Source organism: Vulpes vulpes, chromosome 6 (genome assembly GCF_048418805.1).
Source record: "Vulpes vulpes isolate BD-2025 chromosome 6, VulVul3, whole genome shotgun sequence".
Taxonomy (NCBI): domain Eukaryota; kingdom Metazoa; phylum Chordata; class Mammalia; order Carnivora; family Canidae; genus Vulpes; species Vulpes vulpes.
Window position 1 is genome coordinate 38,260,437 of NC_132785.1, and position 72,089 is coordinate 38,332,525.

Consider the following 72,089-nt stretch of genomic DNA (forward strand, 5'->3'; position numbering starts at 1 on the left):
TAGTGTTATCATTGGAGTGATCATCTTCTCACTTTTGCTGGTAGAGGTAAACTAATCAAGAGAGCCACAATCCCATCATATTCAAGGCCCCACTCATTCTCAAGGGGAGGAGATTACACAAGACGTATACATTAAGGGCTAGAAACCTTGGGGACCACCTCAGAATTCTGCCTACCACAATTATGAGTCTTACATGTATTTTGAGATTCTTTAGAGAAATTAAAGAAAATCCACACCCACAAATTACTGTAAGGTAATCCTTTCTTGAAAATTTGTTGCCCTTATATGATTTGGTTTATTTTGGGGTCCTCTATTTTGTTCCACTGGTCTGTGTCTGTTTCTTTGCAGTACTATATTGTTTGGATTATTATAGCTTTATAATATATATAACATGTTATATATATTAAATATAAATATATAAATATAAATATATATATATATATATATATATATATATATATATATATATATATTGGATCCTGACTAGGAAAAGGACATCCTTGGGATATCTGTTGAAATTAAAATACAATCTGTAATTTAGTTAATTAAAAAACAAGGGAGAGATGGGGCACCTGGTGGGTTAGTCAGTAGAGCATGTGACTCTGGATCTGAGATCATGAGTTGGAGACACATTGGGCATAGAAAGTACTTACGGAGATTAAGAGAGACAGAGAGAAAAGAGAGGAATCATTTCTCTACCTTTGCCTTCTGCTGTGATGGCCAAGAGAAAATTTTCTTAATCTTCCTAGAAGTCCTCAGGTTTGGTTGAGGTCCGTGAGTTCTACCCATAATGTCTTGAAAGGGCACTTATTGTGACTAAATACACTTAAGTTTTAATTTACTAATGTTGTAGTAAAAAATACAATGACACACTTGGTTTTTCTTGTTTGTTATGTTTTGTTGTTCTACATCCCTTTGGGCAGCCTTTTCTGACCATTTAACAGCTTCTGTCAGATAGGTGGCTGAGAACTTCCAAATCACCTAGTCCTTCTTCCTTTTTATTTAATGGTTCTTTCATAAGTTTATTTCTCTACTCTCAGCTTTTATTGTAAGCAAAGAAATCATACATCTTCAACATTTTACTTGAAAATCTCTTCAACTAATTATGTAAGTTCTTTGGTTGGAAATTTTGCCTTCCACATGATTGCAGGGCACAATTTTAGTAAGTTCTTAGTCACTATGTAGCAAGGATTCTTCTTTCCAAAATCTCCAATAATATATTGCTCATTTTCTTCTGATCCCTAACCAGCAGCATCTTTAAAGTCCATGTTTCTACTAACAGTATATTCAAGACAACTTAGATTGTATCTGTCCTGTTCCTAAAAAATTGCTCCAATCTATACTTTCTTCCCCTTTCCAACTCCATTTAGGTATATTTAGATATTTGTTATGGCAGCTTCCTAGTTATATATACCACAAACTTTACAGCTTAAAATAACTCCAATGCAAGACCTTGCACTTATTGTAAGTTAGAAATTGCGACATGATACAACTGGATTTTTTGCCTTGAGCCTAACAAGTTTGTAATTAAGGTGTTGGCCAGGCTGAATTCTTTTCTAGAACTCAGATGCTCTTCAAGCTGTTTCAATTTTTTTGCAGAATTCAGTTCCATGTTGCTCTAAAGCTGATATTCTTGCTTTCTTGCTGGCTGGAGGTTTCTGTTAGAGACTACAGTTAGATCCTAACCACATGTCCCTCTTACAGCATGGCAGCTTTCTTCTTCAAAGCCAGTAGGATAATATTACTCCAGTTTACTCTAAAAGAGTTATATTGTGTAATATGTTGATGGAAGTGACTATCCCATAACTTATTGCATCTAACAGCTTATTCAGGTGAAGACTATCCATCTTCACATGTCTTACCTATATTCAAGGGGAAGGTGTTTTATAGGGCACAGACAACAGAAGTTAGGAAATTTAAGCACCATGTTAGAATTTTATACCACACATCTTCAACTTTTCAGTCTTTCTTCAATTAGTTATACTACTTAGCATCTAGAATAAGAACCTTATGCCAATAACTGATTTATTTGTATTATTCTGATATTGGTGTTATGCATTTCAATATTGCATATTGTATACAGCCCACACTGTACCATATTACTTTGATTTGTTTTTTTTTAATTTTTTTTTGATTTGAAACTGCCAATTATATTTTAAAGATAATTAAGGAACAAGGAAAACACATGGTTTATATATTCCTACATGTTTATCACATTTGCTGCCCTTCATTTTTTACATAGATCAATTATAGAACTGATATCGTTTCTGTTCCTATCCCTTCTTATGGTGTGGATCTTCATTGGAGTAAACTTGCAAGATTTATATGCTTAAGAAGGCTTTACCTTTGTATTTTAAATATACTGTCTATAAGTATAGGATACATGCTGCCCATGGTTTTGTTTTTCCAATCAATACTTTACATTGTTCCACTGTTTTTTCCTTTGCTTCTTTCTGAGAAGAGTTCTGATTTGATTCTTTGTTTCTTTGTATGCAGTCTGTCTTTATTCTCTGGCTACTTTTAAAATATCTCCTTCATCCTTTCAAACAATTTGATTATGAATTACCTTGATGTAGTTTTCTTTATCTCTTTTTTTGTATTTGGATTTCATTAATATTCTTGGAACTATGAATTTATAGTTCTCACCAATTTGGAAAATTCTCAGGTGCTATTACTTCAAATATGCTTATATCTTCTTTTATCAGTGCTATCCTTCACTTATGTTTGCTGTAATTAGGTACATTTCAGTCTGCTTAAAAATTTCCCAAAGTATACTTATACTTTATTATTTTTCAGACTTTTTTTTCTACTTTCAGTTCCAAGTTTGAAAATTTCTCTTCTTTAGTCTTCAGGTTTACTAATTGAACTTCTTTCTTTCAGCGTCTAATCTGCTACTAATAATTTTCAAGGCATTTGTCATCTCAGACATTATATTTTTCATCCCTAGAATTTTAATTTGTATTTCTTTTAAAAATGTTCTATTTCCTTACTTAACTATTACTCAATCTATATTTCTCTACCATTGTAAACATACTCAGTGTAGTTATAGTAACTTTTAATATCCTTGTTTACTAATTCCAGTGTGTTATTTCTGGATCTGTTTCTATTGATTTTTTTTTTTTATCTTCACTGTGGATTTCATCTTCAAGTCTGTTTGCATGCAGCTAATATTTCATTAGATGCCAAAAATCGTGAATTGTATCTTGTTAGCTTCTGGCAAGATATACCCCTATATATTTTATAACCCTATATATTTTCTTGAGTTTGTTATAGGACTCAATTAAATTATTTGGAAACAGTTTGAAATTTCAAAAGCTGACTTTTATGATTTGTTTGGAAAGACCAAAATAAACTTTAATTCAGAGCATGTAGTGAATAGAAAATGAAACTTAGATGTTACCTGGGATTCACTGGACTCATTTGATTCAGGATGCTACTTGTCTCCTTGACTCTCTGTAAGCCATTCAAATGTATGTAGTGGGACATAATGACATTTTTGGCCCTATGGGGTCAGTAACAGTTCAGAACTTGTAATCAGCACCTCTCAACGTGTGTGAGAATGTTCCTTTCCTCAATGAACACTTATTTATATAAATAATGGCCTTAAATTCCACTGGTAAAGCTTTAAAAAAATCCTTACCTTATATATTTGCTGTAACATTGCACACATGATTTTTTCTCAAGTGGACCCTGCTACTCCTTTGAAACAAGGGTCTTTGTGTCTGAGAACTGACTTGAATCTGGAACTAGGTAAAGAATGATGTATTTCTCCCTGTAATGGCTGACATCACCTTTTTCCATCTGTTCCTGATCATTTTTTTATTATTTTATTTATTCATGAAAGACATGCAGAGAGAGGCAGAGACATAGGCAGAGGAAGAAGCAGGCTCCCTGAGAGGAGCCTAATGTGAAACTTGATCCCAGGACCCCAGGATCATGACCTGAGCCAAAGGCAGTCACTCAACCACTGAACCACCAAGGTTCTCCTGTTCCTGATCATTTTTATTATACAGAAAAAATGGCAGAATTATGCTATGTCAAGTACACATATACATTGTTTTAAATTTTCCTAATCTAGAGATACAAATACTAAATTGAATTTTTAAGTGTTATATCACATTCTAAGTTTCATTATGATAGATTATATTATCACCACAAAACAGCTTCAGTATAAGATCATGGCACAGGAAGACTTGGAAAAAGCTGTGTAATCACTATCAGGTTACTAAAATACTTATAGGCACAGAGCAGTATTTTCATTAGCTAATTAGTTGAGTATGATATTTTAACATTCTCATTATTTCCTAGTCAGTGGAAATAAAATGCCAATAAGAGGATTTTAAAAAGTTACCTAAAATATTCAAAAGGCTAAACATATCAGTACATTTACTAAATTTTATCTATAAAAACATGTATTAATTTTTGTTTCAACAAAAATATTTTTTCCCTTACCAACTATGTCAGTTGTCTTGTATTATAAAACTTCCAAATATTATCTCAATTCCAGCTTAATAACCAGGACACCTAAAGAAACATTATTAAAAAAGAAAATATGGGAAGCCCCAGTGGCGCAGCGGTTTAGCACTGCCTGCAGCCCAGGGCGTGATCCTGGAGACCCAGGATCGAGTCCCACGTCGGGCTCCCTGCGTGGTGCCTGCTTCTCCCTCTGCCTCTCTCTCTAGCTGTGTCTCTATGAATAAATAAAATCTTTAAAAAAATAAAGAAAGAAAGAAGAAAATCTTATTGCCATTAGCAAATTGTCAACCTCTGACAATATAGAGTTAAATAAATCAGTCTTACTGATTTTAAGCATAAGCATGGATTTAGGTGTAATTTGGAATCAAAATCATGTGTTAGACTTATTTATCAATGTATATTAATTAGGAAAAATATTAATAAACTTTTTAAATAGTTAAGTTTAAACTCTTTGCTCAAAAAGGTATTCACATATGAAAGCCCTTGATTGTCCTTTTATGCCATAATTAAGTTTTCAGATTCTAGAGGAGAAAATAATATATGATGAATAATATAATAATCCAGTTTGCAAACAAAATAATCTGACAGTATATTTCTGTAGAAACACAATTGACTACGTTTAAAGTTGATTTCCTTCATGAAAAAAATTCAACAGTGCCAAGTATTTTAAAGCATTAAAGCATACCTCATTTTATAGTGCTTTTCAGATATTGAGTATTTTTTTATAAATTGAAAATTTGTGGCAACCCTGCATGGAACAAATCTGTGGGTGCCATTTTCCCACCAGCATTTACTTACTTCACATGCTGTGTCACAGTTGGTAATGCTCACAATGTAGAAAGTTCTACATTATTATTCTATTTGTTATATTGATTTGTGATTACTTATTATGACTTGCTGAAAGTTCAGATAATGCAAGTTAGCTTTTTTTGTCAATAAATTATTTTTTTAATTAAGGTATGTGCTTTGTATTTTTCAGACACAGTAAATATTGCACATTTTACATTTGTATGCACTGGAAAACCAGAAAATTCATTTGACTCCTTTTATTGTAGTATCTGTTTTATTGGAGTGGTCTGGTATGCCTGTTATGTGTTTGTTTTTTTAGTAAGTTTGAATACAGGAGATAATGCCAAATTTCCTACTAGTTTATAAAATCAGTAGCTGTGATACTTGGTTCATACACACAGGCCTTAAGATTTGTTCATGCTTTTTGCTCCAAGAGCAGATATATATACATATATATGTTACATATATACATATATGTATACATACTGCCACTGTGTTGACACTATTTAATAAAACATCATACAGGTAGTTGAAAATATTTGTGTTTTAATTGATAAAATTTTGTTGTGCTCGATATATATTAATGGAATGATTTTAGTAACATTAGAAACAAGCTGTAATGTTCTTATAGTGAAAAAGTGAAAGAAATGTGGTATGTGATAGTACTTTTATTATACATGTTTATTAAATTTGTCCAAATAAATAGAATTTAGAATTCATTATTTTATCTGGCTTCAAAGGTAATCAATTTCTAATTAAAATTGAGGTTTTGGTTTCTCTCTCTCTTTTTTTTTAATTTTATTATCTTCATTTCTTAAGGCCCTTAACATTTCTGTTATTGAAAATGAGAGAAATAGTGCCATATATTGCATGGTAATACTTAGTTCCTTTTTTAAACCAATGTACATGTAATGCACTGACTGAAAATTTCTACCTCTACAGTAGTTAATTAGAAAACGCTTTTGAAGAAATCCATTTATTTTCTCCTTACCATTTGCCTAAAGACAAAGAAATTTCCACATAGATCAAAGGAATGATTGTAGCTATTCACTTGTCGGTGAGTTATGATAGTCTTTACAGGCAGCTGGCATAAACACTCAGTTTTTCCACAGTCACTGTCACTGAATGCTTCACATACTAGGCCTCAAGTGATTTTTAAGATGATATACCTGTTAAACTGTAAATTATAGGATTGACCATTGTAGAACTTCTAAGAATGTACCCCACTTAAAAATGTTTGTATTATCATATAAAGATCTATTTTATTTTAACCATTAAAAGAGCCTATTTTAACACTATACCCAAGTATTTATAACACTGATAGTATTAGAGATCCAATTCCCATCATATTCTAATACTTAAGATTATTCAAACGGTCATTTCAAACATACAGTACTACCATAATTGCAATAAATTTGGTGGTAAATCCTAAGCATCCAATTTCCTGGAATATATATTCATGTAAAACATTCATGATCACACACATGGGTATAAATTTATAATGTTAATGTCAAAAATTATGAATTAGGAGAGTATATAGTTGCTTATTACATCATGATATATTCCTGGCTCTTGAACCATTCAGGAAATCTTGATATCCTATAAATATACATTAATTTATATATTAAATATAAGTAAATAGTTATTTTGTATACTTTATATAATCAATATTATTTTGTATGTGGTTATTTTCATACCATAACAAAATTAAATATAGTGAAAAACTCTGTACAAATACCCAATGTATGTAAATTTTAGACATTTATTTTCACATATTAGGTAGTGATATTTCATTACCATGGGCCAAAGACAGTGGATTTCTTACATGGCAACATTATTAAAAAGTCTTTCTTGCATCGTTTATAATTTTAAACCTCTAGAAAATATGTTTCTAAGTATGCTATGATAAACCACCCATTTTCATGAGAGGAATGGTATTTTATAAACATATGAAAAAAAACCACCTCATAGAAATGCAAGAAAATTTATAATCCCCTCTTGCCAAATTCAATATTTTATCCACAAACACTTCTGAATGAAATTGTTTTATAACCTTTCTATGATGGCTCTGGCTGCTCTTCTGATTTATGCAATTCAAAGTACATCATTTTTACGTAATTCAAAGTACACCATGTGAAAAAGACTCTAGAATGACTTCAGTTGTACTGGTCATTCCTGTTTGCCTTTTCCACAGATTAAGTATTTCATTTTTAACCCTTAGGAAGAATTCGCATTGGTCGCAAAGAAACTTATTACTTTATAACATACCTGCCCTAGTTTATGAGTAGCTAACAGAATAGTAGCTTGTGATTTTTTTCCTCCTATTCCCTACACCCCAATGATTTTACGTTACTTTGATGTTTCTCCAGTGGACATCACCTACTGCAGATGAGTGGTCAAAGCTGTTGCAACCAATTCCATAAAGAAAGGTCATCAGTGGTGATTCCAGATAGAAAAAAGAAAAAGAAGAAAGAGGAAGAAAAAAAGAAAAGAAAGAAAGAAAGAAAGAAAGAAAGAAAGAAAGAAAGAAAGAAAGAAGAAAGAAGGAAGAAAATGGAAAATACATGAATTTCATTTTTTTTCCTTCAATTTATTTTTTTAAAGATTTTATTTATTTTAGAGAGAGAGAGAGAGAGAGAGAACAAGCAGGGGTAGGGGGTGGTAGGAGCAGAGAGAGAGGGAGGAGCAGGCCTCCCACCAATCTGGGAGCCAAATGCAAGACTTGATCCTAGAACCCTGAGATTGTGACCTGAGCTGAATGCAGACACTTAACTGACTGGGTCACCCATATACCCCTCACATTAACTTCTTCTTCTTCTTTTTTTTTTTTTTTTTTAAGATTTTATTTGTTTATTCATGAGAGACACAGAAAGAGAAAGAGAGAGAGAGAGAGAGAGAAACAGAGACACAGGTAGAGGGAGAAGCAGGCTCCATGCAGGGAGCCCGACATGGGACTCGATCTTAGATCCCCAGGATTAGGCCCTGGGCTGAAAGTGGGCTAAACCGCTGAGCCACCTGGGCTGCCCTCACCTTAACTTCTTAATGTCATTTTACCATATACATCAACCACTGCCTTTTCCCAACTGTACAAAAACACCAGGCCTTGAAGTCTTTTTTCTCCCTAAGCATTTTTCCGAAATGTTTGTGTTTTTATTGTGGCTGTCATTGATTGGTTATTTGGTTTGTTGTTCCTGGAATCAGTGTTTACTTCTTTTATGATTTATCTCTGGTCGATAAAACTACGGAGCCACAAACCTATCCTAATTCATGATCTTGGCAGATACTCTCTGGCAATGCTAACATGGGTTATTTAAAACATCTACTGTGGGATTCTGCTTGAATAGCTGGTTCAGTAAATTCCTGTGCAGTATAAATCCAGTTGTTCATTGACTTTCCAACTGCCAATTAATGGGAAGCATTTTCATGGCCACTAATTCAGTGACTGTCCGTGTATCTGCTTTTCAACCCTCAAAATACATTTTTTTCTATTTATTTACTGCATTTTCTCCCCCCACCAAGTTTATACATTCAAATAGTCATTTTAATGGAGTTTGGGATAACATGATATAATGAGTATATTTAATCTATCATCTTTTATCAGAAGTCAGCAGTATATTTTATGCATAGGGAGGGAAACAACTATTTTTCGGGAAGTATTATAAGAGAAAATTTATTTTATCTTATAAATGATGTGAATGCATAACGTAAAGCCAGGAATGGAAATCCAACATGCAATAAATATTTTTAAATTAAAGGCAACAGGAGGGTTTAAAAATGTGGTGGTATTTACTGAGGTGAGCTTGCTTTTTATGACTCCACTGAATGTTCCATGCTTATTAATATTTTAATCATGTAGTTCTTATTTAGTTTGCACTAGGATTGATTTCTTATTCAAGCTGTCAGAGTACACAATATCTATTCACACCTTGTTATGAATCTGTCAAATTAACACTTTTTAAATGGAGTACAGGGTACAGGTTGGTGAGCTGAGATTCATTAAGAGAGCACAAGGGAACTTGAATAGAGAAGTTTATCACTCACTTCCTGAAGGAAGTACCTGGCATGTCTCAGAGGGCCATACAAGGTTAGGGCAGAGTGCAGGCAACGCAGAGGCAGGACCTAGGGTACATGCCTTTTAGGGTATGTGAGTTTGCAGTTAATGAGATATGACCAGGCTGGAAAGTTCAAACCTAAAGAGCAGGTTTTGATAAGCTCCTCTGGAGTGTTATCTAGAGTGTGCAAAAGAGGAAGGGATTGAGGGTCAAGGGAGACTGCTGACTGCACGGACAGTTGGGAAAATCTTATCAAGAATTTACTTTTCCTTGTTACTGTGGGTTGCTGTCCAGAGGAGCTTGTGTGGAAGGGCTAGTCTAAATTTAAGGTCCCTACAGGCCAGTACGTCAAACAAAATGGACACTGAGGCAGCATTACTGTGGAGTAATTTAGCTAAATACTGCATTCACCTTTATCTAGAAGAAACAGTGACTGCTACTTTTGTCTAAGGCAGGCCCAGGAATTGTTAGCCTCTGTGAACCTACGGGATGAAAGTTGGTTCCCACTTATTTCAGTCATTTCTTGATGAGATATATTAAAATTATATAATTCTTATAAAAGTCAACTTCCAATTTCAACTAACAATTTATTACATTGCATCGTATAATAAAGAGTTCGTGTATGTACAATCAGCTTTTTGGTTTGCAACTTATAAAAGACAATAGCTTATGTGAAAGAATTTTTAGATCAATTTAAAACTGTTTAAAAGAGCACTTTCCCCAAAAAATAACACAATACAATTAAAACATCTTTGTAGAGAATTTCTGATATTAGAGTTTACTATATTTCCTTATTTTTTTTTTCAGAATTTAAAAATACTTATAGTTACTTGCGATTATCCCTTCTTTCAAATTAGGTCAGTGATGGAAGGAAGAAAGACAACTTCCATCCCCAACAAAAAAATACAATTATAATGGGGTCAGTTGAAAAGTTAGTAAGAGATGTCCCAGTTTCTTGACTAAATAAATTGGTTCTTTATACAATAGTACAATTTTCCTTAGAGGATTCATCAGCAAAGAAAGATAGCTCTCCTTTTTGGGATTTCTGTTTGCCATTTGTAAAGTCATATTTCCTATCAACCAGCAAGATTTTCTAATAGTAATTGTTTTGTCCCTCAAAAATAGGAACTTTCTGATACTATGTGACAACACATAGCCACAGGGCTATTGTAGCAGATTGAAGCCATTTCTATTCAAGTACAAGTATACCCCATTATTCAATGAAAAATAAACTTTATATCCAAATGGAAAAACTCTCTTAAAATAGTTTGTTGCTTCATATATTTTTGTTTTCATTAACATGATTGCATCATCTTATTCTGTCTTGAATTTCATATTTCAGAAATAATTCATGAATATTTGTGTTAAGATAATTTAACGTTAAAATATTTTTCTTCTTAGTGACAACACAAAAATACTTAATTTGTTTAACTAAAATTATAAAAAATGAGTTCCTAGTAAAATAATAAACACATTAAACTCGATCTACTTCAACACCACCATTGAGACACAAGCTCTATAGATTTGTCTGATAGTAGATTAAATTATTTTTCTTCATAAGAATCTACTTATGTGAATGTATAAAAGAATTAATTCTCTGAGAAAATCTTTAATAAAATTTGGCATAATATTTTGACATTTTTTAAAATTTTATTTTATTTTTAAGATTTTGTTTATTTGAGAGAGAGATGGAGAGGGAGCAGAAGTAGGGTGGAGAGACAGAGAGAAGGAGAAGCAGACTTCTCACTGAGCAGGGAGCCCAATGCCTTGATCCCAGGACCCTGAGATCATGACCTGGGCTGAAGGCAGACGTTCAAATGACTGAGCCACCCAGGAGCTCTCATTTTCGTGTTTTTTAAGGCAGATATTTTTCTTGACTAGGTCCCATTTTTATAACAACAAGAAATCTAAGGAGAAATTAAATAATAAGATATATGCATTAAAATAAGAATGCCATGGCATAAATGGAAGGAAATGCATCCTCCCCATTTTACAAAATGCACCATATGTAGCTCTCAAAAAATTATATCTATGAGAAATCATACTCTGCAGTGACAGAATAAGCAATAGCGATGATGAATTGAATTATTTGAACAATATGTTCATTGAAGTGACCAGAAATTTTCATGAAAAGATGAGACATCCCATGAGAACCAAAAGTTGTAAAAGGGTGGTGTTCAAGGGAATAGATGCAAGAAAATGTAAGAAAATAATCAATAACCATTATAGTACCACTCTGTTTTAAACTCTGGCCTAGGTGACTGAGGTGTTTACAAATCTATACATCTATATCTGTATCTGTTTCTGCATCTGTATCTTTCATCTGGTCATCTTGAACATCAGTTCCATGATGCATCTTTCTATTATTTTATTTTTTTTAAGATTTATTTATTTATTTGAGAGAGAGAGAAAGAGAGAGCACAAGCAGGATGGGCAGAGAGAGAGAGGGAAAGAGAATCTCAACTGGACTTGTGATGAGCATGGAGCTTGATGTAGGACTAGCTCCTACCATCATGAGATCACGACTATGAGATGACAATCTGATCTGAACCCAAAATTTGGCCACCTAACCAGCTGCAGCAGTCAGGCACCCCTCTACCATTTTAAAGATGAAGAAATTAAAGCATAGAAACTTTAAGTGACTGATTCAAGGTTGCCAAATTAGTAATTTCAATGCTAGAGTTAGAATTGATGGTTTCTAGTCTGATTCTAAAACCAGCGCTTGCTCTCTACAGAAACTTAGGTTTTCTCAGTGATGCTTCTGGTGCTACTGGTGATAAAGAAATATCGAAGATGTGAACAAGTTAGTTGGAGTAGAGGGCATCATGTAAAGTAAATTAAATTATTTTTCAAAAATCCTAAATCCTTCATAGCCAAACCAAGATGGAGAGAATATTGCCCCTATTGCATTGACGTTCTATGTGATTAACCGTTGCATAATGGTTAGTAAAATCTATCTCCCCAACTCTGGATATTAAGCTTATTCATGTAATTGTATAGCTCCATAAGAGGTTAACAGTAGTTATGCCATCAGAAGCTTGAAATGTATTTGTTCAGTTGGTCCTGTGCTCTGGTAAATCTGCTGCTGTCATGTGAAGAAATGGTCCAGATAACTCATTGATTGAAGAAGGATGAGACACATGGAGCAGACATAAACTTTGGAGCCAAGCCAAGTTGAATCTAGCCTTTATTGATCAATCCCCAGCCAACTTTAGACAAATGAGAGAGAATAAATGGTTATTATTACAAATAGCTGAGTTTTAAAATGGTTTGTTATACAGAATTTTTGTGGAAATAGCAGACAGACACAGTCAACAGTAACATACTTCAACTATGCAATCTTCACCTTAATATTTGAATATATTAGAATTTAAAAAGTTCCTCAAAATAGGTTACTGCTCCTTAAAGAAATATAAAACTACTATTTTGTATTATCCCATATTTAAATTCATTGATATATAATTAAAATGCTAACTGTTCATCACATTTTTCATCACATATATTTCATTCTGATCTATATGCTTTTAAATGCTATTGGAACTAGGCTATATATAACTAACTCATAATCAGTCAAAACATCATATAGACATTTTAACAATCTGTCCAAATCTGCAATCACTAATCTACAAAAAAAAATGGAGATTTTTGTGAGTAGAGAGGTAAATTTGGCCTCATTACTTAACTAAAATGGTAGTTTAAAAAGAATGTGAGAGAACTGAAGTATGCAAAAGATTCCCATATTTATTAATCAAAAGGTGCATCATCATTAACATAAATGAGCACACAAAACCAAACAGAACCAAATTTGCATGTAACTATGTGACTAGACATCTATATGTTTAGTTATGTAAACAGAAACAGACATTTAAAGCATAAAAAATATTCACAAAGCTTTCTAGTCCTTCTTAAGTTCTGAAATATTTGTGTGTGTTTAATTGTAGCATAACACTTTATTATTTTTTATTTTTTAAAATATTTTATTTATTCATGAGAGACACACAGAGAGAGGCAGAAACATAGGCAGAGGGAGAAGGAGGCTTCTTGTGGGGAGCCTGATGTAGAACTCCATCCCAGGACCCCAGTATCACCACCTGAGCCAAAGGCAGACACTCAACCACTGAGCCACCCAGATGTCCCAGTAGCTAACACTTTAATAGCAAATTAACACTTATATTGAATGTGGAGTAAACAAAGGTTATATCTCAGAATAACCAACTATTACTATAATCAACTATTTACTAAAACAATCCAAAAATTTATTATTATCTCCTAGCTTATGATTAGTTAGCAAAAACATGTACAATTTCCTCTGGAATATGTTTATACCTGAAAATCAATCAAGTGTTTTCCTCTTAAATACATTTTATTAGTAACTATCCTTAGAAAAAGTTTATGCTTTCTCACAATTTGCCTGATATAGTCAATATTTTGCTTGATATTAATAAAGAATGCCTGAACACTGGTGGAAGCCACACTTTGGTTAAATAGACATTAAAGGATCTGGCATTCTTTGAACTAATGTATTTGTTAAGTTTATTTCCATTTTGTATTGACAGCATTTATATGGCTCTTCTTAATACCTAGGTTTTTTTTAATTACTTGCAAAAATTAGCTTATTTAATTAATGTCTTTCTAACAACATATAAGTAACAAAAGTAGAACTAATTCAGTGAATTCCAAAAACTGCACAAGACAAAATAATACCAGAAGCAACTCCAACTTTGGGCTCTGAGTTAGATCAGTCAACAACGTTTTTTAGGAAATCTCATGAAAGTAAATATTTTAGGCTTTATAGGCCACAAAGTTTCTGTGGCAGTTAAAGTCATATCTGCCAATATTGTGCTAAAACAGCCATAGACAACATTAAATAAGTGAGCATTGCTCCAATAAAACTTGCTTTACACAATGATGTAATAGACTGGGTTGAGCCAGTGGGTCATAATTCATTGTTCCCTAACTTAGTTGCTAAGCACAGGGTATGATTCTGGTAGTATGAAAGTATAAAGGAAACCAATAACACTTGGTGCCAAACACTCCAAACGTTGTTTCCTTGAGGCATTCTCCTTTTGGGGGGAAACTAAAAGCATTCCATGCTTATTAAATTAATTTTTTTTAAAAAAAGAAATGTCATAAAAGAAAAATCAAAATTGTACATGGTACAATAGCTGAATATATGGAGCCATATCATTCCATAATATGTAAAGCCAAAACAAGCTCTTTTTTTATTATTTGCAGTATATGAAAGGGACTTAAAGAAATGAAAGTTCATTTTGAAAAGAAGTAGTAGTTATATAAACATTAAATCATTTCCACAGATTGTATCTATGATTATAGACAATTATTTTGTCAGGATCTTTTCTGGACTTCAACAAAGTAGTTGATAAAAGTGAAAAAAATCACAATAAATCTTTTTCCAATCATGAATTTTGAAAATACAGTATTCAAAAACCCTAAAAGCAGGATAGTAACACTACTTTTACATATGAAAAGGATCACATTTAGTTCCCTACTGATGAGAAATTTATGACTTCTGGTATATTTGGCTAGCAGAGAGGAATTCAACAGCATGGTCCTGGTAGAAAGAATTAAATACATCAGTATACTTATTATGCCAAGCAAATGGAACAATTTACAGATTGGGAGCAGTGCAAAGTGTTGTCATTCTGGGCAAGAGCAACATCTATCATCTTATACAGAAATAGAACATTCTGTTCAGAGTGTTCCAGCCTTGGCTCTCAGTTCCTAAGATAAATCTCAACCCAGAACAAGTCAGTGATAGGATTACAGCAGAGAGCATAATAGAGGCTTGACAATGTGCAGTGATTAGTTAATTAACCTGAGTACTCAGGGACCAATCCATATGATAGAACATACAGAAAGCAAACTGGATATGCAAATGTTTCCTATATTTGAAATGATTAACATTATAATTAATAACCCTGGAAATTTGCATATTAAAACTGATAAATATACATGTTCCCTAAATATGGAATTTTGATTCTCAGTACTTCAGCTCAGGTTTTTTTTTTTTTTTTTTCAGCTCAGGTTATTAACAAAGAGTCATATAATCCGATTTCTTTGTGGAAAATGAAAAAAATAGATGGTTCACTTTACTCAGTAACTTATATATGACCAAGTAATAGATTCCCTTAGGCTTAAATGAAACTTCACTAATATAATTAACAAAGGCACTCTTGGATTGCTTTACAATTAATTGTTTACACATCTATGTCCCTTGAAAGAACTAGAGCTACTTGAAAATACAAATTTTATCAATTGGAATTTATATAACTAATACTATGGTTGGCATAGCATACATCCATTATTCAGTAAGTAATTGTAAAATTACTTTGATTGAACATAATTTTTGTTGTTTTGGAAATGATACAATGGTATATGTGGAAAACACATTTTCTACCCCTTCCTATTCCAAGTTAGTTGCAAAAAATATATGTCTTGGGATTTTTAGTTTAAAGTAGCAGTTGAGAAGCACTGTCTGCTGTAGCATTTTCTATGAAACCAGGTAAAAAACCAAAACTCATGAATCCTAGATATTCAGATATGTAAACAATGAAATTTCAAAACCAAAAGGGAATTTCTAATATCCATATGATAAAAGTTAAGTCAAAATATTCTAATCCAGGCTTTCTCTCAAGCCAAAAGTGTTTTTATTTAAAACATTAACTCACCTGGGGAAAAAGAATGTAGATTTGAGTAAATGGTTCACAGAAATGGATGCATGACCCACAAAATGCACAGGCAGACTACCCAATATACTAGTGTAAATATTAGAGAAAAAATTGTGTTGAATTTAATGTATATTTTTTTTTTGAATTTAATGTATATTTAATAAAAGAGTTCAGATGTTTTAGATGTTTCTTGTAAATACCAGAAACATCACCACTGTGTTAAGTGTAAGCATACACAGGATAAATGAGAAGAGTGACTTTTCATTCACTGTAGATCCTCAGATAATCAGTTTTGATGGTGGCATCTTTCAAAATGTGGTGCCAGCAGAGGACCCAAACAGACATTTTTCCAAATAAAACACAAATGGCCAATAGGTACATGAAAATAATGTTCACTAATCATCACTAATCATCACTAATCATCAGGAAAATGCAACTCAAAATCATAATGAGCTGTCACCTCACACATCTTAGATGGCTTTTATTAAAAGACAAAAAGATAAGTATTGAGGAGGATGGAGAGAAAAGGGAACCATTGTGTTCTGTAGGTCAGAATGCAAATTCAGACATGTGGAAAATAGTGTAGAGATTCCTCAAAATATTATTCAGGCATAAAAAGAAGAAAATCATGGGGCACTTGCATGGTGCAGTTAAGGGACTGATTCTTGGTTTTGACTCAAATGGCGATCTCTGAATCCTGAGATCGATTCCCCACCACCACCACCACCCTCTTTGGGTTCCACACTCTGTGCAGAGTCTGCTTCAGCTTCTCTCTCCCATCTCCCTCTATCCTTCCCCACCCCAAACTCTGTCTTTCAAATAAGAAATAAATAAATCTAGAAGAAGAACAAGAAGAAGAAGGAGGAGGAGGAGGAGGAGGAGGAGGAGAAGAAGGAGGGGAAGAGGAAGAAGAGAGGAAGAAAAAGGAGGAGACTCTGCCATTTGTGGTAATATGGATGAACCTTGAGGACATTAACAGTGAAATAAGTCAGACAAATATTGTATGATCTTACTAATATGTGGATCCTTAAAACACCAAATTCCTAGAAGGAGTAGATTGGTGATTCCTGGGGGTTGGGGATGTTGGAATCAGGGGATAATGGTCAAAGAGTACAAACTACCTTTTATAAGATGAGTAAGTTCTCATCTTATAAAAGATGGATTTAATATTCAGCATGGTCACTATTGTTAATAGCATGTTATATACTTGAAATCTTAAATACTTAAGTATACTTAATACTTAAAATCTAAAATACTTAAGATCTTAAATGTCCTCATCACACAGTCACAAAGTTATTATGTGAGATATTCAACGTATTGACATTAGTTTGGTGACCATTTCACTATCTATCTATCTATCTATCTATCTATCTATCTATCTATGTGTGTGTATCAAATTACCTTAAATAACATATTATGTGTCAGTTATATATCAATAAAGCTGAGGGTAAAAGCCACCAGAAGAATAGGATACAGAGGAAATGCATAATGTCATGATGTAATTTCAGTAATTTTTTTTAATTTCTAAATTTAATAGGTCATATAATGGCCTTAGTTTGCTCACAATCAAAACAGATATAGGTATGCAAATACATAAATAACTTAAAGTCACAATGTGTGCTAGAAAAGACATTGGCAGAAATCAAAGTGATTTTGTTGAATAACAGAAAGCAAAACATTTTTTTTTTTTTGCATTTTATGACCTTTTCTAAAGTTTTTTCATAGGCAATATAAAGATGTGAAATAAGTATAGGCCATAAGTAACAGACCAGAGTATGATTTCACCACTTACTATGTATGTATATAAATTTGTACATTGTGTGCTATATGACTTAATATCTTTTAGCCTATCATCACAAATTTGTGAAAAAAAGAAAAAAAAAACATTTTCTTGCTTCATTATGACACATTATTCAGGAAAAGTATCAAAAGACATGTACAGGTTCATTAAAATGGTAAGCACTATAAATATTAAAATATTTTATTGATGTTATTCATACTAAAAAATGCAAGGCAGATATATCAAGATCACACAGGTTAGTGACAGTGCAAGTTATGACTCAAAAATCCTGGAAATACTCCAGGTCTAGAGGAAAAGTGAAAGTTATTTGGGCAGAAAAAAAAAAAAAACAAAAATATGTGAGATAAATTAAGCTGTTAGAATAATAGTAAGTATTAGGCAGAGGCAGGCACGTGGTGGGTATGCCTGGAGGGGTCAGGTTCCTATGGGCCTAGTAGTTGCCAGCCCTGCTGCAGCCATGGCCTACTGTCAGAAGGAAGGGAAAGAGCACATTCTGTCACTTACAATAACCATGAAACTCCAAGCGGTGTAGAGTCAGTAGCTGATAATCCCAAGGATCAGCATGAAGAGCATGAATTGGTCCTGCCAAATGGAGACATTAACTGGAACTGCCTGTGCCTTGGGGGAATGGTCAGTGGCCCCTGCGGGGGAATAGTTTAAGTGAATCTTTTCCTGCTTCCACTATAGCACAGGAGATGTCAAGCTATCAGACTGTGTAGAGCAGTTCTGAGCCAGGCAGAAATGCTTGCAGAAATGCCCCAACCTCTATCTTCAGAAGGAGGAAGCCAACAAACAGAACATTTAGAAGAGTCAGCTCCCATTGAGGCCCCTGCAACTAAAGAAGAGGAAATGTCAAGCTAATGAAGACCACCGGGCACTGACCTCCAGTCCTTCTGGTTCACAGTGATATGAGCCTTTTGTAAAATGCCTTTTGGTCATTCTCTGATAAAGTTTCTTTCCCGTATTGTTCTGTGCACCATAATGTATAAAGTAACTTCTTTTGATGATCAGAGGTCTTGGTCCTTTGACATATACACTGGAAAAAATGAATGTTTGTCTTATATAAACCTGTCAGCAAATGTAGGTGTCACTTTTGAATTCTCTGCTCAGATTACTCTGAACTTTTAAATAATGTGTTGACTATGCTCCACAACCAAAAATTTAAATTATCTGGGAGTGTCTTGTTAGTGAGCTGATTTATTTTGATTGATTATACCCCTCTTAGTAGATTTTATACCCCTTTGGGAAATGGAATAGAAACAAAAACATCTTCTTTTAAAAATGCTGGAATGGGGCCATTCTTAACACAAGAGTGTGTGTGTGTGAGTATATGTATACGGGGGTGGGGGTGGGATGGGTATTTGATACATTTTGATCCTAGGTTTAGAACTATTCAATAGAACAAAATGCAGTTGAAAAAATTTTAAGTATGTTGAATGTCATCTCAGCCATGCATTTTCTATGCATTGGTTTTCACTATTTTCAAACATTTGTAATCAGAGTATTTGAGACTTTTATTGATATCAACTAAAATAAATGAAACACACTTTTCTCTTGATCAATGTTGATAGGTTAAAAGTACAAATATGATAGTTTGGTTCCTGAAAATATGAAGGGTAGATTTTTGTTTTTGTTAGGCTATGTAAGAGCAAAAAGAGCTGCTGGCAGCTTCTGTACTATGGTTTCAGATGGTCATTGAACATCCTTTCACTTAATATATTCTCATTGCTTCTGGCCCAGTTCTGTCATTGACTTGAAAGACTTTTCATATAAATGACACTAATGCTCTTTCACACTGAGCGCTGGCAGCTCACATAGGAATATCATCTCGGAAGTTCTTTTTTTTTTTATCAAGTTTGATTTGTTTTATATGAGAATTGCAAGTGAGTTCACTATGAGTTATTCTTAAAGCCTGAGAGGAATGAATCAAATTAATCACTGTTGGAATAAAAAATAATAAAAAATAGAAATGTATTTTGAAATATTTATATTTTATTTTATAAGTAAATTTTAATATAAAATTATGAAGTGACTATTTAATCAACATTATATTGTGCTTTTGAATGAATAAACCACACACACATGCACACACACAAAATGCATACATCTAATAACAGAAAGAAGTACAAAATATTTTTTTAGAAATACAAAATATTATACAATTGCATAGTAAAAATTCCTATGACATAGTAATATACCCCTCTCCCCAGAGGTAGGAATGTTAATGGTTCTTGTTGATCCTTTGGAAATATTAGTATAGCATTCCCCAGAAGGATTTGAATGTGTTTCTCCCTGTCTTTAATAGAATACTGTTACTAGCCACAGTATTTTAAACAGTGTGCTTTTTATTTAAAAAAACAAAAGCAATTCTAACACTTAAAGAATTGGTGTCCTGGGCTGTCAACCCATTAGGTTACACCATGAATCCATTATAAGGTGTCCCACAAGGCTTTAGTTGACAGCTGTGATTTAAGCATTAAATCAGATGCAAATATTATTTAAGCACTTGTTTTGTCTGTAAAATTGGAAAAATAGTATAGAAGTTAAAACACTTCTGGAAATCTCTGAAAAAAATGTCCGACTCAGCTGTAGTTCATTCTCAAATTCTACTTCTGTTGTAAAGTGCATTCTCAAGAAACTAAGGGCCAGGGGTGCCTGGTGGCTCAGCAGTTAAGTGTCTGCCTTTGGCTCAGGGTATGATCCTGGAGTTGTAGGATCAAGTCCCACATTGGGGTCCCTACATGGAGGCTGCTTCTGTCTCTGCCTCTCTCTTTCTTTGTCTGTCATGAATAAATAAATAAAATCTTAAAAAAATAAACTAAGGGCCAGCTATATTGTTTTAAAACCTTTATGAGTCAACATTACACAGATCATACCTTGAACGAACAGTCTTTTTCACTCTCACACCCATAGGAAAACATTCAAAATTGCACCTGGAGAACTAGTTGTACACCACAATCTTAATGAATAGTAGAAGGCACAACTTCCCTGGCCAACCATAATCCTCTCCATTCTACAAATTACTCAGAAATGTGTTATTTCCATTGTAATACCAGCCACATGTATGGCTTGCCGTTCTTTTGCTTATTACCCTCTTAAATGGTGACCATATCTTCTGCTCACTTCATTAATTCTGTCATGGTCACACTAAAAATTTTGTCATCAAATCATACCATCTATAATTATATACTTTGAAATAATTGACATTTTAAATATTTTATTTATTTATTCATGATAGACAGAGAAAGGCAGAGACACAGGCAGAGGGAGAAGCAGTCTTCATGCCAGGAGCCCAAAAGGGGACTCGATCTGGGACTCTAGGACCAAGCCCTGGGCCAAAGGCAGGTGCCAAACCGCTGAGCCACCCAGGGATCCCCCCGAAATATTTGACTTTTTAATACTATTTCTTTCAGGTCATCCTTTTAGAGTGCTTTATTAAATTGTACCTCTAGATCTCACCAGAATCATGATATATTCATGGATTCCAACATTTTTTTTCTGTTACTATTTTCATTTTCCTGTTTTTTTTTTCTCTCTCTCCAGACTAAAATCTGTGATTTCTAAGAACAATTACATAGCTGCAAATCATATAATTCCTTTGTTTTACTTTTTCCTTACTAACCAATGAAACTTTAACCTCTCGATAAATCCTACAATTTATTAGGTGATCATTGAAAGAAAACAATCACACATGTTATAATTTATTTTTTAAAAAGATTTATTTATTTATTTATGATAGACATAGAGAGAGAGAGGCAGAGACACAGGAGGAGGGAGAAGCAGGCTCCATGCCGGGAGCCCGTCGCGGGACTCGATTCCGGGACTCCAGGATCACGCCCTGGGCCAAACGCAGGCGCTAAACCGCTGAGCCACCCAGGGATCCCCAAACATGTTATAGTTTAAATTCTTAATTTCACACTTCAGTTTGGACTTGATATTTTCTTAAAATATTTTTTTTCCCCTCAAAGTCGGTAGGAGACCATTCTCCATGGATGTTTTTGCATCTCTTCCATGGTCTGGGATTTGGGCATAAGAAGAACTGATAGACTTGGCAAAAAAAAAAAAAAAAAAAATAGATTGTGTAGTGAATGTGCCCTGGAAACTAGAGGTTGAGTAATTCTTAGAAATGATTTACAGATTTATCTCCCCAGGAGCCAGTTACAGTTCAGTGAAGTGAAGCTAGAGACATTTTTCTTTCCTACTATGCATCCTCCCCCAACAGAGATACATTTATACTCCAAAGTGAAGGTGCTAATGAATGTTAGTAACTTATTCTATTGTATACTGTGGATAAATGGTATTCCATTGCCTACTGGTGGAAAACACACACACACACACACACACACACTTCATACCTAATCTGATGAGATAAACTAATAACCAGATTCCTAACTTTAGGGTCTGTTACCAAATATTGATACTAAGTATAGTCTCAGTGAGGTTCTAGCTGGAAAAATGTTTCACTGAAAGTGTTTTAAGTAGTAATAGAATTAGAGAATCTTAAGCAATCATTGTAAGGGCTATATGAGTGAAAGGTAGAAATCTAGGTGTTTAGAAATGCCTACATTTTGTTTAGGAACCTACAACTAACATCTAACCTACCTACAGCAATGAAACAAATTTGCAGGAACTCAACCAGGAACTAAAAGTTTTATCTTGCTTAGTGCCCATGCATTTTCCTATAACTGCATCTGGAAAATAATGTCTTCTCCTCTATCTTTCAAATTTTGCACATATCTCAATCTAGCCTGAAGACCTGCTTTCAAGGAATACCAGGATACATAGTTCTAAGCCATCTCGTGGTCTTGCATGAGTGTGTGTAAGATGAATGGAGCCGAACCATCCAGGTCACGCTGTTTACAAACAACTCTATTTTATTTTTTTAAAGATTTTATTTATTCATGAGAAATATATATATATATATATAGAGAGAGAGAGAGAGAGAGGCAGAGACCAGGCAGAGGAAGAAGCAGGCTCCATGCAGGGACCCTGATGTGGGACTGGATCCCCAGACTCCAGGATCATGCCCTGGGCCGAAGGCAGGCGCTAAACTGCTGAGCCACCCAGGGATCCCCAACAAGCAACTTTATGCTAATGTTGCTTGCCTGTGAGATTTCTTATGCACTTAGCTTTCTTTCATTTTCTCTTGCCTCCCCTCCCTTCTCTCTGTTTGCCAGAGGGATTACAGAGGAGTTAATATATCTAGTACCCAATGCTGCACACAAAATAACAACGAGTTTAAATCTCAGGATGTGCCATTTCCCTGTAGAAATGTGGTCTGCTTGTCCTTTTCTTGAAATGCAACAATTTGACCTTCCCTCTCTTCTTCCTTTACATGCTGCATGACTGCCAATGCCTTTAATCACCTTTCCTTATATATTATTACATGAAGATTAAGATGTCTTTCATTTCATCAAAAGCACAGCCTATATCATATATTTATTTTCAGAATCATATGTGTGTGTGTGGGGGAATCCTATATTTTTATTCCTATTCTTTTATTCTTTTGAATGGGGAAATGCAACATTTTAGTGAGTCAAGCAGATAACTGCCTAATGACTTTTTCAGTAACTGATGCTCTTCCAAGCACTGTTCTAGCCCCAACAGAGGTTCTGTTGGAGTTTTACTTGTATCCTGATCCTCAATGGAAACTTTTTCCTAAATACCCTATTTATTCCTTCTTATTTCTAGTACTATGTCTGAAACATATCTTATGGTTTCAGGGTCCTTAATAGTTTTCATTCCCTTTTCACTTGCAGATTTTCATGTCCTTGGGTCTCATTGTAAGTATAACCTTGGATTTTCTTGCAGTAGTACACTGTAGAGAACTTTAGTTCTGCTTTACCCATCAAATAAGATAGGGAGTGAGTTTTAGGTTCTTCTGAAGAGAATTGATTCTTCTTACTTTATTAGTATTTGATCCTTCAGTCGCTTCTTCAACCTGGACTCGTTCAATTTATATCCATCCAGCAATTTTTTAAAATTATCTAAATTTGAAATTAAACCTTACCAATCTTTTAGGATAATCACTTAAGAAGTCTCTTTATTTAAATTACTTTTTGATGGAGTGGTTATGTGTTGTACAAAAATTGTTCAAATTTCTCTATATAATTTAGGTCACTTGTTTAAACTTTTGACTTTTTTCTTTTGCCTCATATTTTCTAATTCTTTGTATATCTATTACTATATTCTGAATATTATCAGTATACCCAGCCAATAGAACTCTATCCTCTTCAGTTTACCCTCTGATTTTAGTCAATATCACCTCACTAAATATTTTCTAGATAGCTATTGTTTTGTCTTAAAGCATTAGCTGCAAAGTTTTATGTAAAAGAAAAATACCTAATGACCACCAGGATTTAAATCATGCAGTAGAGTCTCCACAGAACACAGTAATTTCAACCACATCTGTCTTACATTCTTTTCACAGACCTTCTGGTATTCTTTTGCCAACTCAGTTATTCTTTCAACACCATCACCCTTTTTTGTTGATGCATTTAATTTGATATGTAATTTTTTAAGATGAATTTATTTCCTTTTTTGGTTAACCCTATAGGTTTTCTGTATTAGGGGCTTCAAGTCAGCTTCTAAATATACATTTTCTTCTTGGGAATCATCGTGTATATAAATCTGGTTTTAATTTCATTTGTTGAGTGAATTAGAAGTTCCTTTATTACAACAAGTAATTGTAATAGATTAAAACAATGCTTTATAAGCCAATAACCATTAAAATTACTGCATTGTTCTTTATTCCTTCTCAAAAGAAATAACATTTTCTCATGAACCTAATATTTCTCATAAACAGAAGGTGACTAGAAGCCATTGTTTACTAAATTCTGCATTCCAAGTTTGGGATATAATAGTTTCTCAGATGTCACAGTGAAGTTTAAATAACACTGGCTTTTCGATGTCATGATCTAACACCTCTATGCTTCCCAATTCATTGCCACTCATCACTTCTTTCCTAACCCCAAACAATTGCACCTTGGGAAAAGATAATTTCCCATTCACTCTGTACTACCTGGAAGGTTAAAGAGCAATGATCAAGTCCACAACATTAAGTGACATTCTGTCATGTTAGGTTTGTCAAGTTTCCCATAAACTTACTTGCTCCAACTCTCAAGCACATATTTCATCAACACTGATCTTTTAAAAACATTCAATCCCATAGCTCCTACAATACCCATAAACCTTTATGAGTGATAGAACAAGAATGTTCACTGCTTGTTGATGAATATGATATTCCAGTAGAGTCATTATATGATGAGTCTATACAAATAGTGCTTTATATTCTTCTCAAGCAGGTTTTCTGACATGGGGTGTCTCCTAGAACATAGCTCTCCCTACTGTCCTATTTACAGCTTTTTTTTTTTTTTTAAGACCATGATGAGCTTCAATAATGTTATCTCAGCCTCGCTCGATAGAGCAAGGCCAGTGCCCAACATCCCTAAGAACACTAGAAGCACAGGAAGCAGGGTTGATTAAAAACGTCATATATATTGTTGACGTTATATTTATGGCATTATACAATCTAGAAATATGGTATGAATCAAAAGGTACTATAATGAGCCATAAGTTTCTCAACGGTATATATTTCAGCCACCTCTCCCCCAATTTATCTGTTTGAAGAAGATACCTTAACCTTCTTGTTAAAGTCCTTTGTGGTAACTTCAAAGGATAGTTATCTATAATGTCATGACCCATCTCTCTTGAAACTGTCGAAGTATTATTTTAATTTTCTTAGAAAAAATTCTATCCACATTCACATTTGACATATTCAGAGAAGGATACTAATCTAAGAAACTTAGACCAGTCCTTTTCAATATTTGAAGAAATGAAGTACAGTTTACTTTCTTCACACCTAAGAAACTGTCTTAAAAGTGTGATATCTTGATTATTGAAATACACAATTCAGTTAACTCTACTGTTCGGTAACCAACACCCTATTCAATATGTCGATAGTACTTTTCCAGGGTGTTGGAGAAAAACAGCCAGAAATCTAAACATAGATCTACAAACTGCATAGCAATAATAATTGTAATCAACAAGTCATAAATTGAGTCCTCAGGTTTTGCTATGTCTCTACTTTTCTCCAGATTATTCAGAGGTAGAGTTGGAAATATGTGTATATCAGCAGGAATCCAATATTTTTCCAAGAAAACAGTGTGTATTTCTTACAATTTATACCTTTAGTGAGTGTAAGATCCAAAAGAGAGCTTGTGGTATTATTCTTTTGCCCTGATTGGCTCAGTGGAAATAACATATTTACGTCTTGCTCAGGACTTGATAAACTTGTCTGAACACTTTTTGCCACTTATGCAATCTTCCTTTATTTCCATTCGTTACTTATTTTGATGATAAATTGACTTAGGGTAGTTTTAGTCATGTTTCTTGTGCTTAGTTCTCTGTACTTCTTACACATGTGGTTTAATACTATTTTTACAAATTCGGAAAATACTCCACAATCATATTTTCAATTTTTTCTTCTACTTTTCCTCCTTTGAGAATTCCAGTTACCATATATTAGGCATCTTAAAGTTCTTTCACAATCCACTGATGTTCTGTTCATTTTTATTTTTTTGGCCTCTTTTCCCTTTTTGATTTATTTTGGTTACATTCTACTTCTTTGTTTCAAATTAATTAAACTTTTTTTAAATTTATTTATCCTATCTATATTCAATGGTATAGATCTGTATCTTCTATATCTATCTATAAATGGATATCTATCTATCTATCTATCTATCTATCTATCTATCTATCTATCTCAGGCATCTAATATATATTAGCTAATATATATACATATATTAGTATATATATAGTATATGTCTCAAGAAGTATATGTATTTAGTATATACGTATAGTAAATATCTCAAGTAGTATATGTATTTGATTGGATAGATCTATATCTATATTTATCTATATATAATCCCATCTAATATTTGTATATGATCTAATCTATCTCATCTAATATATATCTCAGGCATCATCATCGTCATCTGTAGAAGTCTGGTTTAATATATGTGTATGTGTATATATATATCTCCTCTTTCTATGTGACACAGTCCTTATTCTAGCTTATTAACCATGGGGAATACAGTCAGAAACTTTTAATATCTTTGTTGGCTAATTTTAACATCAGTTCTGGTTAGTTTTGAGAAACTGATTTTTCTCATGGATGGTATGTATGACTGCTAAGTTTTATTAATGCCAAACATTGTGAATATTACTTTATTGGATGCTATTACCTTAATATTTGTATTACCATAAATATTCTTCATTTTTTTCCTAGAATGCAGTTTAAGTAACATGAAAACAGGTGTTTTTCCACATTGAGGCTTGCTGTTAAACTTTGTCAGGCAATACTTAAGAAGGATTTATTCTAGACTAGATCTAAATATTCTACCTAATGTGCCTTGAATTATGTGGCATTCTACTTTGGCTGATAGGAGCAGGTGCTGTTCACAGTCTTTTGTGAGTATAAGCAATATTTCTTTAATGATTTTAGGTATTCATCCTCTGGCGTTGGTCAGTTTCCTCACATGCCTGTGTAATAAGTACTCTCCTGAATTCTTGAGGCTGATCGTCTATGGATCTCCAGAGTCCTTACTCTCTGCAGTTTCCTCTCATTATTACTAATCCTTGTGAACTTTAGACACCTTCGTCACTCCAGACTCATCACTTCCCTTGTTTGGGACTCTACTGGTACCCCCTGGTTTCACCCTCCTGTACTGTGGCCAACAGACTCTCCCAAAACATTAGTCTATGTGGAATCATAGGGCTCATTTAATTTTTTTCACTGCACTTTGTTAAGCAGGCACCAATGCCATGAAAACTGTAGTGTCATATATTTTGCCAAGGCTTTTCTGTATTTCAGGCAAGATAGTAAATCCAGTCCCTCTTGTTATATTTTGGCCTGAAGTAGTGCTTTAAATCCTTTAAACCTATTGCCTTAGAGTAACAAAACATAACATTTATGTTTTAATGTTTTATGTGCTTCTACTCTGGAGTTGAAGAAGGATAGCCTAGCCAAGCCGATGCAGCAAAAAGCTAAATTGTTAGACTTCTGTGCTGTATATATATATTTTTCTCTTGTTTGAAATTAACAGTTGAAATCACAGCTGTCTCTATGGTCTGACATTAAAAGTATTGGATCTATCTTGCATATCATACAGTTCAGAAGTCTTTAGGATAAAAATCAGTGTGTATTATGTATCATCACATTGATTTATACAGGGGACATTGCATGGACTTCAATGATACAATGTTCAGTGATAAAATGTTCCTTATTTTGGTCTAGTGTTTTAAAAAAATATGCTTTAACAAAATTCTTAGGAGTGTCTTTAAGCAATATAGGTGTTGCAGTAACTGGATTTTATAATGTCACTCCACAAATGATAAAATAAATTCTTTAAAATTGAAAAAAATTATTCAATTTTAAACATACTAGATGTCTATATATTCTCTTTTTTATTTTTAAAGATTTATTTATTTGTTATTTAAGAGAAAGAGAGGAAGTGAGGGGGATTGGGGAGAGGGAGGAAAAAAAATTCCCAAGCAGACTACCCACTGAGTGCGGAGCCAAACACAGGGTTCTGTCTCCATCCTGAGATCATGATCTGAGCAAAAATCATGAGTCAAATGTTCAACCAACTGAGCCACCCAGGCACCTCAGCTATCTATAATCTATCAATATTTTATTTGTACCCAATGCCTGAAAACAATCTTAACCTGAGCATCATTTATTTTTCTTTTTAAACCAAATTATGCATAAGAGCAAAATGAATATGCTTTATACAAGTTAAGATATTAAAGAAAACAAAAGAAAGTGGTTTCCATAAGCATGATTTAAAATGTACTTGAAATTATCATTGATATAATTTTTGGAATTAAGTAGAACTCTGCACAAGAGTTGATAAATAATGAGTTCATTACCATTTCAAAAAGAAACAACTCTTGATACAGCCAAATTGTAAAAAGACAGCCTCATGCTGACAAAGATGTTTTACACAGTGCATCGTTTCTTATCATTAGAATCAAATGAGCACAGTTGGTGAGTGGCACAGTTTATTCTTTAATTTCTGAGTTTCCATTAGAAATAGTATAAAGAGAGTACTGAAAGGAAATGTTCATGGAATGTGCTCTTATAAATAATGGAATGAATTTATTATCTTTTTTCTAAATCTTCACACTTACTGTTTCAAATGTACTAAATCAATTTCTTAATTGACTAGTCTACATTATTTATTACTTAAAATGTTATTGGCTATTTACATAGTAAGCATTGAGGATACAGATTGAATCACAGCTCCAATTTTGGGGAGTTCATTATATTTTTGAGATAAAGATACATAAATAACTGAGACACAGTACAATAACTGTCATAACATACATGTCTGCAAAGGGTAATGGGAAATAGATGAGTGAACCATAAATTCATCCCAGAGTGATGGTGCTTGTTTGTTAAATCCTTAAAATTCTTTAGCCAATTTCACTTCCTTATATACAGGTTGCATGAAGTTAAACAAGTTTGCCCTAGCTAATATTCAGCTGTGTAACAAAAAAGAGTAACTTTAGCATCTTTTTAGGTGCACTTTTTGGTGTCTATGAAAGGTGAATATTAAATATAATAAAGCAATCTAATATAGAAACTTGGTAAATATGTGGAAATAAAGTTATGCAAAGTTGTGTGTTAGAGACTTTTTAGGGGGCTTTTAAAATATGTTATTAAAGTAATAAATTCTGCAAGGAATATTACTGTTATAAATATATTTGCTGCATTTCTTCTGAGATAATTTTCTTTTCATTATTGTAGTGTAAATCGGAGCTATTTATGCCATTCAAAAAGACCAATATAATAAAAAGCATGTAAATTAGGTCTTTTATTTGATATTGTACCATTATTTTATATGTACCACTTTATATACCAGCTAATCCAGGATACTAAGCTTCTCTCTCTCTCTCTCTCTCTCTCTCTCTCTCTCTCTCTCTCACACACACACACACATTATGTTCTATGCTCATTACGTTCATCTATGTGACTTAAATCACTGCAGAATAATTAAGATATGAGCCAAAGTACTCATCCTGAAAAATGGCCAAATTACTTGTATTTGAATATGTTGATGCTTTTGAGCAATTCACAGAATATCTAAGAAAATAATTAATTCAACCAAAGAACAGCAAGTAATGTAGGGAAACTGGGTATAGCTTGCACAGCATATTCTTTTTGATCTAACCTACAAATCTCTGGGAAATAAAAATGTGACGGAGTCAAGCTGCCAATGCGAGTCTAGTGCTCTGCCTTCCCCTGTGCCTTGGCTTCTTTCATGTCAACCCATGTTCTGAGACATCCTGCTCTTTACTTTCCTACTATGCTGTGTATACAAACCCAGAAGCCATGGGCTGTCTGTGAAAAAGATTCCCTTATTATCACTTTTTCACTCTTTTCGTGAGAACAAACTCCTTACCTGGAATAATCACATGTATCAGCGGAGGTCTCTTTATGCCAGTAATGGAGTTCAGGTAGTTTATGCTTTAGATATGCTACAGGAGCAACATGTTTTGTTTTGTTTTCTAATTTATAAGAAAATGAGAGAATGGAGAAAGAAAGTGTAAAACAATGTGAAATAAAAAGGAGCAAAGACAAAAATATGAAACAAAATCAGCTCCTACTGTCTTCTCAATTGGCTTAAATAGAATCTAATCCTCTACATTATTTTTTCACATTTGTTAAAATATTATCTACTTATTTATTCTCACAAAATGTGAGCTATTTGCCTCTCTGCTTATTGCAAAATAAATCTAAATTTCTTATGATATGATGACAATAGCTGATAGTTAATGAAAAATTACATTTACATTGAGGAAAATAATTTATAAGCATTGCTCAATTGAAACCTTAAAAAATAGAGAAAAACATATGGAAGGGGTAGGTATTATATTATCAATGAAGAAATTGAAGATCAGAAAATCAAAACACCTGGCACATCAGAAATAGAATACAATGTAGACCTTGGTTATAATCTAGTACTACTGAATAGCTGTGTTCCAAATTTTATTTATGTACATATAAACATTTATATATACATTCATAACATATATACTTATTATATTTATGCACCTTTATATGTACATATTATAAACATTATATAGACATGTTTACTGCTGAATACTACATTGTCACATGTAAGTACATGTCACTGCTAAATACTACATGTCACAAATTTATATGGTTTCCAATTGTTATAAATTAAGAATCCATATGGTCACACATAATTGTTAGGAATAGTTTATGGCACTTATTATATATTAAGCACTAATATAACTTTATGACATCAAGGGCGAATAAAATAGACAACAAATTAATCTCCAGCATATGGTTCAGCAAGGAAAGAGTCACAAATTTGTTAATTTGCCAAAAGTCAGATGAGTAGTGTAAAATGTAACAAATGCCTTTATTACAAGTTTGGTATAACCACAGCATTCAGTGAAGGGATACTTAGAAGTACTAAAATTTCAAGTGAAATTAAATCAAGAGAATTGGTAAATTGAAAAGGAAAGAAAAGAAAAAGCATTTCAGAGTGGGGGAAAAGTGCAATTATTTTAGAGCTGGAGAGAGTGTAATTTGTGAGGAATCAGATGTCCAGTGTGCTTAGGACTGAGAAACTAAGTACACATTTTGTTTACTAAAAAAAAAAGATTTAAGTTTAGTACATAACATATTGAAATGTCTCTAATTAAGAAACAAAAGAAATGTTTGAATTTTTTTTATTTTGAAAGTAGAATATTTTTTAATTTTTAAAACTTTAATTCCAGTAATTAACACATAGTGTTATATTAGTTTCATATATACCAAATAGTGTGATTTGACAATTCCATACATTACTCAGTACTCTTAAGTATACTTTTTTTTTAAAGAGAGATGGAGGGTGGGGGACGAGGAGGGGGAGAAGGAGAGAAAGCATCCAAGCTGGATCTATGCCCAGCAAAGAGCTCAGTCCGGGGTTTGATCTCACAACCATGAGATTGTGACTTGAGCTGAAATCAAGAGTCAGATGCTTAACCAACAGAGTCACTCAGGTAGCCCCATAAGTATACTCTTAATCCCCTCCACCTATTTCACTAATGCCCCACTGGTACCCGTCAGTTTGTTCTCTATAGTTAAGAGTTTATTTTTTGGTTTGTCTTTTTTTTTCCTTTGCTTATATTGTTATATTCCATAACAGTGGAATATAACCATTGGGTTGTATTATATAGTATTTGTCTTTTCTGACTGACTTGTTTCACTTAGCATTATACTTCCTAGATCTATCCATGTTGTTGCAAAGAGCAAGATTTCATCCTTATTTATGGCTGAATACTATTCCTGTGTGTGTGTGTGTGTGTGTGTGTGTGTGTTATATTTCATAGTCTGTCTTATCCACTTATCTATCAATGGATACTTGGGCTGCTTCCATAATTTGGCTATTGTAAATAATGCTGCAATAATCATAGGAGTGTATTTATCTTTTCAAATTAGTGTTTTTGTATTCTTGGGGTAAATGCCTAATAGTGGAAATATTGGATCATAGAGTAATTGTACTTTTAATTTTTTGAAGAATTTCCATACTATTTTCCATAGTGGCTACACCAGTTTGGTGCAGGGAATCCACCACTAGGATATGAGGGTTCATTTTTCTCCACCTCCACATTAACACTTATGTTTCAGGTGTTTTTTAATTTCAGCCATTCTGACAGGTGTGAAGTGATCTCACTGTGGTTTTGATTTGCAATCCCTTGAGGATGAGTGGTGTTGAGCATATTTTCATGTGTCTATTGACCATTTATATATCTTCTTTGGAAAAATGTCTATTCATGTCTTCTGCCTATTTTTAACTTGGTTATTTTGGGGGGTGATGAGTTGTAGAAGTTCTTTACATATTTTGGACACTAACTCTTTATTGGATATGTCATTTGCAAATATTATCTGCCCTTCAGTAGTTTGTCTTTTATTTTTGGCATTTGTTTCCTTAGGGTGCAGAAGGTTTTAGTTTTTGTGTAGTCCTAATAGTTTATTTTTTGCAGAATATTTTATTTTTAATATTTTACTTATTTGAGAGACAGAGAAAGAGAATGAGAGCACATGAGTAGGCAGGGGAGGTGCAGAGGGAAAGGGATAAGCAGACTCTCAGCTGAGTGGGGAACCTGACAGTGTGAGGCTTAATTCCAGGACAAAAACAGATGCTTAACCAATTGAACCTGACACCTGACACCCTGAGAGCAGAATATTTTAAATTTGGATAATATTTTTTTTCTTTTCATTACTTTTTATTGAAGTATAATTAACATAGAATGTTATATTAGTTTTAAAAATTATTTTATATTTAGTGTACAAAATACTGATTCAACATTCTGTGCAATACTTGGTGCTCACCACAGTAAGTATAGTTCCATCAGACCTCATATAACATTATGAAAATAATATTGATTGCATTCCCCATGTTGTATTTTTTTATCTCCATACAAAAAGAATTTTGTACCTCTTAATCCCTTTTATCCATTTTACCCTACACATATCCACCTGTCTTCTGGAAACCACAAGTTGTTTTCTGTATTTAATAATCTATTTTTTGGTTTGTTTGTTCATTTGCTTTTTATTTTTATTTTTTAAAGATTTATTTATTTACTTTAGGGGAGTGTGGGAAGGGATGGAGAGGAAGGGAGAAAGAGAATCTCAAGCAGACTCCCCACTGAGCACAGGGCCAGATGCAGGGCTCAGTCTCAGGACCTTGTGATCATGGCCTGAACCAAAACCAAGAGTTGGATCCTTAACCAACTGAGCCACCAGGTGCCCCTCATTTGTTTTGTAAGATTTCGCATAAAAGTGAAACCATATATTTGTCTTTATCTACCTCACTCTTTGAACTTAGCATAATACCTTCTAGGTCCATCTGTGTTGTCACAAATGGTAAGATTGTATTCTTTTTATGGCTGAGTAACACTATACTGTGTATATATACTACATCTTCTTTATCCATTCATCCATTGATGGGCGCATGGACTGTTTCCATATCTTGGCTATTGTAAATAATACTACAATAAACACAGGGGTGCATATAACCTTTTGAATTAGTGCTTTTTTTGAGGGGGGGAATAAGTGCACAGAAATGAAATAACTAGATCATATAAAAATTCTGTTTTTATTTTTTATTTATTTTTTTTAATTAATTTTTATTGGTGTTCAATTTACCAACATACAGAAAAACACCCAGTGCTCATCCCGTCAAGTGTCCACCTCAGTGCCCGTCACCCATTCCCCTCCAACACCCGCCCTCCTCCCCCCTTCCACCACCCCTAGTTCGTTTCCCCGAGTTAGGAGTCTTTATGTTCTGTCTCCCTTCCTGATATTTCCCAACATTTCTTCTCCCTTCCCTTATATTCCCTTTCACTATTATTTATATTCCCCAAATGAATGAGAACATACACTGTTTGTCCTTCTCCAATTGACTTATTTCACTCAGCATAATACCCTCCAGTTCCATCCACGTTGAAGCAAATGGTGGGTATTTGTCGTTTCTAATTGCTGAGTAATATTCCATTGTATACATAAACCACATCTTCTTTATCCATTCATCTTTCGATGGATACCGAGGCTCCTTCCACAGTTTGGCTATTGTGGCCATTGCTGATAGAAACATTGGGGTGCAGGTGTCCCGACGTTTCATTGCATCTGAATCTTTGGGGTAAATCCCCAACAGTGCAATTGCTGGGTCGTAGGGCAGGTCTATTTTTAACTCTTTGAGGAACCTCCACACAGTTTTCCAGAGTGGCTGCACCAGTTCACATTCCCACCAACAGTGTAAGAGGGTTCCCTTTTCTCCGCATCCTCTCCAACATTTGTTGTTTCCTGCCTTGTTAATTTTCCCCATTCTCACTGGGGTGAGGTGGTATCTCATTGTGGTTTTGATTTGTATTTCCCTGATGGCAAGTGATGCAGAGCATTTTCTCATGTGCATGTTGGCCATGTCTATGTCTTCCTCGGTGAGATTTCTCTTCATGTCTTTTGCCCATTTCATGATTGGATTGTTTCTTTCTTTGGTGTTGAGTTTAATAAGTTCTTTATAGATTTTGGAAACTAGCCCTTTATCTGATATGTCGTTTGCAAATATCTTCTCCCACTCTGTAGGTTGTCATTTAGTTTTGTTGACTGTATCCTTTGCTGTGCAAAAGCTTCTTATCTTGATGAAGTCCTAATGGTTCATTTTTGCTTTGGTTTCTTTTGCCTTTGTGGATGTATCTTGCAAGAAGTTACTGTGGCCGAGTTCAAAAAGGGTGTTGCCTGTGTTCTCTTCTATGATTTTGATGGACTCTTGTCTCACATTTAGATCTCTCATCCATTTTGAGTTTATCTTTGTGTATGGTGAAAGAGAGTGGTCCAGTTTCATTCTTCTGCATGTGGATGTCCAATTTTCCCAGCACCATTTATTGAAGAGACTGTCTTTCTTCCAGTGGATAGTCTTTCCTCCTTTATCGAATATTAGATGACCATACATTTCAGGGTCCACTTCTAGGTTCTCTATTCTGTTCCATTGATCTATGTGTCTGTTTTTGTGCCAGTACCACACTGTCTTGATGACCACAGCTTTGTAGTACAACCTGAAATCTGGCATTGTGATGCCCCCAGCTATGGTTTTCTTTTTTAAAATTCCCCTGGCTACTCGGGGTCTTTTCTGATTACACACAAATCTTAAAATAATTTATTCTAACTCTCTGAAGAAAGTCCATGGTATTTTGATAGGGATTGCATTAAACGTGTAAATTGCCCTGGGTAACAGTGACATTTTCACAATATTAATTCTGCCAATCCAGGAGCATGGAATATTTTTCCATCTCTTTGTGTCTTCCTCAATTTCTTTCAGAAGTGTTCTATAGTTTTAAGGGTATAGATCCTTCACCTCTTTGGTTAGGTTTATTCCTAGGTATCTTATGCTTTTGGGTGCAATTGTAAATGGGATTGACTCCTTAATTTCTCTTTCTTCAGTCTCATTGTTAGTGTATAGAAATGCCATTGATTTCTGGGCATTGATTTTGTATCCTGCCACGCTACCAAATTGCTGTATGAGTTCTAGCAATCTTGGGGTGGAGGCTTTTGGGTTTTCTATGTAGAGTATCATGTCATCGGCGAAGAGGGAGAGTTTGACTTCTTCTTTGCCAATTTGAATGCCTTTAATGTCTTTTTGTTGTCTGATTGCTGAGGCGAGGACTTCCAGAACTATGTTGAACAACAGTGGTGAGAGTGGACATCCCTGTCTTGTTCCTGATCTTAGGGGAAAGGCTCACAGTGCTTCCCCATTGAGAATGATACTTGCTGTGGGCTTTTCGTAAATGGCTTTTAAGATGTCGAGGAAAGTTCCCTCTATCCCAACACTCTGAAAGGTTTTGATCAGGAATGGATGCTGTATTTTGTCAAATGCTTTCTCTGCATCTAATGAGAGGATCATATGGTTCTTGGTTTTTCTCTTCCTGATATGATGAATCACATTGATGGTTTTATGGGTGTTGAACCAGCCTTGTGTCCCGGAGATAAATCCTAGTTGGTCATGGTGAATAATTTTCTTAATGTGTTGTTGGATCCTATTGGCTAGTATCTGTTGAGAATTTTTGCATCCATGTGCATCAGGGATATTGGTCTGTAATTCTCCTTTTTGGTGGGGTCTTTGTCTGGTTTCAGAATTAAGGTGATGCTGGCCTCATAGAATGAATTTGGAAGTACTCCATCTCTTTCTATCTTTCCAAACAGCTTTAGTAGAATAGGTATGATTTCTTCTTTAAACGTTTGATAGAATTCCCCTGGGAAGCCATCTGGCCCTGGACTCTTGTGTCTCGGGAGGTTTTTGATGACTGCTTCAATTTCCTCCCTGGTTATTGGCCTGTTCAGGTTTTCTATTTCTTCCTGCTCCAGTTTTGGTAGTTTGTTGCTTTCCAGGAATGCATCCATTTCTTCTAGATTTCCTAATTTATTGGCGTACAGCTGTTCATAATATGTTTTTAGAATCGTTTGCATTTCCTTGGTGTTGGTAGTGATCTCTCCTTTCTCATTCATGATTTTATTAATTTGAGTCTTCTCTCTCTTCTTTTTAATAAGGTTGGCTAATGGTTTATCTATCTTATTAATTCTTTCAAAGAACCAACTCCTGGTTCTGTTGATCTGTTCCACAGTTCTTTTGGTCTCGATATCATTTAGTTCTGCTCGAATTTTAATTAACTGTCTTCTTCTCCTGGGGGTGGGGTCTATTTGTTGCTTTTTCTCTAGTTCCTTTATGTGTAAGGTGAGCTTTTGAATTTGAGTTCTTTCCAGTTTTTGAATGGATGCTTGTATTGTGATGTATTTCCCCCTCAGTACTGCTTTTGCTGCGTCCCAAAGATTTTGAACGGTTGTATCTTCATTCTCATTAGTTTCCATGAATCTTCTCAATTCTTCCTTAATTTCCTGGTTGACCTTTTCATCTTTTAGCAGGATGGTCCTTAACCTCCACGTGTTTGTGGTCCCTCCAAACTTCTTGTTGTGATTAAGTTCTAATTTCAAGGCATTATGGTCTGAGAATATACAGGGGACTATCCCGATCTTTTGGTATCGGTTCAGACCCGATTTGTGACCCAGTATGTGGTCTATTCTGGAGAAAGTTCCATGTGCACTTGAGAAGAATGTGTATTCAGTTGAGTTTGGATGTAAAGTTCTGTAGATATCTGTGAAATCCATCTGGTCGAGTGTATCATTTAAAGCTCTCATTTCTTTGGAGATGTTGTGCTTAGAAGACCTATCTAGTATAGAGAGAGCTAGATTGAAGTCACCAAGTATAAGTGTATTATTATCAAAGTATTTCTTCAGTTTGGTTATTAATTGGTTTAAATATTTGGCAGCTCCCACATTCGGGGCATATATATTGAGGATTGTTAAGTCCTCTTGTTGGATAGATCCTTTGAGTATGAGATAGTGTCCCTCTTCATCTCTCACTATAGTCTTCGGGGTAAATTTTAATTTATCTGATATAAGGATGGCTACCCCTGCTTTCTTTTGAGGCCCATTTGAATGGTAAATGGTTCTCCAACCTTTTATTTTCAGGTTGTATGTGTCCTTCTGTCTAAAATGAGTCTCTTGTAGACAGCAAATAGATGGGTCCTGCTTTTTTATCCAGTCTGAAACTCTGCGCCTTTTGATGGGGTCACTAAGCCCGTTCACGTTCAGAGTTACTATTGATAGATATGAGTTTAGTGTCATCATATCTATTCAGTCCTTGTTTTTGTGGATTGTTCCACTGAACTTCTTCTTAAAGGGGAATTTTAAGAGTCCCCCTTAAAATTTCTTGCAGAGCTGGTTTGGAGGTCACATATTCTTTCAGTTCCTGCCTGTCTTGGAAGCTCTTTATCTCTCCTTCCATTTTGAATGAGAGCCTTGCTGGATAGAGTATTCTTGGTTGCATGTTCTTCTCATTTAGGACCCTGAATATATCCTGCCAGCCCTTTCTGGCCTGCCAGGTCCCTGTGGAGAGGTCTGCTGTTACCCTAATATTTCTCCCCATAAAAGTCAGGGACTTTTTTTCTCTTGCTGCTTTAAGGATCTTCTCCTTATCTTTGGAATTTGCAAGCTTCACTATTAAATGTCGAGGTGTTGATCGGTTTTTGTTGATTTTAGGGGGGGATCTCTCTATTTCCTGGATCTGAATGCGTGTTTCCCTTCCCAGATTAGGAAAGTTTTCAGCTAGGATTTGTTCAAATACATATTCTGGCCCTCTGTCCCTTTCGGCGCCCTCGGGAACCCCAATTAAACGTAGGTTTTTCTTCCTCAGGCTGTCATTTATTTCCCTTAATCTATCCTCATGGTCTTTTAATTGCCTGTCTCTTTTTTCCTCAGTTTCCCTCTTTGCCATCAACTTGTCTTCTATGTCACTCACTCGTTCTTCCACCTCGTCAAGCCTCGTCGTTAGGACTTCTAGCTTGGATTGCATCTCATTTAATTGATTTTTTAATTTCTGCCTGATTGGATCTAAATTCTGCAGTCATGAAGTCTCTTGAGTCCTTTATGGTTTTTTCTAGAGCCACCAATAGCTGTATAATAGTGCTTCTGAATTGGCTTTCTGACATTGAATTGTAATCCAGATTTTGTAACTCTGTGGGAGAGAGGACTGTTTCTGATTCTTTCTTTTGAGGTTAGGTTTTCCTTCTAGTCATTTTGCTCAGTGCAGAGTGGCCAAAAACAAGTTGTATTGGGAAAAGGAGAAAAAGAGAGAAGGAAAGAAAAGAGAAAAAGAAAAAAGAGAAAGAAGAAAAAAAAGGGGGGGGGAAAGAGAAGAAAGAGAGAAAGAAAAAGAAAGAAAGGAGAAAAAAAAAGGGTGGGGTGGGGGAAGCAATCCGAAATCAAGAAGAAAGAAAGAAAAAAAAGCACAAAACAAAACAAAACAAACAAACAAACAAAAAAAACCATGGGGGAGTATCTTCCGATTCTGTATATTTTAAGTCCCTTGACTTCCCTTGGAACTGGTCCGTGTCTCTGGTCTTCTGGGGGAGGGGCCTGCTGTGCTGATTCTCAGGTGTTAGCACTTGGGGGAGCTGCTCTGCCCCTGCCTGGTGCAGGGCTCAGTGGGGGTTGTTTACCCCGTGAGTCCCCAGGAGGAACAGCCCCAGTGGCGGGGCCAGCTCTGCAGCCGTGGAGTCAGCTCCCGCAGTAGCTCCGGGGCTCTCCGTCTGCAGGGTCTGGAGGCTCCAGGGCAGGCCCCTGATCTGCTCAGCTCGGGGCAGGAGCGTCCTTGCTGTCCTGGGCCCTCCCGGCCTCTGCCTGTCCCGGGGGAGGCCGGATCCTGGGCTGTGTCCCGGCGCCCTGTGCTCCGGGGCCTGCGCTGTTGGATTCGCGCTCCCGCCCCGCAGCCCCCTCCGCGGAGCCGTCGCCCGAGCCCCTCCGAGCTGCTCCGGGTCCCGCCGAGCGCTGCAGCCCTTAGGGAGCTCGGCGCATCTCCCGGGGCGCAGTTCCTCTGTTACTGTCCCAGGGAGCCCGAGGGCATCCCCGCCTCCTGGTCCTGCTCCAATTCCCCGGGAGCCCCTTTCCGCGGGGAAGGTCGGTGCAGCTCCTGCTCCTCCGGGACGGGGCTCTCCTGTCCTGGGGACACTCGCCCCGGCCTCAGCCCGGCTCCTCGCGGGCCCCTCCCCCTTGGAGGCCTTTTGTGTCTTTATTTCTTTTTCCCCGTCTTCCTACCTTGATAGAAGCGCGAACTCTTCTCACTGTAGCGTTCCAGCTGGTCTCTCTTTAAATCTCAGGCCGAATTCGTAGATTTTCAGGATGATTTGAATGTTTTCTAGGTAATTTGTTGAGGACAGGTCACTTGGAGACCCTGCTCTTCCGCCATCTTGCCCCTCCCCCAAAAAATTCTGTTTTTAATTTTTTGAGAAACTTCAATACTATTTTCCATAGTGGTGTCACCAATTTACATTTCCACCACCAATGTATGTTCTCTTGCTTCTACCTCTCCCACACACATTTATCGTTTTGGTAATAGCTGTTCTGGCAGGTGTGATATGATATCTCATTGTGGTTTCAATTTGCATTTCCTTGATGATTGGTGATGTTGAGCATCTTTACATGCACCTCTTAGTCATCTGTATGTCTTCTTTAGAGAAATATCTATTCAGATTCTCCCCCCATTTTTTAAAAATTTAGAAAACAATTTTTAAATTGGATTTCATGAAAAGAGATTCAGGGCAAAACAACAAAGATTTTGCCTTACTGAAATTTTTATAATAACTAAGATGTGAGTGTGTACATTCCAATAAATTTGTATGAGCAGAAAACAATGAGAAAACAGAAATTGTCATATGTACGGACAAAGTCATTACATATAAACATAATTTTGTCGTGAATGATACTACCCTGTTCTGAAATGTTGTGTAATGTAGACAATGATTCAAATTATTTTGCCTGAGGAAGAAAGGATTCGTTTTTATATTTATTTATTTATTTATTTATTTATTTATTTATTTATTTATTTATTTTTTATAGTTCAATTTGCCAATATATAGCATATCACTCAGTGGTCATCCCATCAAGTGCCCCCCCGCAGTGCCTGTCACCCACTCACCCTAACCTCCCACCCACCTCCCTTTCCACTACCCCTTGTTCATTTCACAGAGTTAGAAGTCTCTCATGTTCTGTCATCCTCACTGATATTTTCACTCATTTTCTCTCCTTTCCCCTTTATTCCCTTTCACTATTTTTTATATTCCCCAAATAAATGAGACCATATAATGTTTGTCCTTCTCTGACTTATTTCACTCAGCATAATACCATCCAGTTCCATCCACGTTGAAGCAAATGATGGGTATTTGCGACCCCTAACGACCTAGGTTAGGTCGTTTCTAATGGCTGAGTAATACTCCATTGTATATATAGATCACATCTTCTTTATCCATTCATCTTTCAATGGACACCGAGGCTCCTTCCACAGTGTGGCTACTGTGGACATTGCTGCTATAAACATTGGGGTGCAGGTGTTATGGCATTTCACTGCATCTGTATCTTTGGGGTAAATCACCAGCAGTGCAATTGCTGGGTCATACAGCAGTTCTATTTTTATGTCTTTGAGGAACCTCCACACAGTTTTCCAGAGTGGCTGCACCAGTTCACATTCCCACCAATAGTGTGAGAGGGTTCCCCTTTTTCCACATCCTCTCCAACATTTGTTGTTTCCTTCCTTGTTAATTTTCCCCATTCTCACTGGTGTGAGGTGGTATCTCATTGTGGTTTTGATTTGTATTTCCTTGATGGCAAGTGATGCAGAGCATTTTCTCATGTGCATGTTGGCCATGTCTATGTCTTCCTCTGCGAGATTTCTCTTCATGTCTTGTGCCCATTTCATGATTGGATTGTTTGTTTCTTTGCTGTTGACTTTCATAAGTTCTTTATAGATCTTGGATACTAACCCTTTATCTGATAGGTCATCTGCAAATATCTTCTCCCACTCTGTAGGTTGTCTTTTAGTTTTGTCGACTGTTTCTTTTGCTGTGCAGAAGCTTCTTATCTTGATGAAGTCCCAATAATTCATTTTTGCTTTTGTTTCCCTTGCCTTCATAGATGTATCTTGCAAGAAGTTGCTGTGGCCAAGTTCAGAAAGGGTGTTGCCTGTGTTCTCTTCTAGGATGTTGATGGATTCTTGTCCCACATTTAGATATTTCATCCATTTTGAGTTTATCTTTATGGACAGAGTAAGAAAATGGTCTAGTTTCATTCTTCTGCATGTAGCTGTCCAATTATCGCAGCACCATTTATTGAAGAGACTGTCTTTTCTCCAGTGGATGGTCTTTCCTGCTTTGTCGAATATTAGTTGACCACAGAGTTGAGGGGCCATTTCTGGATTCTCTATTCTGTTCCATTGATCTATGTGTCTGTTTTTGTGCCAGTACTAAACTGTCTTGATGATCACAGCTTTGTAGTACAACCTGTAATTTGGCATTGTGATGCCCCTGGCTCTGGTTTTCTTTTTCAATATTCCCCTGGCTGTTCGGGGTCTTTTCTGATTCCACACAAATCTTAACATGATTTGTTCCAACTCTCTGAAGAAAGTCCATGGTATTTTGATAGGGATTGCATTAAATGTGAAAATTGCCCTGGGTAACATTGACATTTTCACAATATTAATTATTCCAATCCATGAGCATGGAATATTTTTTTCCATCTCTTTGTGTCCTCCTCAATTAATTTCAGAAGAGTTCTGTAGCATTTAGGGTAGAGATCCTTTACCTTTTTGGTAAGGTTTATTCCTAGGTATCTTATGCTTCTGGGTGCAATTGTAAATGGGATTGACTCCTTAATTTCTCTTTCTTCAGTCTCATTGTTGGTGTATAGAAATGCCACTGATTTCTGGACATTCGTTTATATCCAGCCACACTGCCGAATTGCTGTATGAGTTCTAGCAATCTTGGGATGGAGTCTTTTTTGGGTTTTCTATGTACAGTATCATGTCCTCTGTGAAGAGGGAGAGTTTGACTTCTTCTTTGCCAATTTGAATGATTTTTTTTTTTCTTTTTGTTGCCTGATTGCTGAGGCTAGGACTTCTAGTACAATGTTGAATATAGTGGTGATAGTGAATATTCCCTGTCATGTTCCTGATCTTAGGGGAAAGGTTTCCAGTGTTTCCCCATTAAGATATTTGCCTGGGCTTTTCATAGATGGACATTAAGATGCTGAGTAATGTTTCCTCTATCCCTACACGCTGAAGAATTTTGATCAGGAATAGAAGCTATATTTTGTCAAATGCTTTCTCTGCATCTATTGACAGAATCATATGGTTCTTGTTTTTTCTCTTGTTGATATGATCTGTCATGTTGATTATTTTATAAATGTTGAACCAGCCTTGCATCCTGGGGATAAATACCACTTGGTCATAGTGAATAATCTTCTTAATGTACTTTTGGATCCTATTGGCTAGTATCTTGTTGAGAAATTTTGCATCTATGTTCATCAGGGATTTTGGTCTATAACTCTCCTTTTTGGTGGGGTCTTTGGTTTTCGAATTAAGGTGATGCTGGCCTCATTGAACAAGTTTGGAAGTATTCCATCTCTTTCTATCTTTAGCAACAGCTCTAGTAGAATAGGTATTGTTTCTTCTTTAAACATTTGATAGAATTCCCCTGGGAAGCCATCTGGCCCTGGACTTTTGTGTCTTGGGAGGGTTTTGATGACTGCTTCAAATTCCTCCCTGGTTATTGGCTTGTTCAGGTTTTATATTTCTTCCTGTTCCAGGTTTGGTAGTTTGTGGTTTTCCAGAAATGCGTCCATTTCTTCTAGATTGCCTAATTTATTGGCATGTAGCTGCTCATAATAAGTTTTTAAAATCGTTTGTATTTCTTTGGTATTGGTGGTGATCTTTCATTTTTCATTCATGATTTTATTGAGTCTTTTCTCTTTTATTTTTAAGAAGGCTGGCTAATGATTTATCTATTTTTATTAATTCTTTCAGAGAACCAATTCCAGGTTTTGCTGATCTGTTCCACAGTTCTTCTGGTCTCTATTTCACTGAGTTCTGCTAAAATCTTTATTAACTCTCTTCTTTTGCTGGATGTAGGTTTTATTTGCTGTTATTTTTCCAGTTCCTTTAGGTGCAAGGCTAGTTGTTGTATTTGAGTTCCTTCCAGTTTTTGGATGGATGCTTGTATTGCAGTGAATTTCCCCCTCAGGACTGCTTTTGCTGTATCCCAAAGATTTTGAATGGTTGTATCTTCATTCTCATTAGATTCCATGAAGCTTTTTAATTATTCTTTAATTTCCTGGTTGACCCTTTCATCTTTTAGCAGGATGGTCTTTAACCTCCACGTTTTTGAATTTCTTACAAATTTCTTCTTGTGGTTTAGTTCTAGTCAAAGCATTATGGTCTGAAAACATACAGGAGACCATCCCAATCTTTTGGTATCAGTTAAGACCTTGTTTGTGACCCAGTATGTGGTCTATTCTGGAGAAAGTTCCATGTGCACTTGAGAAGAATGTGTATTCGGTTGTGATGGGATGTAAAGTCCTGTAAATATCTGTGAAATCCATCTGGTCGAGTGTATCATTTAAAGCTCTTATTTCTTTGGAGATGTTGTGCTTAGAATATCTGTCGATTATAGAAAACGCTGTGTTCAAGTCACCAAGCATAAGTGTATTATTTTCTTTTTTTTTTTTAATTTTTTTTATTTGTTTATGATAGAGAGAGAGAGAGAGAGGCAGAGACACAGGCAGAGGGAGAAGCAGGCTCCATGCACCGGGAGCCTGACGTGGGATTCGATCCCGGGTCTCCAGGATCGCGCCCTGGGCCAAAGCAGGCGCGAAACTGCTGCGCCACCCAGGGATCCCCAAGTGTATTATTTTCTAAGTATGTCTTAACTTTGGTTATTAATTGATTGATATACCTGGCAGCTCCCACATTAGCGGTATAAATATTCATGATTTTTAGGTCCTCTTGTTGGATAGATTCTTTAAGTATGATTTGTGTCCCTTTTCATCTCTTACTGCACTCTTTGGGATAAAGTTTAATTTATCTGATATGAGGATTGCTACCCCTGCTTTCTTTTGAGAACATCTGAATGGTAAATAGTTCTCCAAACTTTTATTTTCAGGCTGTAGGTGTCCTTAGGTCTAAAATGAGTCTCTTGTAGACCTCAAATGTATAGGTCTTGCTTTTTTATCTTGTCTGAAACCCTGCACCTTTTGATGGGATAATTAAGCCCATTCACATTCAGAATTACTATTTAAAGATATGAATTTAGTGTCATCATAAAACCTATTCAGTCCCTGTTTTTGTGGATTGTTTCTTTGGACTTCTTCTTTCATTTACAGAGTCCCCATTAATATTTCTTGCAGAGCCAGTTTGGTGGTCACATTTTCTTTCAGTTTCTGCCTATCTTGGAAGCTCTTTATCTCTCCTTCTATTCTGAACGAGAGCCTTGCTGGATAGAGTATTCTTGGCTGCATGTTCTTCTCATTTAGGACCCTGAATATATCCTGCCAGCCCTTTCTGGCCTGCCAGGTCTCTGTGGAGAGGTCTGCTGTTAATCTAACATTTCTCCCCATGTAAGTTAGGTATATCTTGTCTCTTGCTGCTTTAAGGATCTTCTCCTTATCTTTGGAATTTGCATGTTTCACTATTAAATGTTGGGGTGTTGAATGGTTTTATTGATTTTAGGAGGGATCTCTCTATTTCTTGGATCTGACTGCCTGTTTCCCTCCCCCAGTTTGGGAAGTTCTCAGCTATGATTTGTTCAAATAAACTTTCTGGTCCTCTGTCCTTTTCGGCGTCCTCTGGAACCCCAATTAAATGTAGATTTTTCCTTCTGAGGCTTTCATTTATTTCCCTTAACCTTTCCTCATGATCTTTTAACTGTTTTTCTCTTTTTTTCCTCAGCTTCCTTCCTTGCCATCAACTTGTCTTCCATGGCACTCACTCGTTCTTCTACCTCATTAACCCTCATTGTTAGGACCTCCAGTTTGGATTGCATCTCATTTAATTGATTTTAATTTCAGCCTGATTAGATCTTAATTCTGCAGTCATGAAGTCTCTTGAATCCTTTATGCTTTTTCCAGAGCCACTAGTAGCTTCATAATTGTGCTTCTGAATTGGCTTTCTGACATTGAATTGCAATCCAAATTCTGTAACTCTCTGGGAGAGAGTTCTATTTCTGATTCTTTCTTTTGTGGTGTTCTTTCTAGTCATTTTGCTCAGTATAGAGTGGCTAAAAACAAGTTGTACTGGTAAAAGGAAGGAAAGAAAACAAAAGAGAAAAAAGGGGAAAACAAAGAACAAAAAAGAAAAACAAAAACAAAACACAAAACAAACAAACAAAAAACAAGGAGGGGTATCCTCTGATTCTATATACTGTAAGTCCCTGGACTTCCCCTGGAGCACTGCTTGGTCAAGAACTTGCTCTTCCCCTGTCCTTCCAGCTGGTCTTCTGTGGGAGGGGCCTGCTGTGCTGATTCTCAGGTGTGTGCACCTGGGGGAGCTGTCCCTTCCCCTGCCAGGTGCACAGCTCAGTGGGAGCTATTTATCCTGTTGGTCCCTATTCCCTGGTGGCCCCACTCCATCCCAAGCACAAGGTGACACAGGGAGGAACAGGAAGACCTGTGGTGGCCAGCTCTCCAGCCCTAGAGTCAGCTCCCACAGTAACTCCCACAGCTCCCAGTCAACACTGGCCTGGATGCTCCAGGGGCGGGGGGATGCTGACCTGCAAAGCTTGGGGCCACCCGGTGGCAGGAGCGTCCTTGCTGTCCTGTGTCCTCCCGGCCTCTGCCTGTCTCAAGGGTAGCACTGGATCCTGGGCTGTGGTCCCCTGGCGCCCTAGGCTCTGTGGCCTGCGCCACTGGAATCATGCTCCCCGGCCACGCAGCCTCCTCCCTGCAGAGCCACCACCTGGGTTGCCACCCAAGCTGCTCCCAGGGCCCCAGTGGGCACGCTCCAGCCGTGTATGGAGCTCGGCCCACAGTGTGTGATGCTCTCTGCCCCAGGGAGCACCTCCTCTGTTAGTGACTCCGGGAACCTGGGGGCTCCACTGCCCCTCCTGGGATCCTGCCCGAGTTCCCTGCCAGTGTGTTTCCATCCGGGAAGATTGGAAAAGTTCCTGCATCTCTGGGACTGGGCTTTCCTGTCCTGGGGGCTCTCGCACCGCCTTAGCCCAGCTCCTCGGGGGCCTCCCCCACTGGATGCTTTTTTATTTATTTTTTTCCATCTTCCTACCTTGATAGAAGTACAAACTCTTCTCACTGTAGCATTCCAGCTGCTCTCTCTTTTTAAATCTCACGCTGAATTTATAGGTTTTCAGGATGATTTGAAAGTTATCTGGGTAAGTTGGTGGGGACAGGTGACTTGGGGACCTTACTCTTCTGCCATCTCGCCCCGCCCTGGAAGGATTGGTTGTTAATTTCACATTTGTAGTCTCTTCTTCTGAATAATTTTAGTGCTTTGTTATAAATACATTATGTTTTTGAATATCAAAATTTCTTTAAGAATATTGTACTCTTGATCCATGAGATTGTGAAACACTACCCAAAAGTACAAAAAAATAAAAAGGAGAATTCTCTGTAAATACAAGGGCTTGTGTTTAAACTGGGAATAGATGAATTTAGATATGACTATTTAAGGAAGTAGTCTTATTATATTTAATATATAGATTAATAGTTCCTCATTTGCAAAACCTTATGTGCAAACACACCTAGACATGCCTGAATCATACTATCATATTGACAAATCAAAATCTAAATTAAAACTTTCTCTCAGAATAATGTAATGAATAGTATTATAAAACATGCATTTTAGGGATCCCTGGGTGGCGCAGCGGTTTGGCGCCTGCCTTTGGCCCAGGGCGCGATCCTGGAGACCCGGGATCGAATCCCACATCAGGCTCCTGGTGCATGGAGCCTGCTTCTCCCTCCGCCTGTGTCTCTGCCTCTCTCTCTCTCTCTCTGTGACTATCATAAATAAATAAAAAATTAAAAAAAAAAACAAAAAAACATGCATTTTAGAAATCGAAAAACCACCTTCAGAATGATTTTTTAAAAATAATATGCATTGGCATCTAGGGTAAAAAGTAGTAGACATTTAGTATAATACACATTGGCTGGATATATATTCTTATCTCTCATGCAATAATAGAATGGGTTCTGATTCCAGTGAATGATAGTCAAAGGATATGAGAAAGGAAGCTCTCTCTGACAGAGCGAAAGACAATGGTTTAAATCCATAAAATGGTTGAAGAGTTTTCTCCATATTCTGGAGGAGAGAGTTTCTCCAGTTGTGACATCAGTCCACCCTCTAAAAAAAAAGAACAATGCAGGTGAGCTGTATGACATAACTTACTTCTCACAGAGCCTTTTATTTATAAAAGTCCTTTTGGGGGGGGGGTGCAGTATAATATACGAATCTAAAACTCAGCTGACGGGCACTGAGGGGGGGAAGTTGATGGGATGATACTGGGTGTTATGCTATATGTTGGCAAATTGAACTCCAATTAAAAAATATGTAAAAAAAAATAAATAAAAGACAAACATAACAAAAAACTCAGCTGTTCCAGAATGTCTGTCTATTCTTTTTATTCTGTCACACAAATACAAGGCCTTCATCAAGATATTCCTGTGTTCTTTATATATCACTAGTACATAAAGAGTTGAGCTAATAACTTTCATGTTTGCTTGGAAGTGGCAGGAGTACTTACTAACTCACAATGTGAACAATATCTTCTTTTTCCCCTAAACAGATACATTTGCAATAACTGTGAACAGTTCTTATACAATTAATCTAAAACTTATAAGTATATATATATATATATATATATATAAGCACTTTTGTTTTTACAAGTTTTATTTACATAAATTCTATTAATTCAATGTCTCTGAGATTTTTTTTGAGAAAATCTTCAGAAATTCGCTCTTTACCAGAAATAAAAGGAGATAGTCAAAATTTATTTACAAAATGTTGATTTGCCCTAAGTTAGAAAATATACACAAGGTTAAAATTGACCTCTACATTTTTCATTATACAGGGAGTTTGAAGGCATTCATGTGAAGAACACTTTAAATTGAGCAGTATTTATTGAATTGTGAGTGACTTGTTCTTTCCTCCTAAACATCATTTAACTGTTTCCCACTTACTATTAAATGTATACAGAGACAGGTTATGCATATACTTTAGAAATAAGAAATTTACAGTTTATTAACTACAAAGAAGTTTAGCCAAATGGAAGCTATATCATCAGCCATGACATTATAGTTAAATTGACTGAATGTCTCATGCAGTAGCATGCCACACATTGCCTATTTTCAAGGCTTAGTTCAAAATATATTTCCCAATTACAGATAGAGAAACCATAGTCACTACAATTATAGCAATAAAAGTATAAATCAGGGTCCCAGAGATTCACTTAGTTATTTGCTTGTTTGTTCATTTATTCTTTAAAAAAATTATTTATTTATTCATGAGAGACACAGAGAGACAGAGACACAGGCAGAGGGAGAAGCAGGCTCCATGCAGGGAGCCCGATGTGGGACTTGATCCTTGGACTCTGGGATTACGCCCTGAACCAAAGGCAAACACTCAACCACTGAGCCACTCAGGTGTCCCTGTTTGTTTTTTCTTTTATTCTTCAATCATTTGAGAACAATGCAAAGAACAAAGGAAGTTCAAAGCAGTATAACAAATAAGGTGTGTGGCATAAGAGGAGAGATGGTTATATCATTTATAATAAAATGAGTAATTTGGGGTTATTTACATGATCCATACTATACTTTTACTTGTAAAACAAAAAAGAATATATATTTACATATATAAAATATGTCATATATAATATATATGTTCATATATATACATATATGAAGATTACATTTAAGCTCTAAATCTGTATGCAGATAGTATCTAATTAGTTTTAATTATTTTATCTACTAACCTAAGTAGTAAATATTTATTATGTTGAATGTTATAGGGATAGGAGATGACTGATATTTTGGGCCTAAAATCTTGGAATTTATTAGAATTAGAAAGTTATATAGTCATTTTACAACCTACAACTTAATAATCACTTAAGGTGATTAAAGAATAATCACCTTAAGAATAGTTATTTGCCTTTAATAACATTCATATAATATTTTATTGCATCATCTTATTTTTGGTATGCTTGAAACAATTTTTCTTTGAGAAACCAATTCCCCTGGGAAAGAGTTATGTGTTTTGGCCCTATGAATTAAAAAAAAAAAAAAACGCACACCCTGGAAAACATGGTTTAAATTTGGTTGAACCATTGTCAAATCCTCTGTGGCCTGCTTTCTTCCTACCCTCTTTGAAATATTTTCTTTGTCTCCTGCACACTTTCTCATTACTTCTGGTCACTACACTCTCTGTAATTGTCAAGGATTGCATTCACTGAGGAAATACTCAGATCAGTTCTTTTGAATACTGATAGTTAACCTTCTAAGCTAAAAATAATTTGCTGTAATTTGCATTTTCCTTTAGAAACAAGCTGATTAAATAGAATTCACATTTTTCTGATTTTCATGCATAAGTTTAGGCATCTTCAATTTTTCATCATTTTCCATAAACTGATTTTCATTGCGCCATGCGTATCTTTTATAATCCAGCCACCTCCTCATTTTTCCTATTTTTACATTATGCCACCTGAAACTGGAATTCAGGTTACCCAAATTTGTTTTGTTTTTTTTTTATTAAAATTACATTTTTATTGCTCCATCCAATTCCTTTCCTTATTTGAAACCAGAAGTCTGTTGAGATCAGCTTTTCCTCAAAAGCCATCTTATTTTGGAGCACTTTATAGTACAAACACTAAATAATTCAATACAAAGTCCTTCTTTCTTCCCAGTGCAGCTTCCAAGTCTTTACTCTCCCACTCTGATAAATATCTCTGCTGCCCCAAGGTTCAGGTCACCTACAATATTAAACGACTATTTCCTCAGCTTTGTCATTTGCTCATACACATGTTACTTCCCACATTCATTGAGGATTATCTGGATCACTCTTTTCTTTACTATGTCAATTTCTGATATTAGCATACATTATTTCCCCATCAATGGTTATATCCCCCAAAACAGACTGGATAGATTCCTTTATCTCCTTTCCACTAATGACTTTCCATTCTAGTCCATCCCAACTTGAGAACACACTGGATCTCATCATTACTTGGAATTAAACATCAAACCTCAGGGAATAGTCCTTCAGTTATTACCTCCCTCTTACATTTGCCCATTCTCTGTTTATGAGTGCTTTCTCAAGATTTAGTGTTGTCTATACTTTTAGAAACAGAATTTTTCAAACATTAGCACTTTCAGACTCATGAGGAGGATTTGTAAGAACCAAAACAAAATAGATTAAGGGGCCTCATTTCCCCAATATTTTTTCATTGAATAGATATAGACAGATATCTCCAGGATAAATTTTTGGTCTACTCTTCCTCACTTCTCATGACATCGGTGCACCAAGTACTAGCTTCCATATCCAACATATTCCTGAAGAGACTCTAGCTAATACACCTGCATTATTGTTATATCTAATTATATCTCCTGGGCTTCAATTACTTGAAAATTCATTACCTGGAAAGAGTGGACACCATCTAAATCTCCAAATAATATCTTTAACTAGCCTCGGTGACAGTCCCCTTTCACTCTCTTTTGATCCTGGTTTTTTGTTTTGTTTTTGTTTTTGTCTCATTTGGGAGCACTTCTGTGCCATATTTTTTTTTCCTTTTTAATTTTTAAAATCCAGTTAATTGATATATAGTGTAATATTAGTTTCAGTAGTAGAATTTTGTGATTCATCACTTACATAATCACAGGTGCCCTCAATACCCATCATATAAATAATCACATTTGTATTTTAAATATACAGCCATAAGAATATGTGATTTTGTTTTATGTGGTTCAAATATTACATAAATATTAAACTCTACAGATCATGAAGCTAATTGCTTCTATTGAAAATATTAATGAAATTTATTCATACTTAGTCCTTTATGATTTGTACCTTCACTAGCTGTGTAGTACTGCATTGTATTTTTAAATTACCTATATACTCTCCTACTAAAGAAAAATTAAGTTATTTCTGCTCTGGGAGGATTAATGTAGTGCTGTGATCTATATTCTGACACATATATCCAAGTTCATCAGTTCCTCCAAGATAAACTGCCTGGAAATAGGTTTGTTGTATTTATTTGCTCTCTTCCTTTTTCATGGTATTGCTAAATTGTATCCTAAAATGGAATTTATAGGGCTACAAAAATATAGTCAATTTGTATGGTGTTAGATTTTTACCTCAAAGAACTGTTACTTTCTTGATTAGCAATAAAATTGAACATTTGTTAATATATCTATTTTACAATTAAGTCTCCAAATTTTTGAATTACACTTTATTTAAAAAGTACAATCTTACTTTCACAGCTTACAAAATTTATTATGAAAAGAGCAATTCCTGTAAAAAAAAAAAAAAAAAAAAGGCAACTTCTTGGCTAAAGGAGACTATCTTAAGAGGAGTCCCAGGTCGAGCAACTAAGAGTCAGTGCTTGTCTTCCTCTCTGCCTTCCGCTCTTTCTCTGCCCTGGAATACACATATGCTACACCGACGCAAAATTAACAAATAGATAAGGTGGAAATGAATATTCAGAGAACATATAAATAGTCATTTGTTTTTTAAGTTCAATTATAAAGATTTAATTTAAAGATCAATTTAAATATATAAAGATATATATATATATAAAATATCAGAGTTCATGTGTTTTTTAATTAAATTGCTAAAAGTGAGTACTGAAAATATCTATCTTTAAATTGAGTGACTGAGTTCAAACAGTTGGTTAATTGTGTGACATAGTGTCATGAACACAAAAAGCATGTTTGTTTTCTTTTACTTCATTCCTTTAAATAAAATGCGGAAGTTTTTACTGTCAAATCCTAAACTCATAGGTTTGCCACTATACCACAACAGATATGTTAATGTTACAGGATAGAAATTTAATTTGAATCAATAAATTTTGAGTTAAACACAGAGCTGGCTAGGAAAATATAAAAACTCAATCAATAAAAAATATGTAGAATCTTCATAAAACAATGTTTAGCAAATTTTAAAAATAAGTTCCTCAAAAAGTTAAAAATAGAACTACCCTATGATTCAGAAATTGCACTAAGTCTTTACCCAGAGGATACCAAAAAAAAAAAAAATTTTAACTCAAAGTGATACATGTACCCTGATATTTATAGCAGCTTTATCTACAATAGCCAAATTATGAAAGCAACCCAAGTGCCCATCACCTGAGGAATGGATCAAGAAGAGGTGGTATATATATAAACAATGGAATATTACTCAGCCATAAAAATCAACTCTTGTCATTTGCAATGATATGGATGGAGCTAGATGCTAAGGAAAAATAAGTCGATCAGAGAAATATATGATTTCAATCATTTGAGGAATTTAAGAAACAAAACAAATGAACAAAGAGAAAAATGAGAGTAATCAAGAAACAGACTCTTAATTATACAGAACAGTTTACACTAATGGTTACTGGAGAGGATAGGGCTGGAGGTTGGGTTCAGTAAGTAAAGGGGATTAAGGAGTTTCCTTGTGATGAGCACAGGCTGATCTATGGAAGTGTTGAATCACTATATTGTACCCCTGCAATTAATAACACACTTTATATTAGCTAACTGAAATTAAAAAAAAAAAAAAAAACTTGGGCTGCATGAGTGGCTCAGCAGTTAAGCACCGCCTTTAGCCCAGGGCATGATCCTGGAGACCCAGGATCCAGTCCCACGACAGGCTCCCTGCATGGATCCTGCTTCTCTCTCTACCTGTGTCTCTGCCTCTTTCTACCTCTCTCTGTCTCTCTCTGTATCTCTCATGAATAAATGAATGAAATATTTAAAATAAAATAAAAAAAATTAAATTAAAACTTAAATTTTAAAAAAAGTTAGAATATACTATGATCATATGGTTAGTTCATCAAAAAAAACCCTTAAATATAGATTTTACTGAGCCATCATGTCTTATATTATTACATTTTTATGTAATTCTGTTTTAATTTTTTATCTCTACTAGATCTTGGATTTTCTTATTGTGTCAAAGAGATATAATGCACTTGCTTAAAGTTATTTAAAATACTTATAGATTTCTGATATTTATCATTTGCTTAACATATAATTAGACAATTCAGCTCTCATCTAGATGTAACTAAGTACAAAATATATATAAAGTTTAAAATTGTTTCAATTTAATTGAAATTGAATTATTATTTATAATATTATAGTTTTTTATTCAAGAATGTGATAATTTTCAAATTCTATTCATATCATATTTATATCAAAAGATAAAAACATAAGAATGTAATATTAATTAAATATATTGACTATTGTGAAATATGTCTTGATTGAATGTAATAAAGCCATTGTAGAAGAAATACTAGTTTTCTAAAACATAAACATGAAATTACTTAATTTCATTAATTAGAATATAAGATATTCTGATTTTTTGTAAGATGTGTAATACTTCATTAGATGAAATCAGTTGTTTATTAACGACTCTGTATTACTAAAAATAACTGATATTTTTACATGAAAAACTGTGAGATAGCATACAAGAAGACATAATTCATCAGAATGGTTATTAGTAAGTTGAAATTCTTGAGGAAAAAAATTCAGCTAATGCAAGCCCTATTATTTTTATTTCAATAATAACAAGTTTCAAATACCATAAGAACAGCTTAAGAATCTGGAATTCCCATGTCCATAATAACATTTCCTTAGCATTTTAACACCATGAGCTAATAAGGCTGACAATATATAAATACTGTAAAAATTAGGCTGCTTGGAATATTTACAAAAAGGGGAGCCTGCCAAAATAAATTGGATGTTAAGAAAATCACTCAACTGACTAAATCTCCTGTGATTTTTTTTAAGGCACTGAGATTGAAATAGTGACCTTTTAATCCCTTGCTCGTTTTTTTTTTTTTTTTAATCTACTCTAAAATCGAAAATACATTGAAATAAACACCTCATTCTGCCTCTTAAACAAATACTTTAATCAAAACTATAACAATATCACACTAATAGCTTATATATTAGCTTACATCCTTATAGCTTAAATATTTTAAAGAAATATAGCCTGAATGCAGAGAATCTTACATCACATTATGAATTTAGTGAATACATACTTTTGTGTACAGCAGCCCCCCCAACAAAAAATCTTTGAACTCAGTACATAAATTAATCTGGTTATAAATCTATCATCTACAAAAAAATGCACCTCCAAATAAATACAGCACTTATTTATAGATATTAACAATCTGTAGAATTTTATTCATAGTATTAAATAGTCAAGGTAAAATTGATATACTCAAAGTATGATATATATTTTATAGAGATTAATGGATATGTTTTACAATTTTTCTAATTTGAATTCCAAATGATATCTATTATGCAACAAATAGTTCAGAATTGTCTTTCAGCTTCTTGGACACTATATTTTGCTTTCAAGGAAGAGGGGCCTAGATTAGTTTCTCTCATTTTTCCTACCTCTGTAGTAAATGTGATAACGGCACTTATCTGTGGGATCCATATTAATTGGGATCATTTACCTGCATTTATTAGAATATTTTCTATAAATGATATCCAACAAATATGAGAAGCTGTTGTGATTTTAGTTTGTATTTTCTTTGACTCTGAAATATCTAAGGTATGGGGTAATACAGAGAAATAAAACTAATTTAGACATCATTACTATTTCACCTCTTTCTAGTAGGTCTGCTTAACAATGTTATTGATTGTAATCAATAATTATTAATTTTAAACTCCCCAAACACATTGCAAACACATTAATTTGCACCTGTTTACATTTATATAAATTGATATATTTTTATATTCCCTCTCTCTCTCTCTCTCTCTCTCTATATATATATATATATGCATATATAATTACTTGATGGTATATAATATATAATTACTATTTTTCTCTATAATTTTCTCCTTTTTGAGAAACTGAAAAAAACAGGCCAGGTGAAAGGATGCAATTCACACATTTTATAAGTACTTTTATTTAGAATATAGAAAGAAAACTAATTCAAAAATAAAAAAGACAAAAAACTATTAAAATATGAAAATTATGTGAATAGGCAGATTTCCAAAGAAGATACATAAATGTACAAAAATTACATACAAATTTACTCAGAATCATTAGCCATCAAAATAAAATTCAAATCAAAATTACAACAGGAAAGTACTTCACATCCACTAGAATGGTGATTGTAATAATGATAATAAATTATATAACAAGTATTGGTGAGAATGTGGAGAAATTGGAATCCTTATATATTACTGGTAGAAACAGAAATTGATGCAACAGCTTTGTTAAATAGTCTAGTAATTCCTCCAAATATTAAAGGTAGAATTACCATATAACTCAACAGTTTCATTCCTAGGTATTTACCCAAGAAAACCATATTCACACAAAAACTTGTTTATGAATGTTCAAAGCAGCATTATTCTTTGCAACCAAAATGTGGACACAATTCAAATGCTTATCAGTTGATGGATGTATAAATCAAATGTGGCATTGGCATAAGATGGGATATTAGCAATGAAAATAAATCAAATGCAGATATATACCACAACATGAATGAACCTTGAAAATATTCTGAATGAAAATATCATTCAAAAAAGGCTGCATTTTGTATAATTCCAATTGCATGTAATGTTCAAGATAGGCAAATCTATGGAGACAGAAAGAATTCTCATTGCTTAGCACTGGTTGCATGGAGGACTTTGGTATGGGTTGTTAATGAATACAGTGTTTCTGTTTGGGGAGATTGAAATATTCTAACATTGAGTACATTATTGGTTTCATAACTGTAAATATGCTAAAATCCATTGTCCTGTATACTTTAAATGGATCCATTGTATAGAGTCTGACATATTTCAATACAGCTTTACAAAGAATAAATAACAACCACTTTTGAACAGTTAAACACACAATAGTCATATTCAATGCCTCAATTGAAAGAGGCAGAATATGAAATGAGAGAAACTGAATGTGTCATATTAGGCAATATTTTTACCCATAAATACTAGATTTATTCACTTCCAAATATAGAATAATTCAGAATATAAATTAGACTTTAAAAAGTTTACATGTGTGCCTACACAAAAACATGTATATCTTTGCGTTGAGGGGAACTGTTTGCAGTGACCAAGGGAGAAAGTGAATGAAGCTGCCTTAAAGCGTCTGTTCTATAACTTCTTAAACGTGCGCTTCTACATTTAACTGATTAATTGTTTTTAAATGTTTACATAAGCTACATGTTATTATAATAATTATTATTCTTTTCAAGTGAAACCTGTGGCTCAGAATGTATTTGTATTTAAGTAGTATGTCAGAAGGTATAAAGCTAGTTAGACAAAAATTGTGATTAAACTCTATTAAGTTTTATTCCTAATCCTATGAACACTCTGGTTCTCTTAACTGTCACAGATAAATTAATTTGAAAAGAAAGATTTACTTCACCTACTAAGTCTCAAGAAGAAACTCATTTAGGTTATTAATATGGCCCTCCCTACATTAAAAAAAAAAGGATGAGAGATAAATGTTAGAATTTGCATAATGCTTCTTTTATTGAGCATTTATAAATTTTTCAAATTACCCAACCTAATCTATTTTTTTTCAACCTAATCTATTGAAAGTCATATGCCTCTGCTTCATGTTATTTATGCAGTTTTTGCCAAAGTACAAAACCAAACCATTAAAGGCAATTATTTGCTCTCAATTTAATATTCCTTCACTAAAATAAAAATTTTTAAATACTTTAAGTGGGTTAATTTTAAACCTTTTTTGGTAATTAAAAACAAACAAAAATATTAGCACTGTAATTTCTCAATGAGCAAATATAGCAGTGTAGCAGTATTGATCTACTCAGTCTACCATTGACTCCAAAGGAACTCTTCTGATTCCCTCTCAAACCTCTTCAAGTTGTTGAATCTCAAAAGCGACTGTGTTATGTTGATACTGATGTATAACTTCATTTTGTAGAAGCAACAAGCATGATTTAATTATTGAATATTCTGTAAAGCTTCTGACTTACAAGGAAAAGTAAAATATCAATTTCTTCCTACGTAACATATACACATCTAGTTCAGATGTTAAACTCTATATTTCTTCTTACGTGAAGACTTTAAATAATCAGATATAGCATGACCACATCTTCTACTTGGATTTAAAATAATATTAATACTTAATTGAAAGATGTGTCATTTCTTTAGGTTGAAATTAATTACCAGAAATTAAATACCTGCCCAATCCCTGTAAAATAATTTTTCAAAAGTTGACATTTTAATTTTCATGAGTTCAATTTAATTTTCACAATATTTTTCTGCATGTATAAGGTTTCAGGATCATATATTTGATATTTAAATCAAGACTATGTTAGCTATACAATGATAATATGGCAGATAAATTCACGTTTCATGTAATAACCTGTAAAACAGATAGGAATATTTAAAGTATACTCAGAACTACAAGTAGCTCTTTATTTCTGCGTTTTAAATGACATTACATATTTGCTAATAATACTTAGAATGACAATGAACAGTGTTCATGTCTAACTTTAAGTACATTATATGTTTATCTTTCTGTCATCTATCTCTAATCTGTCTATCCATCTATTTAATTTAGCATGTTTTAGTCCTTAGAGATAACTAGGCAAGTTAACCTGTAGATAAGTAGATACGTAAATGGGCCATATTTCAGCTAAGGAGAAGGTGACTGGCATTTGGCCATTTCAGGTGGATGGAGGTGCATAAGATAGGGACTTGAATAACTGTCAGTCATTGGAAATGTATTTTGAAAAAAATGAGAATAGGTATTACCCCCAAATTAGAATTATTCCAATTCCTGGAAGGATGGCAGAAAGACTGGAACACTGGGAGCAAGAAGAAAATGATAAGAAGTGAGGAAGGACACATACACTGAGGTCCTGTCCATGGGAGACCTTAACAGCCACGGCCCCAGGTAAATCTGTGACCAACGGTGGAGAAGTTTTATGTGATGCTATGTATGGTTTGAATTACAATTACTGATTTCACTAATAGTGAAGTATGGTTGCTAGAAGAAATTGAAAGCATGAAAATCAATGCTTCTATAAAATTCCAGGAAAGTCTTATGGCCATTCAGAGCAGTGTGATACAGTTATTTTGCTAAAAATCATCATAACTGCAGGCAGAATTAGGAAAAATTATTGATAATAGACTATGCAAGGGAAACAAAATTGTTAAGGTGAACTCCAATCTTTTTTAAACCTCACTGAAATGTATTTTCATTTACTAATATGGAAAGTGCAAAAAAAATGGAGTTAAGCTATGAGAGATATTGAGTCTCAAATGCTTATTTAGATATCAACAGAAAATTACTGTGATCGGGTATTTGAATATTTCTTAGTTAACATTTAAGTAAGTGTGTGGAATATAATTAATAGGAGGCATACATGGTTTGGGGAGATTAATAACATAACAACCTCTTTTCACAAATACTTATGAAGAACTTACTCCAGAAAAAAGATAAATCAGGGAAGAAGTTGCATGCTGTATAGGGAATGACTATAAAAGTACTTAGTAATGTTTATATTCTAAAAAAGTTTAATATCAGACAATTATATAAGGTATATACCACACACTGACACACATACACATAAGCAAATTCATGTACATACATACATCTAATAACTAAAATTCTTATATAGATGAATTGTTGGGTGTTTGTGTGAAATCATGTGTGGACATACAGGAGAAAATAAGTATGGTTCCTAATGTTAATCCTCAATTAAAAGAATAAAAATAGAATGTTCTGAATCAAACTAAATCTAGTATATGAAAAAAGAAAAAGGAAAAATAAATAAAAATAAAGCTAGGTAAATAAAATACAGAAAAATGAGATGCCATAAAAATTTTAAAATTATGTGAGTAAATGATTGTATGAACCTGTTCTTTCTATTTTAGCAGAAAGAACACACTACATATTTAAATTCATTCTGGTTACATGATATACTTATCAAAGGCAAGTCATTTAATGTAATTGGTAATGAACATGTAGACAGAAGTATGACTGGTTGTTAGAAAATCAATGTATTAATAAGGGCATGTTGATAAGCAAAGGTATTGTATTTTAGAGCAAACACTGGGAAATAAGATATTCAGTTTTTCACTCCATATAATCTTTATGTCATCAGGGAAAATATTTCATAAGAATATCACCATAATGATATTGTAAGCATCCAATAATTTGATAATGAGCAATGTATTGGGGGGGGCAAAATATTATATGCTAAGAATAATTTAAAGAGCAATCAAGACAATGTGAAGACTAAACATTGTCAGTACAATGGAAGGGCGATTATAAGTTATTCATGTTTCTCCTTTGGACTGTGTGACATGATTGATATTAAATAGATTGGGGTTTGCAGGAGACAATGTCAAAAATGGGTGAGAGAGGCAGCAGTGAGAAGTTAGAATTCATTTGGGGACATGTGAGGCAGACAAATATAAATATCCAATATTAATATGATAAATGTCTTGATCTCAGAAGAGAGATCACAGCTTATAATTCAGATATGAGAATTCTAAAAGTCATTATTTGCTTGACTATGTGTATTTATTTTTAAATCTTTGATAATAGAACTTTTGGTGGGAGATTTTCTTCCCTTAATGCACAGATTCACACCTTCACTTCATACGTGTATATGACACATTCCAGACCAATTTAATTATTTCTGCTAGAAACTAGAGCAGAAGTGTGGTAAGTCATCCCTTCAACCTCTTAGGAAGATAAATCAGAGTTTATCTGATTGCTGAAATCCAAAGACTGCCATCCCTTCAAAACTTACAAAGCTCTTGTGGGTAAGCAGTTTAATTCTATAAAATATTTTATTTTCTTTCTCTTAGTCATAGTTGGTTTCTCTAGCTGGCAAACAGAAAACTCAGTAAATTACTGAAATTGGTTTCCAGAAATAATACCTTCAGGTATTATTCCTTCTGGAATATATGATGTATTTGGAATCTGAGCTAGCTGCATTTCAGTGAATGGCAATGAGCATCTGATTCATATTTCAAAGTGGTAAAAGTACAGCTTATTTTAGGAAGTTCAGAAACAGGTGCTCAAACTATGGCTGTGGACCATGAGTTTTTTGAAGGAGGTGCTGTGAGCCAAATAATTTCTGCCATCTGGTGACTTAAAAGTTAATACAGATATTGGAGCCACGGTTTTAAAGGTGATTGGACATTAATGAAAGCACAGTAGATCCGTGTACTCAAATATCAAGTGGAGGGTCTGGTTCTAAGTTGAAAATCTGTGTGGTTTTTCAGATCTGACCATAGACAATTACAGATGTTTTCCCTGGCAGGCCTAATGGGGGGAATGTTGCCCACCCCACACCAGACTTGATGCACAACCATTGCACTGCAATCTCTGAGGGGAATTGCCGTCTTAAGTCTCCTGGCTAGCATGCTCTTTGTATTTTTGCATTATGAGCTCACGAACTTTAATTTCTAGGCCTCTTTATCTGGGGTCTTAGGTAGAAGTCTTCTTCAAGCCCCTCTCGAGGCTTCCTTATGAAGGAGTGGGGAGAAAAACGTGAAGACACCTTTCCCCTTCTCTGACTCAATTTTCAGTGCCTTTCCATTTCTAGATTTTCTACCCACTCCAGAGTCCATTAAACTCCTGGCACTTTGTTTCAGGGCTCTCTGAACAATGAGACAATCACCATGTCTGCTATCTACACTGATCAGTCAACCAGTGCATTGTTCCATGGACAAAAATGGAACAGAGATAGTCTATTTTCTCCAGCTTTCGAACCTTGATTATTACCATTGCAGTAAGTGCTTAAAGGCTCAACTCTCATTTTTTTTTTTTTTTTTTGTCTAGTTGCTTAAATCATGTACTCCTGCACCTGGGATATCAGCTCTGTCTCTCTAGCTCAGCTGAACTCCTGAAATCAAGATGTTCACCACAAACCCAGAATGTAACCCAGTGTTTTTCCCTATTCACACTGAAAGATCCTATTATTCATTGTAACTCTAAAAATGAGATCATTTTTTTGGCAGACTGGATGGTTGATTCTGTAGGTTGCTGCATTATAATGTCAGTTGAATTTACAATTGGCTGTGCGACTGTGTATGAACTTGAAGGCACTGATCGATAAGAAATGGGATAAGAAACATTAGAGGACTGCTGTCATGATGGATATGAAAAGCTTGGAGAAATGTCTCCACTGTGGAAACCTTGTCCGACAAAACCATTTTCTCTTGCAAGGAAAGTAAATGAAGCTCAAAGTCCTTTTCCTACTAATAATTCCTTAAAAATTTACCCAGAAACCAGAATAAATGTTGTGCAGTCTTTAGGGATTTGGAGGTTAAAAAAATTAGAATAGCAAAGAAAAGCATTTTACTTATAGAACGGGTACACATTTAGAATTTTATAAGAAATCTTGCAATGTATGCCTCTGCTCTGCAAAAGAGAATCAAATTATTACTATTTTTTAAAGATTGTATTTATTTATTCATGGGGGATGGGAGACACACACAGAGAGAGAAGCAGAGACACAGGCAGAGGGAGAAGCAGGCTTCATACAGGGAGCCCGACGTGGGACTCAATCCTGCGACTCCAGGACCAGGCCCTGGGCTGAAGATGGTGCTAATCCGCTGAGCCAGCCGAGATGCCCCAAGAATAAAATTATTGATATGAACTTGCTCATTAGGAGATGTATATACAGAGTTCTAAATTAGAGGATATACTCCCTTTAAAATGGTTTTGGTTGGTTTTGGATTTATATGGTGGGTTTTGGAAAAAAAAGAAGATTTGGAATAGGAAAAGTCTCTGATATAATATTAAAGAAGCATTCAAAAATTGTAAGATAATAAATATTTAGATTGCTTCTATTATAAGCATGTAGCCCATGAATATTCTCACTGTGTCTCTCTCAGATTCTGGACAACTATTTTTGTCTTTCTTCATGATGTTGAAGAAAATCAGAATATTTAAAAAGTGACAGCATCAGCACGCTTGGAATGTTAGCATGAAGGGCTATAATGAAATTTGGAAATTTAGTTGTAGTGACGATTAAGATAAATTTGGATAACCATATTCCAGTGAATAAATATTGTATATATATAATACATATAATATATATTCATATATTATATATAAATTCTTCTCACATGATAATTTCACATGATATATATATATATATATATATTTAATACAGACATTTAATACATTTAATCAGACATCAAGAAGCAACAAAATAGGGCAGCCCAGGTGGCTCAGCGGTTTAGCGCTGCCTTCAGCCCAGGGCATGATCCTGGAGACCCAGGATCAAGTCCCATGTTGGGCTCCCTGCATGGAGCCTGCTTCTCCCTCTGCCTCTCTCTCTCTCTCTGTATGTGTCTCTCATGAATGAATAAATAATACAATCTTAAAAATAAGAAGCAACAAAATAGGTCAATCATATTTTAATAGGTTGTTATCTATGCCTACTTACTTGATTTATGTAAAATATAAAGGCCAGCAAACACATTAAAACAACTCCCACCCCACCAAAACTTGTAAAAATAAGTCATGTTGAATCATCATGTTAAAAATACTCAGTCTAGGGGAGCCTGGGTGGCTCAGTTGGTTAATTGTCTGCCTCTGGGTCAGGTCATGATCTCAGGATCCTGGGGTCAGCTCCCTGCTCGGCAGGAGGTCTACTTTTCCCTCTCTCTCTGCCTTTCCTCCCTGCTCATGCTCACTCTCTCTGTCTAATAAATAAATAAAATCTTTATAAAAATAAAAAAAAATAAAAATACATATCCTTTTACTGAGTAAGAAATTTTATTCTTTCACCTGATTGCAGACATAGAGCTGGTTAGTGGTAATACTAGTAGTATTCCTAGTAGTAGTAGCAGAAATTGCAATGATAGCACCAGTAGTTATAGTAGAAGTAGTAGCAGAAGGAACAAGGATAAATTAAAAATATTATAATACCCTTGAAGAAGCATATTATATTATCCTGCATAATACTGCATTTCAAGGGAAATTACAGAGATTATCATCACTGCCAAAGACATCAAGGATATTGCTCATCCCTAGCACATTATAATAGAATTTGTCATGTTGGAGAAAGATAATAAAATGTGATGCTATAAATTTTATTTGGTGTTTCTTTCAATTATACTTGCTTTTCCAGATGTGGTCTCCTTATTTGAGAAAATAAATATGGTTCTTTATATTTGGAATAAGAATACTGATTTTCCAAATGCATTTTCTCCATTACAATACAAGGAAGACATGAGAAATAAAAATCTTTAAGATGTAGAAATATGTACCAAAATTTTTCTTTGAGTTTTTATTTTTTTTAATTTTTATAGATTTTATTTATTTATTCATGAGAGACAGACTAAGAGGCAGAGACACAAGCAGAGGGAGAAGCAGGCTCCATGCAGGGAGCCTGATGTGGGACTCGATCCCAGGTCTCCAGGATCAAGCCCTGGACTGAAGGCGGCGCTAAAGCACTAAGCCACCTGGACTGCCCTTTCTTTGAGTTTTTAAAAGAAACAGGAGGTATTACCAGATCATTGTTTACTGCAAGTACATACACAATTACAAAATATAATTATTCTTCTAGTTATGCATCATATAGTCCACATTATACAATATAATAATATAACAATATATAATATAACAATAATAATAATAATAATAATGTAACATATATAATATAAAAAGCATAACAATAGATACACAAAACACACAGAGAACAGGGGAAAATCTTTCTCTACTGGCACCAGTCTACTATATAGTCTGGTGTGCTGCATGGCCTCCTGCACTTTCATGGGATGAGTGAGACACTCATCCTCCCAGATTCTGGAGTTGTGGTGAATGTTGACTTTTTGCTAGTCTGAGAGTCAAAGAGATGGGGAGCTGCCTCATCTGATGTCATCATTCTCCAGGGCTGCTGGAATCCAGTGGCTGGTCAATACGGAGGAATAAAGGCCCAGTATGGTTTCCTCAATGCCGACAATCCTGAAGATTATTCAGAGTTTACTGGTAGGTTGGCTGGCATCTCTGTTGCGACCGCACTGTAGTGTTCTCACTCCGTTCAGTTCTTCCACCTTTGCCAATAATTTCTTGATATTGATGGTTGACTCAATAAGCTATCCGGATGCAAATCTTCATCTGAATCTTCTGTACAGAAACTCTGACCCAAGGCAGTTAGTGTCAGAAGTAATCTGAAAAAGCACTCTAAAGAAAACGACTTTGTTGGGTTTTTAACATATTTTATTTATTTATTCAGGAAAGACACACACACAGAGAGAGGCAGAGACATAGGGAGAGGGAGAAGCAGCCTCCATGCAGGGAGCCCAATGTGGGGCTCCATCCTGGGACTTGATCCTGGGACTCCAGGATCACAACCTGAGCCCTGAGCTGAAGGCAGATGTGCTTAACCATTGAGCCACCCAGGTGTCCCAAGAAAAGGATTTTGGAACTGAGTCATCCATTGGCTGGGTAGCATCTATAGGAGAGGAAACATGAAAAGTCTTAGGCATGTTGTAATGGCATAATATTTTATTGAGATGTCAGAGGAAGGGTATGTACTGACAGGTACAATGTATTATGCACTCGGGAAGGTTTTTATTTAAAGTAATAGTGGTAAGGATATTGTACTATTGCTGCTGGGAAAAATTTACAAACCAGAGAAAAACAGTGGGATACATTCATCAATTGAAAGTGAAGTATGGAAGTCAGAGAGCTTCCTAGACTCTCACCTCATACAATCAGAGGGCAGAGAGGATCAGGTCCAACGTTTATTTTAAAGTGTAGCAGAGTTCTAAAATAGAGCGAATTCTCAACCCTGAAAGTTCTGCTATGCCAAAGTCAGAGACTCGATTGGGGATAAATGAGTTCCTGATACAAAGGATACTGCCTGGGGTCCATAATCTCTTCCTCAATCTCACTCTTCCTCTCGAAAGAGAGATATCGAGCAACCCTGGTGGCTCAGCGGTTTAGCGCCACCTTCAGCCCAGGATGTGATCCTGGAGACCTGGGATCGAGTCCTATGTCGGGCTCCCGGCATGGAGCCTGTTTCTCCCTCTGCTTGTGTCTCTACCTCTCTCTCTGATGAATGAATAAATATAATCTTTTTTTTTAAGAGATTATAGTAAGATGCCATGTCCAATTCAAGCGTCCTTCCCAATTTATTTGTAGTCTTTTATCTCTTCTTATATTAATTCAGTAATGGGGTATATATTGGAATGCCTACTATATGCCAACTATGTACTATATGCTATCTTGTCTGGTAATTATAGGAACAGAAACAATAAAGGATAGAAAATGCTAAGGTGAGGAGACTCAGTCTGATTTAATACCAGCACTAGAACAAGAGAAAAACACCTTTCTATTCTCCCATCTGTTTTAGATGTTAAGTTTCTGTTCTAAAGAAATATTTTCTGTTCTATAATTTTGATGGCTATAAATTAAAGCTAATAAGCACAATTTATTCATTTGTATAGAACAAAGTATTTTTGAGGAAAATACTTTGTCACAAATATGACTGGTCACAAATATGTCTATGCACATTGCAGACTATTTGCTTCCAGGGACTGTGAATTGTAATTTAAAATATAAAATGAAGTGGTATATAAATTACATTACCCAAAATCCTATTTCAATTTTATTCATATAATTCATACATTACTGAAAATAAGGCAATTACATTAATGACTTTTATTCTTTCTTTTCTTCTTTTTTCCCCCTATAAAATAATATATAAAATATATTATTTTATCAATAAAAATAAAAATTTATATATTAACCTAAATTATATACATATAATTATATATATATACATATATATATATAAAACTTCAATTACAACACTATTGATTGCAGCCTTTTGACTGTAATCTGTAAAACACAATCATAATAGGAAATTATATCTGATCTGTGTTAACTAGGTTTCTCTTGGCACCAGCATTATATGATGCTCCTAAATCTTTTGATTAGTATTGACTTGTCTCTGAGTTGTGTGTCAACTTCTGTAAGCTTCTAGGGCTGTGCACCTCATTTTAATCAGGGCTTAGTATTAATCTTTATGAGTGATAAAACTTGTGCCATTGGAAAGTAAATTGATTTAAGTGCATGCCAACTTTTAGGTACTACACAAAACACTTAAGATCTTCATACAGTGCCTTTGAAATATGACATTACTCACAACACGCATACTTTGCTGTTTTAAGATATTTTTAATATTAATGAAAATAATGTTAAATGAGTTTTCATGAGATTTTTTGGGTGTAAGATTGATATTTTTCATAGAAAACAGCACAGAGGCATGTTAGAATAAGTATTTGGATGAACATTTTGTTGAAATTTTAGTTTTTGGCAGATTTTGTATTGAAACCTATGTACTTTCATAATCTTAGAACATTATAAGGAGAAATAGTAATTAATTATTCTTATATCCAGGTAAGCATTGAAGATGAAATACAATTATAATTGACAGAAATTAAATTTTCTTAGCTTTTTCAATTATCTTTAAAAGATGAACTGAATGAAGAGGGTTATGAGATAGAATTTATGTTTGTTTTTGGAAACCAAAACTAAGTGTCAAAAATAATAGATCTTCAAAAAAGGAATTTCTCACAAAAGAAGAAATTCTCGTGAAATCTGAAGCAATTAATGACGTTTTTGATTATATTAGAGACCCAGAACCTTTCAAACTTTCTTCTCAGCCATCTTTTGTATAGCTAATGGCCTTGTCTTCACAAGATAGCTGCAACTCGGCAAGCATCAGACCCATGTTCCAAGCAAAAGTAATGAGATTTAAAGGGCAAACAATACACACCAGTAAGCCTGCTAACATTGCAAGAGTTTTATTGGAATGAGCACAAAACTTTTCTACATGTAATTTGCAGAAACTCTAGCTTCAATGAATTTATGCAATGCAGTATTCCATCTGGGAAATTTTTAAATATGCATGAACTACAGATGTTATTAATAAGGCAGAGACAGGTGATAGATATTAGGTAAGCGATAATCAGAACATGTCTCAAAATGTGAGAGATACGATATGCTATATCAGATAGAATTTGTCAAAAAATCCTTTGGATTAATGGAGTTGACATTCAAATGAAGGGAGAAAATAAATAAGCAATAAATGTGTGTGATGTTAAAAGTTGATTAGTATTATACAGAAAACTAATTCAGGGTAAGAGAATTGTAATAAGAAACTGCTATTTTGTACAAAGGGAGTGGGAGATGTTTTTCTTGATATGCTGACAATGAGTGAAAAGTAAAAAAAAAAAGTGTCATAATAAAGCAGTAGATATTTGAGGACAGAGCAGGAAGGCAGAAGGAAGAACATACTTAAAGTCTCTTGAGTTGAGGGAATATTCCAAGAACAGCAAAGCATAGCAGGTTGTGGAGGTAAGAAAGCAGGAGAGAGATGAGAGGTGAGGGGAAGAGAGAATTCACACAGGCTGTCATGTCTCTGGATTTGAATCTTAATTCCATATAAAGTAAATCATGGGATTTGAGTTGACAAAATCTGGCTCTTTTCAGATTGCTTGATGGAGAATAGAGGGGACAATCCTATTTTTATATTCATTTATGCCATTTTCCTGTATGTTATTTATCTCCCCACTTGACTTGCTCTAAAATAGTGGCATAAATTCACATTGCCAAGAATATTTTCTATGTCTTCTCATATAATCCTTCAGAGGGTGAAGATCAATTAGCAATATCCTAACCATATTCCAGAGTTTATATCCGTGGTTGGTTGAAATCCGTAAAATTTCATTATGTGTGCTGCAATATGTGTTTACATCTTATGTGACCTTGCCTTGGTTGTTTATATCTACTAATATATAATAAATAGTAAGATATTTTTTCTTTTCACAGCTATTCACACATATACACAAGAGATGCTAACAATACACATTATTCATAATTTTTATTCCCAGATATGTCTTTTTACTTTTTATTCTTTATTTTTAAGTTACCTAAAAATGAAAATTCCGATAGGTAATTTAAGAGTATTTCTGTTTAAAAAAGTTCAGTTCTTCATAGTTGTGCTAATTTCACTGATACATTATTAATGCATTTTTAGTATTTCTTATGAAATTTGGTATCTTAGTTTTAAACTTTCTTTTATTCCATTTCTCTTCTTTTTTGTTTTAATTTTCTGTGTTTCTATATTTTTTACTCTTTTGGAGTATACATAAGTAATATGTTTTGTGTCTTTGCCTACTTTTAAAATATATCTTCATGTTGCTCTCTGTGGTAGTCATTATTATTTCTCACATACATTTGCTAGCTCTTTGACTTTCAAACTCGTTTAAGATTTCTCATAATTTTCTATTTCTGGTTTGACCAGCTCATGTGATTAGTTCTATTCACCAAGAAGAGAGCAGGAATTCCACACTGCTGATATTTAAATGTCAATAGGACATGACCAGAGATCTCCATTTATTTCTCTTATGGCAACCAGCAATGTTTATGATACCTTCTCCACTGGTGTGGGACTGTCAATGTCTACAGAGAACAATACCTCCCTACTTCCTTCAAATTACTGTAAGGGGCCATGTAGCATTAAGAATAAATTATCCATTGTTGTTTTAAGCTACGGGATATCTAAGTGTATAACAGCATCACTTATTTGCTTTTGAATGATATGAAAATACTACCTAAAATAAGGTGCGGTCACAACAAAAAGCTAGCATATGTATCAATTTCAGAGGGTAAATATGGTGAAAATAAAGAGCTCTATTATAGGAGGCAGAATGATTTGTCACGTAGTTCTAGAATAAGAAATTTTAAAAAACAAACAAAACAACAACAGAGAGTGTTACCATTGTGGGTTTGCTGTTCTTCTCTGTGTTTGAAAAGTTGTTACAAGAAAGAGATAAAATTGTATAATAGTAGTCTAAATTTGAAATTAGAAATCAAGAGTAGAGGAATCTATACACCCAGGAATTTATAGGGTATTCCTAAATTATTGCTCCTCAAACCCAAACCGCCATGTGTACAGTTAGGAAAGTTTTTCAGCAACAAGGCTGATTAAAGCTCAGTTTGCAACTAAAATCAAATCAAGGGGTTTGGCTGTCACATCCATAGCTAGAAACCCATAAAACACGATTAAGTCATTACCAAGTAAAACCTTTTTAAAAAGACTAAATGACTCCTAGCAAATTTTGCAAGTGCTAAGTATTTGGTGGACACTTAAAAGCCTGCTAAATTTAAAAAACTTTTTTCTCTCCTTAGGAAAAAGGAGGGAGAAGCCAAGAGAAAGAGACAGAGATAAAAGAGACTGAAGATGATTGTTTGAGGCAGCAAAAAAGAAAAATCTAAAAACAAACAACATAAGCAACAACAATAAACTCTTTAACTGTGGCAATTAGCATGAAAAGTTGATAGAAATGAATGAAAAAAAAAAACGCAACACCACACCTTTGCGACAATTTTTTTGCAAAATATTTATCAATTTAAAACAAAACAGGGATCCCTGGGTGGTACAGTGGTTTGGCGCCTGCCTTTGACCCAGGGCGTGATCCTGAAGACACCGGATTGAATCCCACATCAGGCTCCTGGAGCATGGAGCCTGCTTCTCCCTCTGCCTGTGTCTCTGCCTCTCTCTCTCTCTCTCTCTATCATAAATAAATAAATTAAATAAATAAATAAATAATAAATAAACAAACAAAACAAAACAAAAAAAACTTTGTTTCTTTCAGATTTAAATGAGCCTTGGGGAACTTTCCAAAGCCCACTTCAGAAATGTGCCAAGGAATTTAAACAAAAAAGCAGAGTTGAGAGGCAGAGATAAGAGATTAGGGCTACAAACCACTGTGGATTTAAGTATCTCCTCCCAGAGATTGAGAACTCAAAAATAGTAAAGTTTATTCCCCTACTCAAGACCATTAAAATTTTTGTTCCCTGAGTATCCAGATTTTACAAAGAACTTATAAAACTCAACACCCAAAAAACAAATAATCCAGTTAAACAATGGGCAGAAGACATGACTAGACATTTTTCCAAAGAACATACAGATTGTCAATAGACACATGAAAATATGCTCAATGTCATAATCAACAGGGAAATACAAATCAAAACTACAATGAGATATCATTCATACCTGTCAGAATGGCTAAAATTAATACAGGAAACAGCAGGTGTTTGCAAGGATGCAGAAAAGGAGAATCCTCTTACACTGCTAGTGGGAATGTAAACAGGCACAGCCATTCGGGAAAACAGTATGGAGGTTCCTCAAAAAGTTAAAAAATGGAATTTCCTGGCATCCCAGCAATTGTACTACTCGGTATTTACCCAAAGGATACAAAAATACTATTTTTTTAAGATTATTTATTTATTTATTTATGAGAGAGAGAGAGAGAGAGAGAGACAGGCAGAGGGAGAAGCAGGCTCCATACAGGGAGCCTGACATGGGACTCCATCCCGTGACTCCAGGATCAGGCCCTGAGCTGAATGTGGCACTAAACCACTGAGCCACCCAGGCTGCCCCAAAAACACTAGTTCAAAGGGATACATGCACCTAATGTTTATTGCGGCTTTCAAGACAGTGCTCTTCCACTTATTATCATCTTGAAATATCATGCCAATATAATTATCTCTTTTTCTTAGGTTATGGTATCTCCAGTTATGAAAGGATTTGAGCTTTATTTTCTTCAATTTGAAAATCAGAAATTTAAGCAATATATGACTTAGTTTGTTCCAGTTGCTGTAACAAAAATAGCATATACTTGGGGATGCCGGGGTGGCTCAGTGGTTGAGCATCTGCCTTCGGCTCAGGGTGTGGTCCTGGGGTCCACGATGGAGTCCTGCATTAGGCTCCCCGCAAGAAGCCTGCTTCTCCCTCTGCCTGTGTCTTTGCCTCTCTCTCTCTGTCTCTTGAAATCTTTAAAAAAAAAAAAAAAAAAAAAAGTACCATAGACTTGATTTAAACAACAAATACTTATTACTCACAGTTCTGGAGACTAGGAAGTCCAAAATCCAAGTACCAGTAGATCCCTTGTCTCGTGAGACCTGCTTCGTAGTTCATAGATGGTCATCTTTTTACTCTGTCATCTCATGGCAGAAAGGACAAGGGAGTTCCCCAGAGTTTCGTTTATAAGGTCACTAATCATGAGGGTGCCACACTCATGACTTAAACTCCTTCTAAGACTCTATCTCCAGATTCCATTGCATTAGGGATTAGATTTCAATATATGAATTTTGG

At 34.8% G+C, this 72,089-nt stretch overlaps 1 pseudogene; it reads left to right on the top strand.

Moving 5' to 3' along the window:
* Positions 1 to 18,264: 18,264 nt before the first annotated feature.
* On the top strand, positions 18,265 to 18,668 carry LOC112923738 (mitochondrial intermembrane space import and assembly protein 40 pseudogene; annotated as a pseudogene).
* Positions 18,669 to 72,089: the final 53,421 nt, after the last annotated feature.